General features: G+C 43.2%; 2 long non-coding RNA genes across 2 annotated transcripts in view; one reads left to right on the top strand and one right to left on the bottom strand.

The window, feature by feature from the left end:
- Positions 1–870, top strand: part of LOC145547339 (uncharacterized) — an 8,585-nt gene extending 7,715 nt beyond the window's left edge. The window contains exon 3 of the long non-coding RNA XR_014083765.1: positions 1–870. This exon is cut by the window's left edge and continues 939 nt beyond it. This is a non-coding gene — a long non-coding RNA (uncharacterized LOC145547339).
- Positions 871–13,382: 12,512 nt separating this feature from the next.
- On the bottom strand, positions 13,383–66,400 carry LOC145547292 (uncharacterized). The gene is made up of 3 exons (XR_014083709.1): positions 66,220–66,400; positions 61,982–62,714; positions 13,383–16,193 (listed from the first exon to the last, which is right to left on the bottom strand). It is a non-coding gene; the product is annotated as an uncharacterized LOC145547292 (long non-coding RNA).
- Positions 66,401–72,089: the final 5,689 nt, after the last annotated feature.

Below are 72,089 nucleotides of genomic sequence, written 5' to 3'. Positions count from 1 at the left end.
AAACAACTGGTCCTTGTATTGATGATACAGAAAATCAGGATCAAAGAGACTGATGACTCATTTGAGGTCATTGGAAAAAAAGGTGTTGGATCTCTACTGGGTTTCTGCTCCTCCCAGCCCTACTCCTCTGCTGCTAATTAAGAATCTACCTGGTGAGGCAACTGCATTTACAAAACTCCCTCTGTTTGCAAAGTGCTATTAAAAGGTGGTCTCAAGGGGAGTCCTCTAGGAGGCCTCCATCCTGGAGGACTTTACAAGCTGAGCCTAGACAAGCGACAGATGACGTCTGATCAGTCCTGAGTGGTGCTAGGGGCTTGTCCTGAAGCTGGAAGCAGGTAAGGCTAAATGGAAAGGGTGAGTCTGAGTAATATTAAGAGCAGAAATCACAAAGCACAGAGAAAGCGGAGGAGGCGTCCTCATTAGGAGCAGCTGCCAAATGAAAGCGGCAGGGCCTTGGTGGGTGTGGACTAGCCCACCGACTGCCTCTCTGGGGTCATCTTCCCCATATCTCCCCATCCTTCACCTCCGGGTCCCCCCAGAAACTAGGACCCCAATTTGACTTGCTATTGCTGGAACATGCTGGGCTCTTTCCTGCCTCCCTGACTCGATACACAGAGCTCCCTTCCCTGGAATGCTCCTTTCCTCTCGTGTCTACAAAAGAAGAAAAATGGGCTCCATCTCTCCTCTTCAACGAGGCCTTTGCCGGCTTCTGTAGACAGAGATGACTGCTGCTGCTTCAGGCTCCATTTGAATCGCAGTGAAAAGAACAATGGGTTCTTGAGGGCTTCGTGTACACGCACGTGAATGTTTGTATATATGTGTATGTATATGTGTGTGGTCTATATACAGATCAATAGATAGTTAAAGTGTTACTCCCTAGTTGTGTCCAACTCTTTGCGATCCCATGGATTGTAGCCCATGAGGCTCCTCTGTCCATGGGGTTCTCCAGGCAAGAATACTGGAGAGGGTTGCCATTCCCTTCTCCAGGGGATCTTCCCAACCCAGGGATCGATCCGAGGTCTCCTGCATTGCAAGTGGATTCTTAACTGTCTGAGCCACCTGGGAAGCCATAGACAGATAAAAATCTCAATTCTTAGAGCAACTCTGTGCCATTATCCCCATTTTACTGCTGAGCCTCTAGAACAGAGGGCTGGAGACTTTAATTAACTTGCCCAAGATGATTCAGCACCTGAGTTTGGACTGAGGCTCAAACTCTCACTTCCTCTCTCAGAGAGGAGGAAGTCCTTTTCTATTCCAAAGACGGTGACGTCTGATTCACCTGCCTCATGGCCGCCCCTGCTATCAGGGCGCAGCTCTGGAGCAGAAATCCAACGCACATCTGTTGAATGGAATTGATTCGAAGAGAGCTGGCAATTAGAAGGCTTTCGCAGACGGCAGTGGGACGAGGTGCGGTGGCATAAACGATGAGTGAGGAAAGCAGGAGTCAATTAGCAGAGGATGCTCCAGCCTATGATAAGGAGCTTTAATTTGATGGGAGACAATGGGGAGCCATTATTGCAGAGCTCGGGGAAAGGCGGTGACAAGCCCCTAATGACACATGAGGGCCTTTGAAACCTTTAATTGCCGCCTGCAATTTTCCTATTTCCTTGCAGAAGTGACGGGCCAGGCCCGGAGGATGAGCAGGGGGCTGCTGTTTCCCAGGCTGCCCCACTCACAGCAAGGTCTCCATGAGATCACCACCCCTTCCCCAAGTGCTGAGTGGGGAGGCTGCGAAGGGGCCCAGGTCACTGCCCCTGCCTGTACCTGAACCCTGACCAAGATCCTCCCAGCTTCCCACACCCTACAGCCTATGGGGCTCTTGGGATGGAAGGAGTCTGCAGGGACACTCGGACCCCTCACCCCGTTACAATCCTCAGTCACCATCACTGCTGACCTTTCTGCAAACTTCTGCCCACCTCCACCCTCCCTGTTCCACCTACGAACCCTCCCTGGTCTCTGTCCAAAGAGAGTGTCCACGGCTTCCCAGGATGTCAATTACACCAAAGCAGGAGGCTTCCCCGCCTGCCCCATCACCACTTTAAGAGTCTCCGCACAGAGAGAGAGGAAGGCGATCGTGAAATCCTGCTTGTCGGAAGATGGTGGGCTGCTGGGGATTTCATCATTTGTTTTTTCCAAGCTTGGGATCCCTCGCTTCTCCTGTCTGGCACAAAACCACTAGGAGACCAGTTCCTGGGGCTCTGGCCTCCCAAACCAGAGATCCACCAACAGCAGAACAGATTCCAGGCGCACAGGACAATGGGCTCTTCAAGCGGCAGAAAGTCACTCAGTGCTGTGTTGTTGGCGTGTGATGCGGCTGCTTGAGCACACACAAACACTCCCTTTTTTATTTTTACCAGCCCCGTGACAGTGACTTAATTACCACCAAAGATGCTGAGAAGCATTCAAACTGCAAATTTCTTTCCCCACCTTCCCCTCCACCAAAAAAAAAAGGGAAGGAAGGAAACACAACCAAGCCCCACTCATGAGACGAAAAAGCCAGGCACTGGGCAGGATGTGAACGCGGCAGCGGGTACCAGGTGCATTAATTTCACTTGATTGCATGTGGGTTTACGACTGCGATCACTGGCGTTCGATCACTGGCCCAGCATCTGTGCCCAAGGATATCCTTGGTATTTTGCAAAGCAAGATGAATGTTGGCCAGATGGTGACTTCACAAGGGCATCACTCACGTAGAATTTTCTTGCCCCAACACAGATTTCTGTGAAGGAATCTTGAATGCCACACCGAATCAAACAGAACAAGAAAACCCAGTTCCCCTGGGAGGCGCAGCCATAAGCTGAAGACGAATGGTTTTGACGGTGACTCCGACAGGAGCCCACATGGCAGGCAGGTCCCAGGCTCCAAGCTGCAGATCTTACCAACGCTGTCACAAAGTGACATCATCCCAGTGTCTTCAATGCCCAGTGGGAGGGGGAGGGGGAGCCCCGAAATGTCACTCTGCAGGAAACCGGCTCCCTTATCTATTTTTTTTTTTTAATTAAGTTTGTGTGGTGACGGGTCTCGTCAGCACCTGCTTGCTCGGTAATTTGATTTTGATGGTGACCAAGTGCTCTTGCCTGGAAATCCCCATGGACCGAAGAGCCTGGCGGCTACAGTCCGTGGGGTTGCAAAGAGTCGGACACAACTGAGTGACTAAACAACAAAGCGAAAAACGTACTTTTGGCTTCAGCAACCAGGGCTAGTTCCTGGGCGCTGGAAGGGACACTGAGAGCGAAGCAAATGTCTCTTGAAGCTCTTAAAAACAAACAAACAAAAAAAAGCCCTGGTGTTATCAGACCACTCGCTAGCAAGCAACATAGCCCAGTTCCGAGTTGGTCTGAGAAAGTTCTTGCTTTCTGAGAACAACGTGCATCTGACCCACATGGAGTTAAAAGGGTAGGCGTCACACACCTGCCAGCAGCATTTGAAGTGTGGTCAGCCTGTCTGGAATCCATGCAATTTCTACAACCTACACACTTCAGTCCAAAACCACAAAATAAGGACATGCAGCTGAAGGTCATGCTGCTTCAAAACAAGGTCAACCCGAGAGAGTTCAGAAGCAGATATAACCAGAGTACGCAGCTGGGGTGTGGCCTCTTCACCCCTGGGGTCTCTGCCCACAGACCCTCCATGTCATAATGACGTGGGGCAAGACAGGACAAAAACCAGCCTAGAGAACGACGTCGCTGTGTCGTTTTTCTGCTGTCGTTCATTTTCTTCAAAGGCATCATCCAGTTTGTGTTAAAGAAATAAATAATAGTAGTAACACCAAGTGAGGACACACCCAATCGAATACCCGCTGCATGAGACGCACATGTCCCCATCCATCAGTCCCTGTAGCCTGCTGCCTGGGGGTACTTGTCGAGAGAATGGCCCCTGGCATTCAGTGTCTGCTCCCCCACCTAAGTGCTGTGTGACCTTTTTCAAGTGACTTGACCTCTCTGAGAGTCAGTGTCCTCAAGAGGTAAACAAGAACAAGAAAGAGAACCTAGTTCACAAGCTGGGCAGGACTGATGGAGAAGATGCTTTGAAAGCGCGGTAGGGAGCTTGGCACTTGGCAAGTGCTCCTGTTGTTGTTCAGTCCCTAAGTCGTGTCCAACTGTTGGGGACCCCATGGACTACAGCACACACCAGGCTTCCCTATTGTTCACTAACTCCCAGAGTTTGCTCAAACTCCTGTCCAGGGAGTCGGTGATGCCAGCCAACCATCTCATCCTCTGTTGTCTCCTTCTCCTCCTGCCTTCAATATTTTCCAGCATCAGGATCTTTTCCAATGAGTCGGCTCTTTCACTCAGGAAAGTGCTTGTGAAAGGTCAGCAACTATTATTACGCAGCGTGGCAGCTGTGGAAGTGAAACAGGGCCTGCGGACCTCCACCAAGGGCACATCTGTCTTAAGTGGTAAAAATAAGATCGGCGGAACCCAGGCCCTTCTGGGCTGTTGCTTCCTGCTCTGTTTGACGGATGCAAATTTGTGGCACGAAGCCCAGGGACCACGGGGCCTTCTTCGCTGGCGTGATTTGGCAGGCCACTCTGGCAAGCAGCCCACCTTACCCCATAAAAAAAAAACAAACAAAAAAACCTCTATTGTTTCTGAGGAACGCTATTTGATCCTCCAAATAAAATGCTATTCGCCGTGCCCCCGGAACAGAAACAGCTCAGGGGAGCCAGCCCCTCCTGCTGGGAATCTGGGGCCCCAGACACCAGCCAGGAGGGGTTGAGCCGGGTGACTCAGCAGAAAACTGCCTGCTGCTTACTAACAGTCCGCCTACCCCACAGGCTAGAAGAGGAAGGCCTCTGTGAGGCAAACAGAAAAGGACTCTGCTCCTGTCCCAGGGCCCAAAGCATCCTTTGTCCCTTGGGACTTTAGACAGGAACCGCCCGTGTTGACATTTCAGCTGGCAGAACTGGCCAGGCCTGGCCCAGAGAGGCAGGAACCCCCCTTGGGGCACTAGGAGCCTTTGTCCACACCCTGCAGCCTCCGCGTACTGAGCTCTTTCTACATATTCGCTTGTTGAATCTCATGGCTATGAGCCATCAAAGTATCATGTCTGTAATCCGCACATTTAGGCACCAGTGTTCTCTCAACCTCTTTCTTTTCTTTAATTTATTTATTTTAATTGGAGGCTAAGAATTGATGCTTTTGAACTGTGTTGTTGGAGAAGACTCTTGAGAGTCCCTTGGACTGCAAGGAGATCCAACCAGTCCATCCTAAAGGAGGTGAGTCCTGGATATTCATTAGAAGGACTGATGTTGAAGCTGAAATTCCAATACTTTGGCCACCTGATGTGAAGAGCTGACTCATTTGAAAAGACCCTGATGCTGGGAAAGATTGAGGGCAGGAGGAGAAGGGGATGACAGAAGATGAGATGGTTGGATGGCATCACTGACTCAATGGACATGAGTTTGAGTAAACCCCGGGAGTTGGTGACGGACAGGGAGGCCTGGCGTGCTGCGGTTCATGGAGTCACAAAGAGTCGGACATGACTGAGTGAATGAACTGAACTGAATTGAATTACTTTACAGTATTGTGGTGGTTTTTGCGATACAGTCACATGAATCAGCCATGGGTGTACCTGTGTTCACCATCCTGAACCCCCCAACCTCTTTCTTTCTCTGGCTCCTAACCACAAACCTGGGAAAGACCCAGAATTCACGTCACCCGCTGTGCTTACTGTGGAGAAGACTGGGGCTCAGAGAAGTTGTCACCTGGCCAGTGTCACAGAGCAAGTAAGTTATGGCTGGGATCAGAAGCAGGATTTTTGACTCCCGGCCAGAGGACTCTTCCTTCTGGCCCAAATTTCCAAAACGCTTGGGGTTTTAAAATCTTATGACCTGGGGAGCCAGATTTGAGGCAAATTAAGGAAAATTCAGATGCAAAATCTGTTAATAGTCATTCTTTGTTGTATTTGCTATAATTACTGTCATTTCTTATAGCAAATAGTGACAAATGCCAAAATGGTGAACACCGTGAGATTAATAATTGATGGGTGATAAGTGGTCCTGAGCAATGCTCTTGGGGTCTTGAACCAGAGCACAGGTGCTGGTAACTTCAGAACATGTCGGAATTTGAGTCTGGTATTTGCCCGGCCCTGGTCTTGACTGGTGATGGTGCTGTTCAGTTGCTAAGTCATGTCCAGCTCTTTATGACCCATGGATTGCAGCACTCCAGGCTTCCCTGTCCTTCACTGTTATGCCCATTGAGTTGGTGATGTTATCTAACCATCTCATCCTCTGCTGCCCCCTTCTCCTTTTGCCTTCAATCTTTCCCAGCTTGAGTTTTTTCCAATGAGTCAGCCCTTTACTTATCTTTCGTCCTAAGTTGCTCAGTCGTATCTGACTCTGTGTGACCCCACGGACTGTAGCCTGCCAGGCTCCTCTGTCCATGGGAGTTTCTAGGCAAGAACACTGGAGTGGGTTGCCATTTCCTTCTCCATTATTTATCTTTATTCCTCATTACATTTGAGTGCTTCACATCTTTCTTTCAAGGACACTCAAGAACTAGACAAAAGCTGTAGATAGACGGAGACTGAAAGCATGCATCTACCAAGGGCCAGTCTTGTCCTATGCACATCATATCCCTCACATTAATTCATCCTCACAATCATCAAATGAGGTTAACTGATTGCCCAAGGGGACGCCAGGGGAGTGGTAGAATGGATTGGCCCCTGGCGTTGGCCTCTTAATTACTGCAGTAAATAGAGTCTCTAGGTCTAGCTAACATTCTGCAATCTCCACACAATCAGCCCAAACTCACAGGGCCTCCTAAATGCCTCTCTTTATTTGTTTGCTGTTTAGTTGCTAGGGCTTCCCTGGTGGCTCAGCTTGTAAAGAATCCACCTGCAATTCGGGAGACGTGGGTTCAATCCCTGGGTTGGGAAGATTCCTTGGAGAAGGGAAAGGCTACCCACTCCAGTATTCTGGCCTGGAGAATTCCATGGACTTTAGTCCATGGGGTTGCAAAGAGTCAGACATGACTGAGCGACTTTCACTTCACTTTAGTTGCTAAGTCATGTTCGGCTCTTTGGCTCTTTGAATCTCCATGGACTGTAGGCTGCCAGGCTCCTCTGTCCAAGGGATTTTTCAGACCAGAATACAGGAGTGGGTTGCCATTTCCTTCTCTGGGATATCTTCCCATTCCAGGGGTAGAACCCACATCTCTTGCATTGTCAAGGAGGTTGTTAAGCCCGCCTCTCTTTATAGACTCTCATGTCCATCCCGTGGGCTGTCCACCCAGCCTCACATCTTGCCTTCATTCTGAGCTCCTCCCTCCCCTCACCCACAGCACCTTCTGAGTCCCTAAAGTTTGCTGTTTCCTCCTTTGTGTGGTTCTTCATACCCTCCCCTTCCTTTATGGCCTCACTGACACCCCCAAGCCCAGTCCTTCATGACGTCATCTCTAAACTATTGTAATTGCTCCCCAATTTGTATTCCTGATGCCTCCCTTCACCTGTACTTATGATGATGGATTAATCTTCCCAGAAGGTCATTTTGCACTCACCGGCTTCTCCATGCTTACACTCTGCAGGGGTGCCTCACTTAATAAAGTCCATGTCCTTCACCCCCTTCCCCAGCAACTCCAGTGTAATCTACCTTGAACTTCTCAAGTAGATTCTTCATCTCCCAGCAAGCTGGTGGTTTCTTCAACTTTTTTCAACATATACTGTTGGGGTCAAACTGAGGTGATTCAATACTTCGATGAGATTTAAATAAGTTTCTATCATGAAATAATTGGAAACTTAAAGGCTTGCAAGAATAGTATGCAGATTCAACAAGGGTCACCATTGTGCTACCTTTGCCTCTCTTCCTGTGGTCATGGACACCTATTAATATTTTCTGAAAACTGGATATCCACATGCAGATAAATGGATGTGCACCCCATCCACAAACATCAACCCAGAAATGGATCAAACATTCAAATGTAAGATGTAAAACAGTAAAATGCCTAGAAAAGCTCTTGAACATTCATCTTGGCAATGATTTCTTGGATATGATGCTGAAATCACAGGCAACAAAGGCAAACATAGACAAGTGGGATTATGTAAAACTAAAAACCTTCTGCACAGCATAGAAATGATCAACAAAATGAAAAGGCAACCTACAAACTGGGAGAAAATAATTGCAAACCATATATCTGGTAAAAAAAAAAAAAGTTAATACTCAACATATCCAAGAAACTTACTCAATGTCATATCTTTAATTTTCTTTAATCTGGATTTCTTCCTTAGCCATTTCTTTATGGATGACTTTTTAAAAGACTACAGAGCAGTTGTTTTAAAAATTGTCAATTTCCTAAAATGATATTTCCCTATGATTAAAGTAATGCTTTCTTTTTTCAAGACAAAGAAAAAAAAGATATATTGTTTTTCACCCCACTTCCATAGAGTGTCCTCTGGAGTTAATGGTTTTTATCTCTCTCTCCACCACAAAGAGTTGGACATGACAGAGCAACAAACACTAACACACTGCCGCTGGCCAGTGCTCTGGCTAGCTTCTAGAGTTCCTTTAGGGACAACATCCTCCATGGAGCATTCCCCATGCACTCCACCCATCCAGATGATTATCACTTCTGATTCCTATAATAGCTTCTGGACCACACATTCGATTCTAAGCCAAGGATGCCTTAGTCATCTTTTATGAAGTTATCTGGTCTCAGCTACTAGTTTACATATTCAGAAGAGATCTTTGCTTGACGGTAACCAAACATCTCTAATTCTCCAGGACAACAATGAATCAAAATTTGTGCTTGTTATAAGATCATAAGCCCCGATTTTACTTCAGAAAGTAGAGTAGATGAAGATCTATATATCCCATTTTTATCTCCAGTGCTTAATGCAAGGATATATAATAAAAACTGGCCAAATCTGACTAGGTTTTTCTTTAGCCATATGACCACACGTATGTCTCTTTTATTCTTTTGGCCTGCTATTTTTAAATGGTGTAATTGGGTTAAAAGAGGGGTTATTGTTGTTTTCAGTTACTAAGTTGTGTCCAACTCTTTGCAAACCCAAGGACTGTAGCACGCCAGTTTCCTCTGTCCTCCACTATCTCCCAGAGTTTGCTCAAATTCATGTCCACTGAATCAGTGGTGCTCTCTAACCATCTCATCCTCTACCACCCTCTTCTCCTTTTGTCTTCTGTCTTTCCAAGCTTCAGGGTCTTTTCCAATGAGTCAGCTCTTCACATCTGGTGGCCAAGTACTGGAGCATCAGCTTCAGCATCAGTCCTTCCAATCAATATTCAGGGTTGATTTCCTTTAGGATTGACAGATTTGATCTCCTTGCAGTCCGAGGAATTCTGAAGAGTCTTTTCCACCACCACAATTCAAAAGCATCAATTCTTCAGCACTCAGCCTTCCTTATGGTCCAACTCTCACATCCGTACATGACTACTGGAAAAACCATAGCTTTGACTATAAGGACCTTTGTCAGCAAAGTGATGTCTCTGTTTTTTAATATGCTTTCTAGGTTTGTCATAGCTTTCCTTCTAAGGAGCAAGTGTCTTTTAATCTCATGGCTGCTGTCACCATCTGCAGTGATTTTGGAGCCCAGGATAATAAAATCTGTCACTGCTCCCACTTTTTCCCTTCTATTTGTCATGAAGTCATGGGACCAGATGCCATGATCTTCATTGTTTGAATGTTGAGTTTCAAGCCAGATTTTTCAATCTCCTCTTTCACTATCATAAAGAGATTCTTTAGTTCCACTTCACTTTCTGTGTACATGTCTGAGATTGCTGATATTTCTCCTGGCAGTCTAAATTCCAGCTTGTGATTCACCCAGCCCAGCATTTCACATGATGTTCTCTGCGTATAAGTTAAATAAGCAGGGTGACAAGGAACAGCCTGGTTTTATTCCTTTCCCAATTTTGAACCAGTCAGTTGTCCCCTGTCCAGAGGTGTTGTGAAGGTATAAACTTTGGAATTCTTAAAGCTCTAGAGACCTTTTTAAGAGTTTTCTAAGAGAGAGGGAAAAAAACGAGGTAAGCCAAGAGGTAGATGCCACCTCGTCCAGGTCCTCACTCCTGCAGAGATGCTCTTCTTAAATCTCTTTCATAGGTTTATGTTTCTGCTCACAATGAAATGTATTTCATAGGCTTATGTTTCATGCCTACAAAGCATTCTTTATGGCTTTAAAATATTTTAAAATTACTCTAATAGATTATTTCTAAAGTCTTTCCCAGTTTTTTTTTTTCTTTTTTGCCTGTTGCTGAGGATAAAGGAAAGGAATGCATGTATTGAGTCTTACTATATGCCAGGCACTGTAGACACTCTGATTAACCCCATTTTATAGGAGACATGAAGGGTTTGCATTAAGGCTCCATGGTGGTGAACAAAGTCAAGATGTGAACTGAGTACAATAGCCATTACAGTAAGTCCCCTACATATGAACAAGTTCAGTTCTGAGAGACATCATTCATAAGTCCAACTTGTCTTTAAGTCCATTAAGTCTGACTCTTTGCGACCCTATGGACTGCAGCATGCCAGGCTTCCCTGTCCCTCACCATCTCCCAGATTCATATCCATTGAATCCGTGATGCCATCCAACCATCTCATCCTCTGTTGCCCTCTCTTCCTTCTGCCTTCAATCTTTCCCAGCATCAGAGTCTTTTCCAATGAGTCAGCTGTTCACATCAGGTGGCCATTGAGTCAGGTGTTTGCATCAGGTGTCCAAATAGTGGAGCTTCAGCTTCAGCATCAGTTAGCATAGGTACCCAGCTAGCACAATCCAATATACAGTACTGTACTATAATAGGTTTATAATACTTTCCACCAAAATAATACATACAAGACAAACACACACACATAAATAGAGAAAACATTTTTAGTCTTACAGTACAGTACCTTGAAAAGTTCAGTGGCACAGTACAACAGCTGGCATACAGGGGCTGGCATCCAGTGAACAGGCAAGAAGAGTTACTGACTGGAGAGGGAAGAGGAGATGGGAGATGGTAGAGCTGAAGGATGGTCAGAAATAGGAGACAGAGGGCAAGCTGTGATTTCACTCATGCCTGACATTGATGGAATGCATGTTTGCATCTTCGAAAGTTCACAACTTGAAGGTTTGTATGTAAGGGACTTACTGTACCTGGCTTTTGTGGGTTGTCCAGAGAGAAAGGTAAGGAGCTGGAATATGCCCATACTTTGCCAGCATTTTGATGAGAAGACAGCCTAAGTGATAAAGCAAGGTGTACAACCTTTGCAGAACTTTTTGGTGAAGGTGGGTCAGCCAGCTGGTCAACCTACATCTCCTCGAAGAATGGAAAGCTGGGATGGGAATGTCTGCAGTGTCCATGGCTGGCAGATGTCCTTCTCTCTCTGACTGTGTTGGTTGAAATCTGGAGGAAAACTGGGCTTGCAGGGCCTTAACTAGACCTGACCTTCCAAGGGTTTAGCATTTCTGGCAGCAGCGCTGACCTCTCCAAACCGCAAACCGCAGCATGGCTCAGAACTCTAGGTATTGAATTGAGCCCAAAAGAGCCTTCCGGAAGCTTGCCCACAAACCAAGACACACAAGGCAGGTGTTTCTAGCCAGTGAATACCTTATGCATGACTATGCAAAGCCAAGACTTTACCAGTGCTAAGAGACACTAAGAAATCTTAAACGGAAAATGTGGGCAAAGAAGCTGGCAATTCGATTCAGAGAGAACGGGTTCCCAACTGAGAGTGGTTCCAAGACAAGCAAGGCTTAACCACAGTCAGACCATTTGTCTAAGAACCCTCCCCAGGAACCAAATCACACATTAAAATCTGTAAGTTCCACATACCCAGGAGTGCTGCCAGGGTGTCTGAGAGCGGCTGGCCCACTTGCCTGTCAAGCCCATGGAACCATTTTCCTTGCTGCTGACAAGGGTGCTCAGGGTGCCACCTGATTGGAAACCAGATTATTATTTAGCAAACGTTGTTCCATGAAGCCGATGTTCCAGGAGCCATGATTCAATTTCCCTGGGAAGTCATGAGCCTGATTTTGAAACTGTTGATATTGTTATGGAAATTATCACTGTACTTGATTCCAATCAATCATTTATTTATTTATTCTTCTTTTTTAAACTAAGGCAGAGGAATTGAATGAATGGGGGAAATTAGGCCTTTAACAGAGAAAAAAACCACAAGAGAGCATTTCAGAGGATGAATACAATAAATTATAAAGCTTAAAGAAAAGAAACAGCATTTCTCTGAAATTCTACACATTTTCCACCTCCTTCTGCTCATCCTTGGAGGCACCCCCTCCTTTTTCCCAAAACACTCACAGTCGCCTTAGCTTCTTGTACCTTTTGATATATCACCTCCTGATGTGGAGGTTGTAGGATGGTGAGATCTTGCAACCCAGACTCTTGAGGACAGATAATAGCCCTTAATGGACTAAAGGTCTATCTTTCTTCTGAAGCCCTCAATGGCCTAGAATAAGGCCCTGCCAAATAAGTATGCGTGCTCAGTCGTTCAGTCATGTTCAACTCTTTGTGACCCCAGGGACTGCAGCCCGCCAGGCTCCTCTGTCCATGGGATTCTCCAGGCAAGAATGCTGGAGTGGGTCGCCATGACCTCCTCTAGAGGATCTTCCCAACCCAGGGATCAAACCTGTGTCTCTTAGGTCTCCAGCATTGGCAGGCGGATTCTTTACCACTGAGCCACCTGGGAAGCCTGCATGCACTAAATAAATAGAGCAGATGTTATTGAACTTATATTTTCTGAGCAGAAAACTGAAGGAATTGACACCCAAGCAGAAAGGCCATGGCTCCTATATTAATCTTTTCCAAAACTGAGGAGTAACCTTTACGTGTTTGTGTGTGTGTGTGCGTTTTAAGTGGAGGGAGAGGGGCTTCTCTAACAGGTTCTAAAAAATAACGCTGTTTTCATTTTTTTTAAAAGGTGAGGAGATGGAAGGAAGGAAGGAGGGAAAGAGTGAAGAAAGAGGAAGGATGGGTGGCAGAGAACAAAAATAAAGCCAAAACTACAATCACTCACTGCAGAATGAATCTACCAACAGAGGTTTTCCCTACTGTATCTGTTGACTGGAAAAGCATACAGAAAAATAGATATGACTCCATCTTCTGGTAGTGTGGAGTAATAGCAGGAGCACACATCCATTTCTCTGCTGTCTTTTTGGTTTGTTTCCATTTTAAGGTACTGCTCGAGGTCTGCCTCTCCTCATGGCAATGGTCATCAGAAGATGACTGCCTTATCAATACTTCTATTCCCTAAGGCAAAAGCAGGACAAGGAGCAGCTTTCAAGGACACTTCAGAGTCTGAGGCTGAAATGCGTCGCTCATCTGCGCGCACAGTCCAGAAGTCACAGCTGCCTTCCTTGCCCAAAAATGGGCCTTCTCTCGTAGCTCAGTCAATAAAGAATCTGCCTGCAATACAGGAGACCTAGGTTCAAGTCCTGGGTCGGGAAGATCCCCTGGAGAAGGAAATGGCAACTCACTCCAGTATTCTTGCCTGGAGAATCCCCACGGACAGAGGAGCCTGGCGGGCTACAGTCCATGGGGTCACAAGAGTCGGACACAACTTAGAGACTGAACCATGCACAAAAAGAGGCAATGCCCTTGGGATTAGCTCAGTGAAATAAACACACACCGTGGACCTGAATGTTTTAGAAAGATAAATGTTGTCAACTGGTGCTGGGTGACAGCCCCGCCCCGCAGCCCCAACGTAACAGGATGGTGCCTGTTCTGCAAGTACGATGGGTCAGGGTGCATAAACTCCACCCTCACCTGCTTCTCAACAATGACTAACTCTTCCCCAAGATAAAAAAAAAACAAAAAAACCGATCACAGGACCCAGAGCCACCCAGAGCACATTTCTGAGCAAGAATCCTGTGACTTGTTTGTGTGGGGGTGGTGAGAGCTGAAGGACAGACCAGTGCTGACAGGAAGATGTGGTAATGCTTTCTTTTTCCTGAGATAAAATGGAGAGTGTTGTGAGAAGCTGCTGGCTGAGTCGAGGGCTGGACAAGTGCCTCACTTGGGTTTCCTGCCTCTGTGTCCCCCAGGGGTGCCTGGCCACAGAGCGTGTCTTGGGATTGACTACCAGGGTCTTCCCAGCTGGGGTGGGCTGGATGGAGGGTTGACCCGAAAGGCACACCATTCCTTCCCTCAGTCTCAAACGAAGGTCCCCAACATTTCACGGAAACAGCAACCTCTGTACAGGTCAGATGACTGCAGGGCTGTGAAACCCGAAACAGGAGGGAGGAGCGGGCATTGAGTACCTACCTGGGCGATAAAGCCAGGGGCACGGGTCTCTTCCTTCTGAAGCCAGGGAACCAGCTCAAGTTTCATATCAAAGCACAAACTAAAACCGAGAGGAAAGACCCACACATGGCATCTTGTGGGATCAGCGACCACCCTTCCTCTAGAGGGTGCTGCCCCGGGTTCCTCCTACTCAGTCCCACTCTGGGGGGATTGAGGAACTCAGCTGAGGATCAGTCTTAATATAATCTTGATATTGGCCACAACAGTAAAGATAACAATAGCACTCAATCAAAAAATGGGTCATTCAGTCGGTCAGTTCAGTCACTCAGTCGTGTCTGACTCTTTGCGACTCCATGGACTGCAGCGCGCCAGGCCTCCCCGCCCATCACCAACTCCCGGAGCTTACTCAAACTCATGTCCATTGAGTTGGTGATGCCATCCAACCATCTCATCCTCTGTCGTCCCTTCTCCTCCAGCCTTCAATCTTTCCCAGCATCAGGGTCTTTTCTAATGAGTCAGTTCTTCCCATCAGGTGACCAAAGTATTGGAGTTTCAGCTTCAGCATCAGTCCATCCAATGAATATTCAGGATTGATTTCCTTGACGATGGACTGGTTGGATCTCCTTGCAGTCCAAGGGACTCTCAAGAGTCTTCTCCAACACCGCAGTTCAAAGGCAGCAATTCTTCGGCGCTCAGCTTTCTTTATAGTCCAACTCTCACATCCATCCATGACTACTGGAAAAACCATAGCTTTGACTAGATGGACTTTTGTTGGGAAAGTAATGTCTCTGCTGTGTAATATGCTGTCTAGGTTGGTTATAGCTTTTCTTCTAAGGAGCAAAAAATGGGTGGAAGATCTAAACAGAAATTCCTCCACAGAATATATACAGATGCCTAAAAAGGCACATGAGAAGATACTCAACATCAATAATTAGGAGAGAAATGCAAATCAAAGCCACAATGAGATATCACCTCACTCCTGTCAGAATGGCCATTATCAAAAAAATCTACAAACAGGAAATGCTGGAGAGGTGTGGAAAAAAAGGCAGTGCCCCTCCTCTCCTCCACCCCGTCACTGTTGGTAGAAATGTACACTGGTGCAGCCACTATGGAGAATGGTATGGAGGTTCCCTAGAAAACTAAAAATACAGCTACCATATGATCCAGCAATCCCACTTATGCACATATATCTGGAGAAAACCATAATTCCAAAAGATACATGCACCCCAAAGTTCACTGCAGAACTAGTGACAATAGCCAGGATATGGAAGCAGTTTAAGTGCCCATTGACAGTGATGGGCATTTAGAAAATGTGATGCGTATGTAGAATGGGATGAAATAATACCATTTACAACAACGTGGATGGACGTAGAGTTTGTCATACTGACTGAAGTCAGTCAGAGAAAGACAAATACCATATGATATCACTTATACGTGGAATCTAAAAAAAGGGGGTGCAAATGAACTTACCTATAAGACAGAAATAGAGTTACAGATGTAGAAAACAAATTGATGAGCGCCAGGAGGTAAGGGGTGGAGGGATAAATTGGGAGATTAGAATTGACATATACACACTGCTACACGTAAAACAGATAACTAATAAGGACCTACCATATAACACAGGGACCTCTACTCAATACTCCCCAATGGCCTATATCTAGAAGAGTGGATACATGTATATGCATAACTGATTCACTTTGCTGTACATCTGAAACTAACACAACATTGTAAATCAAATATACCCCAAGAAAATTAAAAAAAAAAAAATAGAAATGACCTAATTGTCCAGTTATAGAGTTGGTTAAATGAACTACGGTATAGTCACCTTCCAGAATCCAATCCTTCTCTTACCTGAAAGACCTGAAGATTTCTTCTTTGAACTTCATTCATTTAGCTAGTTGATCGTTCACAGTTGATTGTTTCAGATAAATTTTTCCTCGTATCCTTTAACTCTATCAACTTGTAGATTAGGGCTTCCCAGGCGGCCCAGTGGTAAATAATCCACCTGCCAATGCGGGAGATACAGGTGACTCAGTTTTGATCTCTGGGTCAGGAAGATCCTCTAAAGGAGGAAATGGAAACCCACTCCAGTATTCTTGCCTGGAGAATCCCTTGGACAGAGGAGCCTGGCGGGCTACAGTCCATGGGGTCACAAAGAGTCAGACACGACTGAGCAGGCACCGAGCAGCAACATGTAGATTATGGGACTTTTCTGGACTTACAATTTTAAATACTAGTTTTGGTCCATTGTTTTGATTCTCTTCTCCAGTCATAGGTATGCTGGACCACCTTTGCCAATTGCTTTGCATTTCACCCACTTTCCCTCTGAAATTTTTTTCAATACCCCTTATTAAATTTTTTACTCTATCAGTACTTTGTAATTTAGTCTTCATTGTGTGTGTTAGTTGCTCAGTCGTGTCCAACTCTTTGCAACCCCATAGACTGTAGCCCACCAGGCTCCTCTGTCCATGGGATTCTCCAGGCAAGAATACTGGAGTGGGTTGCCATTTCCTTCTCCAGGGTAACTTCCTGATGCAGGGATTGAACCTGGGTCTCCTGCATTACAGAGTCGTCATTATTGATATATTTTTATCTCAATTTCTCTCCCCAGTCCAAGTAGTTTTTTTGGAGGAAGGGGAGTTAAGGGGAGTCTATTTCTGGTCTTAGTTTTCATATTTCTGATTTAAGGTATTATTTCATATCCCTTAATAAATTTACTTTGGTGTGTTTCTTTCCAGTTGTTTTGAGTTTTCTTCTGCTTCTTCGAATTTTCTGGTAAGACTTTTCATCAGGAGAAATGCTTTGATTCTCATTTTCAATTTTTTTACAATAATTTTATATGGATGTTATATGCTTTTCTGTATTCTTATTTTTCTCACAAACAGGGTCCCTAGTTTAAGAACTCCTTGGTTCTTCCCCCTTTTGTTCCATTTCTTTTATGGGTAATTTGGGTTATGGTGGCATGGGGAAAGGAGGATTTATTTCTCTGAGAGTCCTTAATCATTCCTACTTATTTCTTTCATTTTTTCATTGATTTGTCTCCAAGGGGTATCACCCCATCTCAATATATAACCCCCCCCCCCCAGAAGTAATGCTTCTCAAATTCTGCATTTCCATTCCCACACACAATTAAAACCCTTCCCTGTCTCCAGAGCTGTGAACTTCCAAGTTGCAGCCTGTGTTTTGTACTTTCTCATTTAAAGTTGACTTTCTGTTTCCAGGGTTATTTCATTTGTGTTTTTCAAGGTGCTCTGCTATCTTCCACCCTTCTCTTAAGCCTCCTCTTAAACTCACACCCTTTCTGTTGGAATTCATCCTCTCCTCTACTTGCAGGTAAACTGAAGGTCATGGTATCTCTGTCTCCTAGTAACGTCATGATCCTGCATAGGTTTGTTTGCTCTCCTGGTTGTTTCTATGTGTCTCCCTTTGGGAAGCCTCCACTGTTCTGTAACATGCAAGTCTCCTCTGCCTGGCTTCAGAGAACGTCAGCAAAGCCACACTTCTCCCTATCTCTAAGCCTCACTCAGTTACAGCTTTGGGGCGACAGTATGTTCCAAAGTTCCAGCCATCCCTTTCTTCTTATTGTTTTCAACTTCCCCACAAAGACACAAAGTTTTCAATGATTTTGTCTACTAAGAAAGAAAATCCTACAGCCTAAGGAATAATTTCTTCATTGATTCACTTATAGACAACAATATCCTATCTGAAAGCAGTATTGGCAGAGTTGATAACGTAACCATCAGGCAGAGGCAGTTCATGTAGCCAAAGCTAAACATTTAACAGTGAATGTTCAGTATTCATAAAAACTACTTAACATTGAAAATAGCTTGTGATTGTTAGTTGTTGTCTTTATAGTTGCAGTCTCTAGGTTGGGATTATTGCCCTGTCCATTAAATCTCATTTAGTCAGCAAATATTTACAGGCAACTAGGGTTACAGAGAAAGAAGAACTTTACCCCAGCCATGAAGTAGGTCTTTATGAATGGGGCTGGGGGTGGGGTGGGGACAGATAAGTGTAAATTATCATTCAGGGTTATGAGGACCTGAATACATGTTTGTTCCTGGTAGAGTAAGGTCAAAGGAGAAGAAGGATCAAGTCTGCTCGTGTGAATCAGAAAAGATTTCATGAAGGATACATCTAAACCACACCTTAAGAAGATGAGTAAGGACATTTATAAACTCAGCTTGTTCCAGGAATCAGTGCCTCTCAAAATTGCCTTCCAAAAACAGTCAGAAATACAAGTTGGAGGCACCTCCACTCCTCAAACACATAAACACACACACACTTAAACATGAAACTCAAGAGAAATTGAATATATTCTGTTCTTATTTTAAAGTGATGGTTTTAACTATGCGAGCATATCAGAGTCACCTGAAGAACTTTTTAATCTTCAAAATGCCCAAGTCAGAGCCCTCTCTGTTAACAATCTTGCATCATGCAATCACTGACATCAAGGTTTACACAACCTTGCTCTCTGATGCAGAGAAAATTAGACTAAAGGATCCCTGTCTATCACTCTAGATTTCCCCAAGGCACGGAAGACCTCTCTACAGAATTGGAATTCTCCCTTTTAGACTGTAAAGGCGTGTCAGTCAAAATAGCTTTGAGTATTTCTAGGGTAAGACACGGAAGGTTTCAGTTCTCAAAGAATAAGTTCATGAGCTCCATGGCGGTGGGGAGTGGGGAGACAGGACTACTTCCCCAGCCCCCTGTAAGGCGAGTCGAGTCAACAGCACTATCTGGGCACTCTCAGTGAAACAGCAAGTCACTTTTCCTAGTACTTTCTTTCTTCCAGGAAAATATAAACCCACTGAGTTGTTCATTAGTTCACTCCGCTTTGCTTGATCAGCGTGAGCAGGGAATCTCCTGAGAAACTTCTCTTGGGTGCAAAGGCCAGCAGAGTCCCATCACCACCACCCCCACCCCCCACCCCCGCCAAGTGACATCTAACTGTGTCTGATGGAAGCTCTGGAACTTCGTGTATCAATCTTCCAGTTTTGCAGGACAGCCGCGGTAGGATGACCGGCAACATGTGGGCACATATCCCAGGAAAACGCTTTGGATTTTAAACTCAGGGGCCTGTTTTTCAACTTCTCCAGGTCCAAGCTGCCTCAGGTCAAGGTGATGGGGGCATGGGGAAAGTAAGAAGGATCATAGATGAGTTACATGTTGGGGAGAAGCCCACCACCTCCCACCCCCCACCCCCCGCGCAAAGCCTGGACCTTTTTTCAGGGACTTGATGGCAGCTATATTCTTTCTTTCTAAACTCTCTGGATTCTGTGAAGAAGCATAAGACAGCTTCTTTTCTCCTTTTCAATCTCAAATCTGGCAGGGTTTACAGACTTCATGGGGGAAGAGATAAAAGCTCAGGAGCTGACAACCATCCACTCACTGGGCACTTACGGTGAGCTGACTACTCTTTGAACAGCTGGGGAAATACATGAGAACAGTCTCTGCCTACTTCTTTTTTTTTTTTTTAATAGATTGGCACAAACTTTTTAAAAAATTTATATTTTTTGTATTTATTTGGCTGCCCCGGTCTTAGCTGCGGCACACCGGATCTTCTGTTGTGGCAGCAAATTCTTAGTTGTGGCCTGTGGGAATCTAGTTACCTGGCCAGAGGTCAAAACCAGGCTCCCTACATTGGGAGCATAGAGTCTTAGCGACTGGACCATCAGGGAAGAATCCCCCCCAGTCCCTGCCTTCTTTGAGCTCCCTGCCTGGGAAGAGAGAGAGACAAGCTGGATTTTAAAGCACTCGGCATCCTTGCAGACACCTAGGCAGGAATGCAGGTGCCCTCAAATCAACCAACCCAGTGACCTGTGAACCACCCTGCCTTCCTCCCCAACCTCACCTCTCACTCTCCCACCTTTCACTCTTGGCACATTTATTTTCTACTTGTTGCTCCAAATCACTAAGCATTTTCCCAACTCCAGGCCTTTGCATTTGTTGTGGCCTCCATAGGAAAATACATTTTCCCCAGGTTTTGCCAAGTCCGCCCCATTTTTGTCCTTCAGCTTCTTTGTCTCTTCCTCGAGGAGACTTTCTTTGAAGTCTCCTCTGGCTCAGAAGCTACAGGTTTTACTTTTACCATTTTAATTCCTCTTTAAAACTTTTAACACGGTGAGAAAAACAAAAGGGACGGACTTTTAACTGAAATATTTTGGCAATTCACTTGTAACTCCTCCTTTCTCCCTTTCTCCAGCTCTTGGCAATCAATATTCCATTCTTGGATTCTGTGAATTTGGCTATTTTAGATCCCTCAAATAGATAAAAGCATACAGTGGTTGTTTTTCGGTGCCTGTCCTCAGGGTTCATCTGTGTTGTCACATACTGCAAAATTCCCTTCTTTTTAAGGGCTGAGCAGCATCCCATTGTATGTATAGACTGTAATCTTTATTCAATTCATCTGTTGATTGACATTTTAGTTGTGTCCACATTTCAGCTATTGTAAACAATTCTTCTATGAATATTGTTGTTGTTCAGTCACTAAGTCAAGACTGACTCTTTGCAATCCCATGGACTGCAGCAACCTGTCTTCCCCGGCCTTCACTATCTCCGGCAGCTTGCTCAAACTCATGTCCATTGACTCAATGATGCCATTCAACCATCTCATCCTCTGCCCCTTTCTCCTCCTACCCTCAATCTTCCCCAGCATCACAGTCTTTTCCAATGAGTCAGCTCTTTTGTATCAGGTGACCAAAGTATTGGAGCTTCAGCTTTAGCATCAGTCCTTTCAATGAAATTTCAGGATTGATTTCTTTTAGGATTGGCTGGTTTGATCTCTTTGCAGTCCAAGGGACTCTCAAGAGTCCTCTCCAACACCACAGTTCAAAAGCATCAGTTCTTCAGCGCTCAGCCTTCTTTATAGTCCAACTCTCACATCCATACATGACTACTGGAAAAACCGTAGCTTTGACTATAAGGACCAAGGAACACAGGAGTGCTAAAAAAAGAGAGGACTGGACTCTTGTTAAAGGCAACAAGACAGATGTATTCTTATGACTGCTGTGAGGGAGTCTCCAGCATAGACTGAGCTCCACTGCAACTAAGGCATAGGTGGCTGAGGATTTCAAGGGAGACAGAGAGGGAATATAAGAAGGGTATTAAGGGAGCTTAAAGGGAGACCACAGAAAAACGGAAAATTGCAGGAGAGGAGTAAGTGGAGAACTACTGAAACTGGCTTGGCAATGTGGCACTTTCTGCCCTTCGGCAATATTGTGTTTTCTTGAGTAAAGGCTCAGCCCAGAGGTCACCTGTAAGGACACCGCCTCCTGCAGGTAGAAACCAGACAAACGTGGGGTCAAATCTCAAAGCACAGGATTCAGTTAGGTCCTTTGTGCCATGTGGGAGTTCATAGTTTTCAACTATACTTAAGGTGTTTTGCTTTTTTATTTTATCAATATCTAGAGTTAATTGGGGTCTATAACTTCTTCCCAAATAGGATGAAATCTAATCAAATGTTAAATTCTCACCTTTCTTTGGTCTGCTTTCAGTTACCGAATCTGAGATTTATTTATCATATATTTTAATAATCAAAACACTTTTATTCTTTGAAATACATTTTATTGTTTTTTGTTTTCTCTTTTCTTTTTTTACCCCATATCTTCTTCTTAGATTTATTTTGGTTTGTTTCATCAACTGCAATTTCTAGCAATTGTTTCAGTCAAACTTAAGGGATGGTGAAACATCCCAGTCACTAAAATGTGCTTGTTTTATCCTCTCATTTTTGAATTGAACTTTATTTTCTTGGCGTATAGAATGCTGATTAGACAGTTATTACTTTCTTCTCCCATTCAATGATATGGATGAGAAGACTTATGCTAATATGATTCCTATTCTTCTGTAGAGAAGCTTCTCTCCCCCTTGTCCAGAAGGTTTCTGGACTTCCTCTTTTTTGGTGGCCCGTAATTATTCTACAATATTTCTGGATGTGGTCATTTTATATTCCTCTTGCCCAAAACCCAGTAGTCCTTTTTAGTTTAACTCAAGTATTCCTGAAATAGAATATGTATCTTTCATTATTTGTTGACTCTATCTATCCTCTGCATTCTTTTCTTTCAGAATTCCTCTTAGAACTTCCTGTTTTTAATCGTTCTTTACTGTATTCATTTTTGCTATTTAACTTTGCCTTTTGAGAAAATTTGTCAGCAACAACAGTTTTCGAACTATGAGTTCTCTTTTCACTTCTGTACAGTTTGCTATTCAGTACATCTACTAATTTCTCCTTTTATTTCAACAACTTTCTATATCCAAAGTCTCCAGTCAAGTCTCTTTGTTTGAATTCAGTGTCCTTTTTCATCTCTCTGTATTTACTACATTAATTTGATTTCCTTAGTTCTCACAACTAGTGTTGGTTGAGTTTGCTGACTTGATTGTTAGACTGACTTTCTTAAATGTTGCCTAAGTCTTGGCTTTCTGCTTGTCTTTGTATCTTTGACCAGTTGCCTATTTGAGAGCTGGATTATACTACCTGTTACCAATGATGATAAACCAAAAATGGAGGTACTACCAGCTAGGAGGTCACTAGCTAGTCTTCTAGTCATTTTTGTTGTTTAGTCGGTAAGTTTTGTCCAGCTCTTTGAGACCCTGGTGACTGCAGAACACCAGGCTCCTCTGTCCTCCACTATCTCTCAAAGTTTGCTCAAATTCTGTTCCAGTGAGTCAGGGATGCTATCCAACCATCTCATCCTCTACTGCCCTCTTCTCCTTTTGCCTTCAATCTTTCCCAGCATCAAAGTCTTTTCCAATGAGTTGACTGTCACAGAGACTCCCTATTTCCCTCGAGTATCACTAGCCACCCAGGAGGCTTTTGTGCCTCTCAGGTCCAATGCCTCCACTTATTGCTCCAGCCTAGGGATAGACCCTCCTCTTCCCACCCTCAAGAGGATGGTGTGATGGTAGTGGGGACGAGAGGGACCCAGCCATCTGGGCTCTCCTCCCACAGCTCTGTAGATGCCACTTTGACTGCTAAGAGCTCCTTAGAGCTCCCTCATGCTCCAGTATCCAATCCTCAGCATTTAGACAGAGTATCTGAAACCACTCCCTGCTGGGAACAAGCTCCCCAGGGTGGGGTTAGGGCCACAGCCTCATCAATTATTCATACCCCATCTGCCTCCAGCCTTTCAGAAATTCCTTATAATTTCTGGTCTAAGGAGAATAATCCCTTTTGTCTTATTGCACTGTTATAGACAGTTTTCTTCTATATATTTAGAGGAGGAAAAGGACATTATAGCATATGCTCAGTTTATCATCTTAATAGCATCTTCTGGGTTTAATTTGCAAATTTGTTTTTGATTAATAGCTGTACAAGAACTATAAGCATAAGGGTATATATCCAATTTATTTGTACACATTTAAATAATATTGCAATTAAAATAATTGAACAACACAAGGAAATCACTATGCATTAAAATATTCTTGGAAATGATGTCTATATATTATTCCTGTTGGAAAAATATTGTCTGGGTTCTTACACGAGAGCTTACTTCATCTAGAGTTGATTGAAAAATTGCAGAGGGAAACACTGAACATAATACTTCCCCTGCCTCAGCCATAAAGCCTTAACAATAGAAGCAACACAAGTGCTAGTGTCCTTCGTAATGACCCCTACCTTCAGGCTGAGGCAATACATTGTGGTCCTGCCAATCTGCTGGCTAAGCAGAACAGGTAGAAGGAAGCGAAAGAAAGCTGACAAATAAATGATAGGACTTATGTAATATTTTCAGTGTGCCAACTAACGTTTAAACATATTACATTGACTTGTCCTGACAATAACCTAGATGTCTTGATGTCAGAGGGTTGGGCATTGCCTCCATTTTACAAATGAGAAAAACAGAGGCTCAGTGAAGTCAAGTGACCTGCTTGAGGTCCCCAGCTACTCTTGACTAGGAAACCAAAGTCCTTTAAAAGGTGTATCAGTCAGCATCCCAGCAGGACACAATGACATGCTGAACTTAGGAGAGTTCAAGGAGGGTTTAATAAAGGGATTGGACTTCCCAGGTGGTGTTAGTGGTAAAGAATCCACTTGCCAATGAAGGAGACTTACGAGACATGGGTTTGATACCTGGGTCAGGAAGATCCCCTGGAAGAGGGCATGGCAACGCACCCCAGTATTCTTTCCTGGAGAATCCCAAGGACAGAGGAACCTGATGGGCTACAGTCCATAGGGTCACAAAGGGTCAGACATGACTGTAGTGACTTAGCATGCACACACACAGTAAAGGGATTACTTAAATGGTTCAATGGAGAAGGAAACGGCAACCTGCTCCCGTATTCTTGACTGGAAAATTCCATGGGCAGAGGAGCCTCGCATGCTACTGTCTGTGCGGCTGCAAGAGTCAGACATGACTGAGTACAACACATGCGAATGGTGTGGCAGGGAGTAGAAAAATGATCAATGCAGGCCCCCGCAAGCCAGTGAGAGGAAAGCGGTCACAATGCAACAAGCCTCCATGCAACAAGGAGGGGAGGTGATTACTGCATGGATTCCTAAACTTTTGTCAGTCTGGGGGACCCAGAAGACCCCAACTCAAGAATAATGTTTTTAAATGAATTTTATAAAATACTTAGAATTACCAAAGAAACCAATTCTATTAAAAAATGATGCATAACATATTCAAATAAAATATGTCTGTGATGAGTGAATGAAAATCACTCAGTCGTGTCCGACTCTTTGTAGTCCATGGAATTCTCCAGGCCAGAATACTAGAGTGGGTAGCCAATCCCTTCTCCTGGGAATCCTCCCAACTCAGGGATCACGTCTTCCGCATTGCAGGTGGATTCTTTACCTTCTGAGCCACTAAAGAAGCCCCCAAATAAAGACATATTGTATTAAACCAAAACTCTTCCAAATAAATATATAAAGGTGTGTTTTTATTTTCTCCATTAGAGTTTACAGACCTTCCAAACTCGATCCGCAGGCCCCAGACTAACAATCCTTTGGCTATGGGAACCCAGAAAGAGAAAACAATGCAGAGGCCATGTTGGAAAGAGCAGTGGCCTTTGGCAGAGGGGCACACATCCACACAGCCAGCCAGGGAAAGGCCACCAGGAGGGAACTGGATAATACCTACCCCAACGTCCTTTGCTTCTTCTGTCTGATCACATGCAAACTCTCCACGTTGGTGTAGTTCACATAGGATGCCTTGCCAAGGCAGAGAGCAGGGTGAAGAAGGCTGGAGAGGGAACCTAGGGGCAACTCTTCAAAATTCTGCAGATCCGCCTATTTTTGCATTCCACTTACATGCAACCTACCTCTTTGCTCCAAAGTGGCAACTGACTTATTTTAGTTCTAGAAAGCACTCAACTGCTTCCCATTTCAAGAGACATCTCCACCCACAACCCAGGAAAATTTTGCCTAACCGCCATTCATATCCTATTATGCTTTCTCATTGAATAAGCTCATTCCCATTCCATTAAAATATCAATAAGTGTATCATTTGCATAAATATTTGTTTAGTGTTTGGGATCAAGGGGAATTATATTTGGTGGCTTGTAACAAAGTGGCTCAGCTGGTAAAGAATCCGGCTGCAATGCGGGAGACATGGGTTCAATCCCTGGGTTGGGAAGACCCCTAGGAGAAGGGAAAGGCTACCCACTCCAGTATTCTGGACTGGAGAATTCCATGGACTGTATAGTCCATGGGGTCGCAGAGAGTCGGACATGACTGAGAGACTTTCACTTTCAACAAAAATCCAAAGCCAAAAACAAAGGTTTAAACATAAATACATTACCATGTGTAAAATAGATTGCTAGTGGGATGTTGCTGTATAACACAGGGAGCTCAGCTGGGTGCTCTGTGATGACCTAGAAGGGTGGAATGTGAGGGGACTGGGAGGGAAGCTCAAGAGGGAAGGAACATACACTTATAGCTGATTCACATGGTTGTACAGCAGAAACCAACACAACACTGTAAAGCAATTATCTTCCAATTAAAAATTTTAAAAAGATAAAAAAACATGTCTAGAGCTTTGCTTTTACTACATAACAAGAAGTCCCAAAGTAAGCAGGATAGGAATAACTACGTGGTGCCTTGTGATCATGTTGTGGCTTCATAGGCACAGGGAACAGTGTCTGCAAACCTACGGAGGCTTGAGAACCTTGTCTTTGCAAGGTATCAAAACAGGGAATCATTATGCTGAGAAGATAAAACGTGGTGAGAGATGAAAGGCGGGGAGGGATGGAGAGCAGGTTCTGAGTGTCTGCAGTGGGTTGGGTTGGCCTCAAACAGAGTGATTCATGTGGGAAACTGGGTCACAGCAGTTTCTGATGAAGGCGAGGATTAATGGCGATCTGTGTGTTACTGTTTTTATTTTTTTTTTAAATTTAATAGTATGGCTGTCTTCCTTAGGTCTGATGCCTGTTCCCAGTTTAGGCTCTCATTTAATTACCTGCAGAGAACACGAGCACTGACATGATTGTTGCCTCCGCCTAGTTAGTGACTCACGATGGGAGTTTCTGAGTAACAACAGGTCCTTGTCACCCCAAAACCTCATCTTAAATCAGGCTTTGGGAAAGACAGGCTGAAAACAGTTGGTGCCAACACCTTTGTTAACTACACCTTCTCTCCTTTCTGTCTCTTCTTCTCTCCTTTTTCTTTCTTTGTGTTTTATCTTTCCTTCACTTTTATTCCAACTCAGGCTAGTCATGTAAATGAAAACTATGCCACATGGCAAAGATTTGACCCACTCCTCAACAGGCAGTCAGCCAGCCCAGCAGATGGAGAAGAGAGAATCCGGCCTAGGGTCACCTGCTCCTCATCCCTAGGATGGCTTGACCTTTCTCAGCTCACTCGCACCTCTGTGGGCATGAAATAGAGCAGGGCTGTACGGTACTTCCCCCCATGTCCTCTGCCTGCCTTTGGTCTCTGGAAAACTTTAGTCAAAGAATAAGTTTAACCAGAGAAATGCGAAAATGCAGAAACAAAGGAAAATAGTCCAAGGAGACCAGAGAGTCATAACGTAGTCATCAAGCATAGTCGAGGAGGTTTCATTCCTTCTCAACGGCTGTAGATAATGTTCTGAGCCATCTTATAGAGACTGAAAGCCCCACCAGGGGGAAGAAGTTAACTACATGATGACCAGGTTGTAGTCATGACATAAACTGCTACAGTCCTGAGAACTGGCCTCAAGTAGAGGGAAACAAGCCAACCGTGGAACTGGAGATTAACTGTGCCTAAAACCACTAAGATGACACTGGTCAGACCTCCAATGATCAGTTTGAAGATGGCTGTCAGAGCTGACTGTGCTGTTTCATCATATAATGCCCTCCCTCTTTCTATAAAAGCTCTTATCCCCTGCTTGTCATGGGAGACGGCTGCCCTCCCCAGCAAGCCTCCCCCTCCAGTTGCCGGCATCTGAAATAAAGCAAACTTTCCTTTCCACCAACTGGGCCTGTTTATTGGCTTTTGAGCAGCTGGCAGCCAGACTCCACATCTTTTGGTAACAGGCTCACATGCATAATTCTAACCAATGGAAGGTAGGGGAAGCGATGTTTTACCTCCAGTCCGCGGGGCTTAAAGTGCATGGGCCGTCTCTACACTCTTGCTTCTCCTTCGTCACTTGGCAGGATTCAGAGGCGGACCACAAGAGTCTCAGAGAAGACAAAGACATTGGTAAAGAGAGGACACTGATCCACAATGACTATGTGAAGCAGAGAACACCCAACCTTACCCCCTCCCAATTTTGATCTCCTTTTTTATTAATTTTTATTGGAGTATAGTTACTTTACAACTGCGTTAGTTTCTGCCTGTACAACAAAGTGAATCAGTTATACTTGTGTGCGTGCGTGTGTGTGTGTGTGTGTGTGTGTGTTAGTCGCTCAGTCATGTCTGACTCTCCGCGACCCCATAGACTATAGCCTGTCAGGCTCCTCTGCCCATGGAATTCTCCAGGCCAGAATACTGGAGTGGGTTGCCATTCCCTTCCCCAGGGGATCTTCCCAACCCAGGGATCAAAGCCGGGTCTCCTTCATTGCAGGCAGATTCTTCACCATCTGAGCCACCAGGGAAGCCCCTAGTTATACATATATCCACTCTTTTTAGATTTCCTTCCCATGAAGGTCACCACAGAGCTCTGAGTAGAGTTACCTGTACTATAAAACAGGTTCTCATTAGTCATCTATTTTATACATTGTTATCAATAGTCCATGGAATTTTCCAGACAAGAGTACTGGAGTGCATCGCCATTTCCTTCTCCAGGGGATCTTCCTGACCCAGGGGTCGAATCCAGGTCTCTCACATTGCAGGCAGACGCTTTACCATCTGAGCCACCAGGGAAGCATATATATATATTAATCCCAATCTCCCAATTCATCCCACTTCCCCTTCCCCCTTGGTGTCCACTTTTGTTCTCTATGTCTGTGACCCTATTTCTGCTTTGCAAATAAGTTCATCTGTACCATTTCTAGATTCCACATATAAGCAATATTATACGATATTGAAAATAAGCAGTGGGCCGTGCCCTCAGAGTCTGATGGTTATGGGGCCAGCTTACCAAACCCCCTCAAGCTCAGACCACCACAGATAGTTTTCGTTTTTAAGAGCTGGCCTCCTGGGATTAAGGTAGACAGAGAAGATCGGAGATTGTTGGAAGAGTGAGGGAGGGAGGAGGGAAGACAGAACCTCCAGAGTCTGTTCATCCTGGCCAAGTCTCAGACTCTGAACAAGGTTGAAGATTAGATGATCTAATGAGTTTTTCGATTCTATTCCATCTAGGCCTTGCTCAGGGGAAGAATGTCGGCAGACTTTGCTCCTAGTACTAGGGATACATGGAAATAAAATGGTTGGCTTTGGATGTCATGGCCAAGAAGGGCACACTAGGGATATAGTGTGCCTTGAAACCAGGTCACCTGGGAAAAAATCCTGCAAAGTGAAAGCTGAAATGAAAGTGGCAATTTAGGTACTTTGCACCACCTGACTTACTGGTTTTTGTTCTACCTGAAATCTAGGAAAGGCACTTTCTGGGTCCACATCTCTTTAACGCTTGTTTGAGGATCTTTTTTTTATTATTTTTAAATATAGAGCCCACATAGATTTCAAGCTTTAAGTGTCCTTTTCATCACTGTTGCTAGAAGCAGAAAAGCCATCCAGCTGCTCAGGCTGTTTGTACCAAATTGGATCTCTTCTGAACACTACGATTCTGATTCTGCAAGAGTTGCGCAGATGGACAGAAGGGCCAAGCAGGAAGGAGACAGTGACAACTCTGAATTTTCATTTTTTTTCTTTTTTTAAGATTAACTAGTTTGGGGTCAGATTTGTTTTGGTTGAGAAAATACTGCCCTTTGTCCCCTGTAGAGATTTCCATCCTGAAAGTCCATTGTTTCATTTGTTTGTTTGTTCAGTTTTGGGGGTGGAGTTTGGCTCCACCAAACATGGCATTGTGAGATCTTAGTTCCCCTACCAAGGATTCAACCCATGCCCCCTGCTTTAGAAGGGCAGAGTCCTAACCACTGGACTGGCAATGAAGTCCCCAACAAGTCCACTGTTGTAAGGAAGAGTCACTGACACAACATCATGTTCATGTAGAGAAGAGAAGGAAAAAGAAAAGAGTTACAGGTATTTAGCATGTTCTATCTACCACATGCTCTTTTAATTATTTAATCATCAAGACAACCCAGTGATATAGGAATCCTTTCTTGTAGCTTCTACAGAATAGGAAACCAAAGTTTAATCTAAGGGCTTACCCAAGGTCATATAGCTATAAAGGACAGACAAAAAATCAAGTTTCTCCTGGCTTGAGAATTCACAGCATCAAGTTACTATCGGACTTCCCTGCTGGCTCAGTTCTAAAGAATCCGCATACCAATGCAGGAGATGTGGGTTCATCCCCTGGGTCAGGAAGATCCCTTGGAGAAGGAAATGGCAACCCACTCCAATAGTCTTGTCTAGGAAATCCCATGGACAGATGAGCCTGGTGGGTTACAGTCCATGGAGTCCCAAACAGTCAAACATGACTTAGTGACTAAACAACAACAAAGCTGATATCACCAAATATGCAATCCAGTCCTAGAGTTTTTAAGAAATGGCCCAAGAAGATAAAACAGGCCATGTACACATGAATAATGCAGTCAATCTCACCCATAAATATTGAATAAAACTAACGTGAAGTAACAATCAAATGAGAGTATTTTAAGAATGTTTCCAGGAGGTGGTAAGATTTGAGAAAGTTTGAGCCTGAGCATTTATGGATATTATTAACTTGTAAACATCATTAAATGTGAATATTGCAAAATAGGATACTACAGTATTTTTCTGTGAAAGCTGTGTCATGTTCTTTGCTTTATTTATTTTTATTGAGGTATAGTTGATTTACAATCTTGTGTGAATTTCTGCTGTACAGCAAAGTGATTCAGTTATACATATTTTTTTTCCTATATTCTTTCCCATCATAGTATATTTCAGAATACTTAACATAGTTTCCTGTGCAAAGCTCTTTTCTTAATGAATTTATTTCAAAAATAAATTGAGCTCTTTGCTCATTGCCTTTAGGCCTGAATAATCCTAATTAAATACAATTCTTGACAAATTTATACACAAAGCTGATCCTTCTTGGAGTCATTTGTGTATGAATTCACCACTTACTGAATACCTCCTAGGTTTTAGGGTCAAGATGCTAAAGTTTTGTTTTCACTCTCACAGTCAGAGGAAAAATAAATATACAGTCATAAAATAACATGGCAAGTTTTACACTAGAGATTATGTATGAGATACAGGATCCAGACAGGCGGTTCCCATGTCATTAGGGATAGGTTTCATAGAAACAGTGATGTCAGGAAAGTCTCTGAAGGGTAAGGAGGAAATAGCTAGGTGGACAGACTAGGCGGGTTATTACAGGTCAAGGCAAAAGTGAGTTGAAAAGCTCAGAGAAGTGACAGATTGTGCGGAGTCTTGACTAGTTTATTGGAGAGTGGCAGAAGGTGAAGTTGGACAAGTAAACTGGAGGTAGACCAGAAGGATGAGCTCTGAATGCCATGGGTCTACTAGATGTGCTAAAGCTGCATTTTGCCTCCTTACTTTCAGAGAAAGTCATCCATGGGATTGCACACTTAAGTTCATCCTTTGCTTTCTCTTTCAAAGTACTTTCTTTCTTCTCATCCCAATACCATCTGGGCTCCTTCTGACATGTGTCTTCACCAGAGAATCAGACTTTCACTTGCTCAGTTGTCTGCAGTATGGTTTTACAAGTGAGAGTCTCTGGTTCCTCTCTCAGAACAGACACAAACTCTGATGGGCTGGTTATAATTCCTTTCTCCTAAATCTTTCATATTAAAGACAGTTCATCAAGTTCTAAAAGAATTCCAGCATTTACAAAGTACTTTGTGACTTCGGAGGGTTGCAAGATGCTATATGTGAGATACGGTGGCAGATGGCTAAGAGGCCTTGAAAACAGTATCCTTCTTGAAACAAATTAGAAAATCAGGTCATTGCCACCTTTCATGGTCCTGTCAGAAGACAAGAATTAAGGCAGGACATACTGCCAAGGTCATTTCAGATGCTATTATTCTTCTTGTGAAACAATAATGATAATAAAAATAGCACCTTTTTTCATGACTTACACATTTTCAGAGCTCATTCATCTATGATCTTCTCTGAGCAGCTGATGGGGAAGGTGAACTTAGAGGACCAAAAATGCTCCCAACCAGACCTCATGGTTAAATGATATTTTAAGTGAGAGATGTGATATATGGAACAATTTTTAATCCATCATTCTGGATTTGATACCAAAAGATGGTTTCATGTAGAGCAAATTTGGCATATCCTATTATTCCTATATAATCTATTATTTCTATTTGCGTATAAAATATTTAGCACTTTTAAATTTTCATCATTTTTTTTTTACTATGGAAAAAACTGTTTAAAAATTTGTCATTTCCTCCAACGTACTGTAAATTTTTTTCGTTTGTACTAAACTTACCCTTTTATACTTGCAAACAGTAGTCCATAGTTATTAATGATTGCAATTTCACTACTAACAAGGAGAATGTGTTTCAGAGTCATACACATTTGAGATAAACATAATAACTAGAGACAGAAATGATCTAGGAGACTTGGAGGAACTTTCCAGAAAACCATGGATAGGACCAAGAACTAGAAATCTTGCAAAGTGTGTAAACTTTGGGGAGAGAGGGGAAAAGGTAGGACTTAGGTAAATGTATCCTTTACCCAAGTGTATTCTGTGGAACCCACTCTGCTTCAGGTTTTATGGTCAAATAAATTGGATATAGCACCTAATATATCATATTAGACTAGCAAAGGCTCTGAGAAGTCCTGCAGTAGAATACTTTGCAAATTTCATTTAATCCAGAGTTTTTCAAACTCTTTGACCACAGATACTAAGGTTTTTCCAGATAGTTCTGCATGAGGGTTCCACAAAACACACTTTGAGAAATGCTGCTTTGAAACTGGGGAAAGCACGAGAGAGCCTGACCTATACTTTCGGAGAAAAGGTGACCCTCCAGCCCTCCCAACAAAAGCAAAATGTTATCTCACAATATTTTTCTTAGACGGTTTTTAGAAACACACACGGTAAGGTATCTAGGGAGAAGAGTTCTGATGTCCACTACTCGCTTTGAAATAGATCCAAAATAAACTGAATTGATGGATGCACAGAGAGATAGACAGATATGTGGTAGAATAAATTTAGTAAAATCTTAATTGGAGAACAGAGGTGGTATGTATACAGCAGCTATTCACTATAATTTTAAAACTTTTCTTGATGTCTTGTTTTAAATTTAGATAAAACATTGGGAAGAGAGGGAATACACATGTGATCAACACTTGTATGAAGTACAGCTCAGAAGGAGGTGGTCAGCTTTCCACCACAGTTCCCATCTATTGACCACATACCAAGTATTACGCTGCATACCTGACAGGTGCATGTTATCTCATTTAACGTTCAAACCAAATGAAAGGGAACTTTGGGGACCCCTGTTTTAATGATGAGACAAAACTCAGCAAAGCTAAACGTCAGGACAAAATTCACCCTTGTTAAACCATGATTTTTTAAGCGGTGTGTAAAAGACACCCTAATTATGATTCTCACTTTCCCATTGCATCTCCACTCAGGAAAATATGGCAATGCCTAGGGGAGTTTCCCCCTCCCTCCAGCCACTAATCTCTCCGTGGTCTTCAGCTCTACTTTATAGTTGAGTTATAGTTAAGTTGTGGGAGCAGCAGAAAAGCAGAAGCGTATTATCTACCCCAGGAAGAGCCAAGATGAACTCTGGGACAGGGAGAGGGGGGCAAAAAGAAAGACAGAGAAGAAGGAAAAGATAATTTGGAGGACACAGACTGTGCTGGAGGAGATGGAAATGAACTCTTGAGAGGAACTCTTGTTCCTGTTTTAGGAACAAGAGGAATGGAAGGAAATAATTTACATTACTGTGGTCACATATAGATGAGATTTCTTTAATATTTTTTGAGAGATTCAGTGTAGATTGAGATTAGTTTGGTGTCTTTGTTTTCTGGACTTTCTTTTTCAGAATGTGACATTTCTTTGCCTTATCTTTTTGGAACTGTGTGTAGGAAGCAGATTTCTGTTTCTAAGAAGAAGGCATTCAGCCACGGCATCTGTGATCACGTGACTTCAGCGCCAGCCTGGACAATGGAAGGGACGCATGTTGGGAAGGTACAGGCAATGATGGGGACAGACACCCTCCTCTTCCTAATACAATCTGGGAGCTTGAGCTAACCAGCCACACCAACCCTCACCACCATTACACCAGCCAAAGTGGTCTTAACTACAGAAAGCTTTGGATGACTATCCATGGGATTCCTCAAGTCACCATAAACGGCAGCCCACTGAAGTTCTGCTGGAAGTATGTCATCAAAATCTTTAGGTCTGGAAAAGACAGGCCTGCCCTTAACCATTTAGCAAGACCAGGCCTAGGTGTGGTTTCTGGCTGCTTCTGGCCTGCGGCCCCAAAAAATAACAGAGTCTTTAGCCCGACTGATGATTTTACGTCTTTATGTTGAGCCAGGAATTTAGAATGATGTGCTGAACACAGTTGGACCTCTGAATCCAAAGGTTCTGCACCCCCAGCTTCAACCAACTACAGATCAAAAATAATTGGAAAAATGAAAAAACTCCAGGAAGGTCCAAAAAGCAAGACTTGTATTTGCTACATACCCACTGGCAGCTACTTACATACCAGTTTGCATTGTATTTACAACTTATTTACATAGCATTTACATTGCATTAGGTATTGTAAGTATTATAAATAACCTAGAGATGACTTAAAGTATACTATATGGGAGGCTGCCCATCTATCATAGGCAAATACTACACCATTTTATAAAATGGACTTAAGCATCCTTGGATTTTGGTATGTGGGAGGGAGGACAGGTACAAATCCCCCCTCATAGCTCAGTCGGTAAAGAATCTGCCTGCAGTGCAGGAGACCCGGCTTTGATTCCTGGGTCAGGAAGACCCCCTGGGGAAGGAAATGGCAACCCACTCCAGTATTCTTGCTTAGAGAATCCCATGGAAAGAGGACCCTGGCTGGCTACAGTCCATGGGGTCGCAAGAGTCAGACAGGACTTAGCGACTAAAAAGAGAGAAATACTTAGGGAAGGCTGTCTTGTCTTTAAGCTATCCCTTTCCAGTAGAAGCAACCACCCACTCACACAATCTTAGAATTTCTTATTCCAGGTTCTCTGGCACCTTCTACCAGTTCCCCACACTTTGCCTTCACTGAGTATTTTATTAATACTGACGGCACCTGAAAATTGGACCTATGGTTTTGCCACCCCCTGGCATATTGCCAGAGTTCTATCCCTCATATGGAGCTGGATTTTCCCTTTCTGTGGCCCTAAACTGGCCAAATAGTCAATCCCAATCTCACCCATGCAGAGGTCAAGAGCAGAGCTGGTGGCAGAAGCTGCCTTCACAGCTCTTAGGAAGACCTCTCTCCACTGTTACCTGCCGCTCCCAGGGACACACGTCACTCAGTGAAGTCGGCCTCTCTCCATTTTCCATTCGGTCTCATCTTAGTCTTGGTCTTTTCCCCAAGACTCCCACGTGATGTGGTGAGTGCCTAGGCCCTTTGGGAGGGTAAGTTCACAGGTACTGGAAGGGGCCATGTACAGGAGTTATTCTCATTTTGTGGGGGTTGACCCTAAACTCTATTTTGATTCCTCCACGTGTCAATGAATTAGTGAGCTATGTCTCAGTGTGCATCTCCAGAATGAGACCCATAAATAAGGAAGTCTAAGAAAAGGACCACTCCGATCTCCTCGGGAGAGGTGCTTGACGGATTGGCAGCCCTGGGCCCACCCTTTGGGATCCGCTTCTGCATCCATGGTGAGGCCACACTTTCACCAGCAAGAGGATGAACACAGTGGCATCCTATAAAAGTCCTTTACAATGTGGCCCAAGATGCCTAAGTCGAGTGACTTTGACTCGTGGACTCCCCATCAGCCTGATCAGAGCTGTGTAAGGCTGCACTGCAGACCTAGAATCTTTCTAGCCAGCCTTCCATCCTTCCCTTCTCCTTCCCAGGGGCAGGTCTGCATCTCCATTTTAAGATTCTCTGCCTGCTTCTGCTCCTCCTCTTTTCCCCAAACAGGCATTTCTCACCCATAGTTTCTTGCACATTTGAACCTATCTGGACACTTGCTTAGCTAGGAAGATCTGAACTCCGTGGTCATCCCAGATAGACTGAGGGAGGGGGCAGAGACAGGGGAGGAAGGAAAGCTGATGGAGGGTGTTGCCATGGCGACCGCGGTGGTCCACCAGAGGCTCAGCCCTGCCTGGTACCTTCTGAGAAATCGTGCAACTCAGCTCAGAATTCTACCACCTGTTTCTCCGTCCCCTGCCTTGGGGTTACTCAGGTTATTAGTCGTTTCGCAGGTAGTACATCCTGAAGCCTGCACTGCTTCTCAGGGTGGCTAGCTGGGGCCAGGCGGTCCACTCCAGAGCCCAAGCTCTTCATCACTAAGCTATGCCCCTCTGGTGTGTTACAACATCTAAAAGCTTGACTTTGAATCCAACCCGATGTCCAAGGGTTACTCTTACTTGGTCACAAATTAGAAGCAGTTTGGCAGTGAACACCTTTCTTACTGCAATATCTCGTATTGGCAGGGTAGAAAATCTATCCAGCTAGCAACTGTTACAAAACCATGACTGCTTGCTAGCTGTGTGACCTTGGGAAGATGACTTAACCCCTCTGGGCTTCCGTTTCTTCCTAGATCAAAAGCAGATAATCCATCTTCCAACTCCACAGAACCATTTCGAGGACATGCCTGAGGTGGTGCAGTTGGCAAAGAACCTGCCTGCCAGTGCAGGAGACACAGGAGGCTCAGGTCGGGAAGATCCCTTGGAGGAAATGGCAGCCCACTCCAGTATTCTCGTCTGGGAAATCCCATGGACAGAGGAGCCTGGCAGGCTACAGTCCCTGGGGTCGCAAAGAGTCAGACACGACTGAGCGCGCACATTATGTATCTGAAGGAACTTTGTAAACTGTAAAGTGCTGTCCAAGAAATGGACTATGCTCCTGGAATAATCTTGACCTTTCTTTCTACTTCCCTGCTCCCTGCTGTTTCTGAAACAAACGCATACATTGTCTTGTCTGTCCTTCCCTACACCCACCCCCACAGTGTTCTAGGCGCTTCCTCTGATTACAAAATGGGTTTCACAATCTCACCAAGACAGGTTGTTTCATCCTATTCCAACCTAGTCTAGATAACACAGATTTAAGAGTTTGTAAACCATCCTTCATTGATCAATGTTCTTGGCTGTTACACGCTTGCCTGAACTCCATCCCATTCAGTCATAACGTCAAAGGCTTAAGAACAATGAGTTGGTTTCATATCTCTCTCAAATCAGCTGGAAAGCTTTCTCTTAACTCTCTCTTACTAAAGTAGTCCCTAAATTGTATTGGGCTTTTCACCTCTCCTAGACTCACATGAGGGCTAAGGCTCCTCTCCTCAGGAAGAAATAAAAATAAAAGCACACAAGCCTATGTACACACACATACCCACACAGGCACACAGATATACACACATTCACAAACCAGGTACAATTCTAGGGGGATTCACAGATCCTCATAAACCCCAGGACTGTGGGTGCAGGTCTGAGGTGAAATATGGATCTCTGATATCACATAGATCCAGTTTTAAATGCTGATTATTTGTAAAATATTTTAACAATGATCCTGGCCCACAGTAAATGTTCAACAAGCAACAGCTGTACCATTAAAATAACACAGCATTTCCAGAGACATTATTCAGTCCCAGGAAATGTTCAAGAAAAAACCTGGATGGCTTAAAGCAGAGATTTCAGTTTCCTAGAGAAAAGAGGTTTACATTCGACCATGGAGGAGCCTAGGGCAGGCTCTCCCCCTGCTGGCCCGTGGTCAACTTGCACCCTTGGTTTTGATTGCACCGGGTGTGGGCATGGTCCCTGGGAAGGCAATGGGAACAGAGGTGGGAGATGAGGAGTCAGAGGGCCTGTGGGCTACTTCCCTGGAGCCAGGGAACATACTGGAAAAGCTAAAGACAGGGAGGTGTGTCTCTCCCTTTGTTTCTCTCCTTTTTCCTTTTTAAGCCCTGCTACTGCTGCTGCTAAATCACTTCAGTGGTATCCGACTCTGTGCAACCCCATAGAGGCAGCCCACCAGGCCCCACTATCCCTGGGATTCTCCAGGCAGGAACCCTGGAGTGGGTCGCCATTTCCTTCCCCAATGCATAAAAGTGAGAAGTGAAAGTGAAGTCGCTCAGCTGTGTCCGACTCTTTGCGACCCCATGGACTGCAGCCTACCAGGCTCCTCCGTCTACGGGATTTTCCAGGCAAGAGTACTGGAGTGGGTTACCATTGCCTTCTCCGTTTTAAGCCCTAATTATTATATTTGCTGAGCACATTCTTTCTGGGTATCTGCTGTGGGGAGACGGCATGATCCCACATGAATAAGATACAGCCCTGCCCACAGACGCTGGCTCTCACCCTTAGGAAGGTTGCCTTTCCTTTCTGACTTAGAGTTTCAGTTGAAATCAGAGAGCACAGATCCACACTGGATGGTGTAATGATTCGAAGCAGGGGCTTTGAACTCTGACTCACAGCCCTGTCCTTGCTCGTGGAATGATGGGTTCACTGGGCCTCTCTGAGCCTCAGTTTTCTCATCTATAAAATAGGGTTAATAACAGCCTCCCCTCCCCCTATAGCATGGTTAGGCAGATTTGTAAACAGTAAGTTGGGTGTACAGTAGAGAGTTTAGCAACAAAAAGAACTTAAGTGGTAGGTATTTGGGCTTCCCTGGTGTCTCAGACAATAAAGAATCTGCCTGCAATGCAGGAGACTTGGGTTCAATCCCTGGGTTGGGAAGTAATTAGCATTATTTTTATTCTAACATAGAAATCAATCATCAATAAAAACCCTTTTTTATTTTTAAGATTCCACAATAATATTTGCTTGTTACATAAGGTCAAACCACTTGAAATTGCTAGCATTCAACCAGTTTTGACCTACAAAGCTAGCACATTTCCCTATTGTGGTGGTTTAGTTGCTAAGTCACGTCTGACTCTTGCGACCCCATGGACCGTAGCATAGTTCCTCTATCTATGGGATTTTCCAGGCCAGAATACTGGAGTGGGTTGCCTTTCCCTTCTCCAGGGGATCTTCCCAACCCAGGGATGGAACCCAGGTCACCCACATTGCAGGCAGGTCCTTTACCAGCTGATCTATCAGGGAAGCCCTAGGAGTGAAGTCTTGATCAAATCAGGTTGTTGCTTTTTTAGCTTAATCTGACAAGTGAAGGAGGGGTCACATTTTCCCAGAGGGTAACAGGGTTATGAGTGGAGCACATGGACCTTGAAGTCACCACTAATATCCACTCTGCTTGAGAGAGATGTCCTGTTTTCTGTAGAACTCTGCCAGCGGCAGTAGCCAGCCTGTCCGCCTGGCTCCCCCCATCCCCAGGGGCAGAGTGCTGACTCAACAGGTACACTTGGCTTTGGAGTGTGAGAGATGTGGCCTTGGCAAGCTGTTTCGTCAGCTCCTTAAGATGAGATGAATTGTTACTTTGACCTTATTTCCCAACCTCCCTGGGTAATCAGGATTTGGGCTACAGCACAATTGCTTACTGAAGTAAAACTGTGGCAGAGTTAAACTCGCTGTGTCTCTCTATTGTCCCAAGCATTTTGCCAACATCAACAACTCCTTGCTATTTTTGGAACTGGAATGTTGCTATCAGGGTATTCACAGCCTAGCAGGGCTTAGCCATGCGTTTCAGAGTTTCTCAAATGTACAGAAGCTCTTGTTCAGGGGCGTAGAGGGAACTATGTCCAGAGGGTCTGCTTTTCAGTCTTCTGGCCTTGGGGCTGATGAAATTCTCATCAATGTAGACACAGCGGAACGACTGTGCCGTCACTTACTATAGACGCTCGCTGTGTTCCCACCACTCCAATGAAAGAGTGAATGTGGTGGTGTAAGAGCCCAAGGCTAGGGGACAAGAGCCTTGGGCCCTAACTCTCTTAGCTGAGTCAGTGACTCAGAGCAAGTTATCCATTCTCTCTGATGTGTAGTTCCCCAAGAGAAAGAGCAACGGATTTGAATCAGGTGATCACTAAACGTCTTTCTGTTATTGTTTTCAAGCTCTCTATACCTAATAGAAATCCTTTCTCCTCATTTGCTGAGTCTATGCACTAGAAAGTAGCAGAATTCAAAGGTCTAAGGGGGAACTAGAAATTATGAGAATTTGCTATGTTCATTAAACACACGATAAAGAGAATAAAGAGGCAACATAGATTGTAATTCATGTATCAGACAAAGCATGTATACCCAACATATATAAGAAAGAAAGAAAAGTGAAGTCGCTCAGCCGTGTCCAACTCTTTGCGACCCCGTGGACTGTAGCCTAACAGGCTCCTCCGTCCATGGGATTTTCCAGGCAAGAATACTGGAGTGGGTTGCCATTTCCTTCTCCAGGAGATCTTCCCGACCCAGGGATTGAACCCAGGTCTCCCACATTGTAGGCAGACACTTCACCGTCTAAGCCACCAGGGAAGACCCAACATACATAAAAAACACCAATACATCAACAGGCAAAAGGGCAGATAATTCCTATCCCAAAAGGATTAAGTATTTCAACCAAAAGGGATATAGAAATAGTCCATAAATTTGATAAAAGGTACTCAATTTCATTCATTATCAAGGAAATACAAATTAAAACCACAGAGATACCTTACACACACAAGAAGAGCTAACACTAAAGAGATCGATGAGGTCAAGAATTAAAGGAAGTGTGGGGCGATCAGGACTCCACACACTGCAGGTGGGAGTGTAAAATGATTCAACCATTTTGGAAAATGGTTTGGAATTATCTATGAAGCTAAACAAGTATATTATTTATAACCCAGTAAATTCACTTTTTGGGCTTCCTTGGTGGCTCATTCCATGAAGAATCTGCCTGCAATGCAGGAGACCACCTGCAGTACAGGAGCCCTGGGTTTGATCCCTGAGGTGGGAAGACCCCCTGGAGAAGGAAATGGTAACCTATTCCAGTATTCTTGTCTGGGAAATTCCATGGACAAGAGGAGCCTCGTGGGCTACAGTCCATGGGGTCGCAAGAGTTGGACATGACTTAGCAACTAAACCACCACCAATTTCACTTCATAGGTATACACTCAATAGAAATTCATACACATATCTCTCAAAAGACTTATGTTAGAAATCAACTCTATTATTAAGTAGCTAAAAATCGGAAACCTACCAAACTTCCATCAATCCAAGAATGAATAGATAAGTGTGGTATATGTTTACAGTGGAAACTGAGCAGTAACAAGAATGAACAAAATACATCTAAACACAACAACTTGGAAGAATTTCATAATATAATGAAGAGTATAAGAAAAGAGACACAAAAGAGTACATGCTATATTATTTTATGTGTATGTGTTTAGTCACTTAGTTGTGTGTATCCATGGGGACGATAGCCTGCCAGGCTTCTCTGTCCATGGAATTCTCGAGGCAAGAGTACTGGATCAGATAGCCATTCTCTTCTCCAGGGAATCTTCCCAATCCAGGGATTGAACCCGGGTCTCCTGCATTACAGGCAGATATATTACCGTCGGAGCCACCGGTGAAGCCCTCCCATTTTATATACGTCAAGTTCACTAATAGGTAAAGCTACCTCCGCTGTTAGAAGTCAGGATAGTAGTTTCCCTTGGAAAAAGGTGATGACTGAACATGGGGACATAAAGAGCCTTCTGAGATGTTGGTAATATTCTGTTTCTTAATCTGGGTATTAATTGCAGAAATTTGTTCAGTTTGTAAAATTTATTGAACTGTGTAGTTATTTGTATTGTGATTTTGGACGTGTGTATAATGCACCAATGAAAAAGATTTTTTAGCAAAAAGTTGCAATTTTCATATTTTTGGTATTATTTCCCTAATACCATCAGAGGCTTTTTAAAACTATGCTAGCTTCTGTTGATCATCCTCTCTGTCTCATACAACCCAGCACTTGACAACGTGCTATTTTTTCACAGTTTTCTAATTATTTTATTTTCTTTAATAATGCAGTGTCAACTGCATTGTGAATTCTAATACATGGAAGCTGTGTTTTTTACCTCTATACTCAGGCACAAAGTAAAAATGTCAAATCTGCCAACCTGTTCTTCAGATCCCATATTTGGCAGACCAATATTCCCATGCCATACTATAGTCCTCCTGGCTTGTTCTATACTTGTCCCATTTGTTTGCAAACCTGTCAGTTCACCTTACCCCTGAACTTCCCAGCTATAGCATCTGCTGGAAAGCCTGCACTTTTATCTGGATCTTGCTGGCTTCACTGTTCAGTTCTGCACAAATTCAGTGGTTGATCCATGTTGGATACTCTCTGAAGCCCCAGAAATGTGTGTGTGTGTGTGTGTGTGTGTGTGTGTGTGTGTGTGTGTGTTCAGTTGTGTCCAACTCTTTGCAACCCCATGGACTGTACCCTACCAGGCTCCTGTGTCCATGGAATTTTCCAGGCAAGAACACTGGTCCCGAACCAAGGGAGCAAACCTGCCTCTCTTCTGCCTCCTGCTTTGGCAGGCAGATTCTTGAACACTAGCGCCACCTGGGGAAGTGCCCCAAGAAGTTATGAAGTTGAGTCCCCAACCCCAGGAGCTCCTTGGATGGCCACTGAAGACAGACTCAGAAATAGAAAATGCCTCGTTGATTCATTCACTACATGGAAACAAAAAGAGATATCCAGCTCAGCCATGGGTAGCTCAGAGAAGTCTTCCAAGGCAGAGAGTTTTCCTAGAATCCAGTCCTGAAGGCTGAGTCGAATTTGACCAGGTGAAGAAGCAAGAAAGTCTTTTCAAGAGGTGGAAACAGTGAGTGCAAAATCAGAGAATCACAAAGGAGCAGAGCATTCTTGTGTAGGAGGGTGCGTGTGTGTGCATGTAAGGCTGGGGAACAGAGTTATAATAGCCAGTTGGGTACTTCTGGATTTTAAGCAGAGGGATGGGAGGGAGAAAAGTGAGCAGGGACAGTATTTGAAGCTAAAGAGGTAAATAGGGGCTAAATGAGGGGCCCTGAATGTCAAGCTGAGGAGCTTGGAGTCAGGAACATAGTACAGGGGTTGGCAAACTATAGCTGGGAGGCAAATATAACCCTCTTCTTGCTTTGTCAACAAAGTTGTATTGGAACATAGCCACAACTATTGATTTATTGTCTCTGACTGTTGTTGCATGACAGTGGGAGAGTTAAGCTGTTGCTAATGGCAATCCACTCCAGTATTCTTGCCTGGAGAATCCCATGGACAGAGGAGCCTGGTGGGCTACAGTCCATGGGCTCGCAAGAGTCAGACACGACTTAGCGACTAAACCACCACCACCACCATAGAGACTACACATCCAGGTCTTGATGACCCGCAAAGTAGAAGATGATGAGCCATTGAGATGTTTTAAGCAGGGGCCTTAATGTGTGTGTGTGTCACCCTGACACAGCCTTGGTCCATACTATGAAATGGAGCTGATGTATTTTCCTTATGACACAGAAGCATCATTGAGGGCTGTCTCAAGTTGAGTACCACACTTTTGAGCCCAGGACCACACTGAGTTCATCTCCACACCTGCAGAGATTGACTGATACAATGGTGCATGATCAGAGAAGCAGCTGGACCCCAGGAGACTCAACAGGGTTTGAACTGAGGTGGAATCCAGCAATCTTGGGCTACTATCCTCCAGCATGTGGGTTTAAGTTTAGGGAGCTGTATGAAATACATTCTTTCCCTCCTTTGAGTTTGGAAGCCAATTGTGAGAAAAAGAGGAGGGGGCAACAGAGGATGTGATAGAAGGATGGTATCACCGACTCAATGGACACGAGTTTGAGCAAACTCCAGGAGATAGTGAAGGACAGGGAAGCCCGGCATGCTGCAGTCCACGGGGTCACAAAGAGTCGAACACGACTTAGCGACTGAACAAGAAAAGTGAATAGAAATAAAAATATGGTCATTATTGTTCATACTTCACCCGGAATTAGACAAACTCAGAAACAATGGCTGAGCTGACCCACCTCAGGACTCTCCCTGTGAAGACTAGTTCCTGAATGGGCTCTTGTGCAAATCAGCAGGGGCAGAGAAAGACAGACTGAGCTCCTCCCAGAACACTGATCGGATGGGTCACGGTTCTGACCCTGGACAGAGAATGGGGTGAGAGGCAGTAGGGTCACCGTGATGGAGCTCCTCCACAGAGAAACGTGAAGGCAGAGGTCGGAACAGTGCTGTCCCCAGCACTGTTGTCATTTTCCACTGAAGAACTACATCTTTCAGTGACAATCTCTCGTGGGATTATCCCTTCAGGGCCATCAGGCCAGACACTACTTCTATGGAGAGTGGTTTCCCTTTTATAGAAATGAGGTCCTCGCTGTTTGTCATCTGGGAAGCTGATGATGCTGAGAAGAGAACCAAGGTTGTCCAGACACAAGTCTCAGGCTAGGCGAGGATGAGCTTGGCTCAGAGGCTTAAGTACAAAGATGCCTGGCACATTTGTGGTGATAGGAAGTTCACTGCAGGGCAAGGCTTGTGGAGGACGGGTCCCCAGAGGAGCAAGGAGATAATCTAAGAAGACACCCTAGGATGAGAAAGAGCCAGTTGGGAGGAATTATAAGTTATAACCAGCCTTGCACAGTGCTTCTGCTACCCCTGAAACTTCAGTCCAATGCTGTCCCACAGCCTGATGCCAGTTGCTTGTTGGGTATCATCCACGGTCCTGCTCTGTGATTCAGAGAATGTAACCAAAGGCAGAACAATTTCAAAATGGGAAAGAGGTGAATAATTACCAGCAACCACTCTCGTCAGAAGAGAATCTATCTCACCGGCCGCTAGAAGCAAAGAAATCAGCACGAAGGTATCACAGGAAACCTGCAGTGGAAAAAGTCAAGGTCACATCCCTGAGCAAATGTAAGTCACCTGGACCTCTTGGAAATGGTCAGGGACACTTTGAGAAGGGCTGCTTCCCAGAAATCAAGTGGGACTCACACTGTCTTAATTTGAGAATCAAGGTAAATGAGGTATTATTTTGAAACCACAGGCAACATATCCAAAATGCTGAGCCCATTTGCCAGCTCATTGAAGCTTCCCAGGCGGTGCAGGGGTAAAGAATCCACAGAGATGCAGATTCGAAACCTGGATCTTCAGGAAGATCCTCTGGAGTAAGAAATGGCAACTACTCCAATATTCTTGTCTGGGAGATCCCATGGACAAAGATGGTGTCTCAAGGGAAATCCCATGGTGGGCTACAGTCCATGGGGTCACAAAGAGTCAGAAAGGACTGAGCAAATTAAGCACACACACAACCACACATGCACACACACAACCACACGTGCACACACACAGACACACACACACAGGTGATCAATAACTACTCAACACACAGGACCTCTTGTCATTTTTACTGTTGCATTGTGATGCTCTGCGCATTTCGGCTTTCATTGCCCCAGGGTGACTGATGGATAGGTCACGGTGGCTTCAAAGCTATTTGGGGATCCCTGGATAGGCTCTTAACAAGGATTTGTAGAGGACGACAGCTCAACATTTTATTTTCAGAACAGTAGGGTTTCGACTTGGCAGAGTGAAAGTGGCTCTACAAAAGGTGGGTCAAGGCCACCGGAAACTGCACTGTCTCGGGGGAGGTTTGGCTGCAGTCATTCCATGCAGAGGCAGGAAGAAGCTGGGAGTCAGGAGAGGAGGAAGAGAAGCAGGAAGCTTATACAAGGTGATTTTGTAGAAGATCAAACCTGACATATTTTTAGGATCTGTATAATAAATGCAAAACAGCCATCTCACTTAAGAACCTCCTATGAAATTGCAATAAATTCTCCTTGACAGAAACTCAGTCAAGTCCAGCATGCAATCTCCTGCTGTCAAGAAGAGTAATGCCAAGTGGTAGATGTTCTTTTACTATGATATATATATATAAAAGAGATTGCTGGCCTGAGAAGATGGAAATCAATTTACCAAAGCTGCTTCTCAAAGATCTGCTTGCTTACCTTGTGGGATCTCCTGTTAAGCCATCTTGTGAAAAATGGCTAGCTTTAGGGTGGTCCTCTTTGGCCAATTCCTTACAATAATGTATCTCCTGGGCTTCCCTGATGGCTCAGACAGTAAAGAATCTGCCTGCAATGCAGGAGACCTGGGTTCAATCCCTGGGTCAGGAAGATCCCCTGGAAAAGAGAATGGTTACCCACTCTAGTATTCTCGCCTGGAAAATCCCATGGACAGAGGAGACTAGAGGGCTACGGTCCACGGGGTGGCAAAGAGTCAGACACGACAGAGCGACTAACATTCACTTTTTTACCATGAATTAGGAGTGAGAGGATCTGGAATTAGATAAATGGGGATTGAACCCTAGCTCCACCAGTTATTGTTAGTGACGTGGTCTGGAGCAGGCTGTTTCTCATGTCTCAATCTCAGTAAGCTAACCTGTAAACAGAAGCCACAGTGGCACCTAACCCACAAGGCTTAGTTTTGAGGAACAGGTGAAATTAGGCAAGTTAGGTTCTGACACGATGACTTGGCATTCAGTATGTGCTCAATAAACGTCTTGAGTATTGTCATCATCACCACCACGATCAGCACATCACTGTCATCTTCTTCTTCACTGCTATTTCCACCATCGCATTGTAAGGACTGATGCTAAAGCTAAAGCTCCAGTACTTTGGCTACCTGATGCAAAGAGGTGACTCATTGGAAACCCTGATGCTGGGAAAGATTGAAGGCAAAAAGAGACGGGAGCAGTGGAGGATGAGTTGGTTAGATACCATCACTGACCCAGTGGATATGAATTTGAGCAAACTCCAGGAGATAGTGAAGGACATGGAAGCCTGGTGTGCTGCAGTCCATGGGGTCACAGAGTCGGACACGACTTAGCGACTGAATAACAATAAAGGTCTGTGAGTATTGTCATCGTCATCACCACCATCGTCACATCACCATCATTTTCCTCTTCATTATTATTGTTATTCTCCATCATCTTTAGGTATACCACATTTTTCCCTAACCTTATTATCAGAGCCTTAGAAATCAACAGTCATGTTTTGAAGTTGGGGGAGTTTGAGATGGGGAAATCAATTTTTTTTCCTCTGAACCCATGGGTTATTCTACCCTGAATAGTTCTGCTGTGTTTGTGTGTGTATGTGCCCCTCCTCATTTAATTTTTAAAACCCCATTTTAACTCAATTGCTCAACAAACATCTTTGGAGAGCTTCTATGGGGCATCCTTGTCAGAACACAGGTCTCCCAAATTGCTACCAATTTTGAAGATAAAATAATCTTTCTGGACTGCCTATCTTCCTCCAACCACTGCCCATTTACCTGGTCATCTTTACAGCAAAACTTCCGCAAAGAGGTATCTTTAGTTGCTGAATCTTCCTGCCATCATGTCTTTTCAGCACATTCCCACAAGGCTTCCTTCCCCATCATCACTGGGACTGTCTTTTGGAAAGCCAACAGCCACCTCTGTATTGCTAAGTTCACTGGTCACTTTCTTTCTTTGTGGTACTTGACCCTGAAGCGGCATCCAGGCGAGTTGATCCTCCCTTGTCATATAACATCGGCCTCTACGGGGGTCCATGATCTCACCTTCTCTAGATCTTCCTACCATCTAAGTAGCTGTGCCTTTTCAGATTTCTTTGTGAATTTCTTCCCTATGGTTTGAAGTGTTCCAGGGCATTTCCAGAGTCCCTTGCCTTCTCAATCTATGCTCTCCTTTCAGGGTCTCACCCAGCCCAACGGCTTTAAACCCAACCTACACAACTTTGAATTCCAAATTCCGTCTCAAGATTTAGCTTCTCTTCTTGATAGATCTACATTAACTCCTATCAAATGCCATCTCTTCTTGAATCTGTTTTGTTCTTCGTATGCCAAAGGAGAATTTCAACCACATCACACCCTTATTTGAAATGTATCAAAGTCTTCAAGATCTGGCCCCTGCCTCATTCCCCAAGCATCATCTTTCAACAGAGTCTGATGTTTCTAACCTTAATACTCACCTTATACCCTGTGACCAAAAGAAGTTTCTCCATAAATCGGTGCTTCTTTCCATGCAGATGGAACTATTAGTAGAGCAGTTGTATCCTTCCCTCCTCAGGAAAAATGAATTGAGTTTCCTAATTGGAGAGGATAGAAGGGAAAACTGGCCATACAGAGTAGCTCAGATCTTCTTTGTTCCCTCGTAAGAGTGAGGCATCTTCAAGAAGCTCTGCTCTTCTGTGCCAACAATGCTCCTGTGACTGGAGGGGTCAGTCTTTCCAATTCCGGGAATGGGGTCGGGGGTGTTCTATGCATCCCAATTTCTGATTTTCTTTTCTTTTTTTTTTATTAATTTATTTATTTTAGTTGGAGGCTAATTACTTTACAATATTGTATTGGTTTTTGCCATACATTGACATGAATCGGCCATGGGTTTACATGTGTTCCCCATCCTGAACCCCCCTCCCATCTCCCTCCCCATCCCATCCCTCTGGGCTGGTGCAATGTTGTGACCCAATTTCTGATTTTCAATATCACCTTTATCAGTTTAGCTTTTCTTATACTGGTCCCTGCCTAATGACGCTTTTATAATTATTTCTTTTTTTATGCCATTCTTTTTTTAAATTTTTAATTTGAGGATAGTTGCTTTACAACATTGTGTTGGTTTCTGCCATATATCAGCATGATACAATTATTTTTAATTTTGTTGAGAGTTCAGCAGAGAGACATGGAAACTATTGCATACTCACTCAAAGACCACAGCATTTAACAAAGTCTTCAGTATTATTAGCCCATCCACTAGGTTCTTAATAAAAGCTGGTTAAACTCAAAGGAAATGAAGTCTAATACAGGTATGAATCAAGGTCATGCTTTGGTAATGAATTTGTTAATTTACCATGAAATTCACACACATATTTTTTTCTTGTATGCTATACATCCAGTACAGCTTGGTGGGGGATACTCCGTTCCCCAGACATTCTCAAGAGTCTGATCTCATGGAATCACCATTGTGTTATGATTATACTGTCTTAGCTGGGTGACCTCAGGGTCCTCTCAGCAGTAAAGGAGTATTTTGGAGCTTATACCATCCTTTACTACTTCCAACTGAAATGACATTTTCATTCACAACCATTTCAACCAAACAAGTAATGCGGCTATTTTTAGCTACAAGGAAGGCTGGTAAATGTCACAGAGCACAAGGGCTACTCACTAAGCCCTCCTGTCTCTGCCTCAGGGCCCTTGAACATCATCAGACACAATATTTGGAGACATGGAACTCTTTTTCTCTTTGAGATGAAGGATACATGGGTTAGCTTGATTCTGGTCATCACTTCACAATAGATATGTGTGTCAAATCATCACACTGTACACTTAAAAAATCACATGTACAACTTAAATGTATATAATTTTTGTGTGTCAAAACATATCTCGATGTTGGAAATATAAAAGAAAAATGATAAAAAGATAATCAGGTTAATTACCCCAAAATAAAATAAGGTTTATTTTTATTTCAATGAAAACAGCAGCTAACTAAAAATAATATGAGGCTAAAAAAAATTCTAGTGCTGGTGTTAGGCAAGACACTTACCAGTGTGTGTGTGTTAGCTGCCCAGTTGTGTCCAACTCTTTGCCACCCCGTGGACTATAGCCCACCAGGCTCCTCTGTCCATGGGATTTCCCAGGCAAGAATACCGGAGTGGGTTGCTGTTTCCTTCTCCAGGGGATCTTCCCAACCTAAGGATGGAACCCATGTCTCCTGCATTTCAGGCAGACTGCAAGGTAAGTCTCTCATTAGAAGAAAAAGTAACACTCCCGGGAGGTAAAGCATCTTTCCTAGCGCAAGTGTAAACCCATATATATTGCTCGTTCAGGGAGGGAGACATGGAACTCTGGACTGGAGCTCACGGCAGACAGAGTGCCCACTGCAGAAAGTGAGGCAGGCGGGAGAGGAGATTCGAGTTAATGTGCAGGAGAGAGGCGACAGGGGCCAGAGGCACCTCGACCCGGTTCTCAAACTGAACACTCAGTTTCGTTATCTATCCAATGAAGAAAGTACTTTCTGCTTCATAGGATGCTGTGAAGATGAAGTCAGATAAAATAGAGAGAGTGCCAAGCACAGTACCTGGCTTTTGTTTAGTGTTCAAGAAATACCACTTTCCGTCACCGAGCTGACTTCAAGATCATACAGCCCCTTTGATTTCCACCATATTCAACACTTATCTAAAGATACGGGAGTTTTCCTCAGAACAAAGGAAGCTCTGTTTTCAAGGGCTTACAAGGACTCTCATATTACACGAGACCGTCTTATGACTGTATTTGGAACAAAGCAGAACTCTTTGTCAAGATACATTAGCCTGAAATGGACTCAATTAACACTGATTTTCAAAGTGAGGGAGGTCACCTGAGAGCGTTACAATTTTGAAAGGAGGAAAAGGAATTTGACGCAGATTTAGTCATTATTTCTGGGGAGGGGGTGTGATTTTCCAAATTGCAGCACAGGTTATCATTTTAAACAAACTATTTGAAAGTGACTTTAAAAACAAATTTAAATGAAAAGAAAATAAAAACTGACACATGCTGTAACATGGATGAACTTTGAGAACATAATAGAAGTGAAAGAAGCCAATCACAAAGAAACATATTGTATAATTATATGAAGTGTCCAGAATCAGTCCTGAATATTCACTGGAAGGACTGATGCTGAAGCTCCAATATTTTGGCCACCTGATGTGAAGAACTGACTCATTGGAAAAGACCCTGATGCTGGGAAAAATTGAAGGCAGGAGGAGAAGGGGACGACAGAGGATGAGATGGTTGCATGGCATCACCAACTCGATGGACATGAGTTTGAGCAAGCTCTGGGAGTTGGTGATGGACAGGGAGGCCTGGTGTGCTGCAGTCCATGGGGTTGCAAAGAGTCTGACATAAATGAGCGACTGAACTGAACTGATCCAGGATGAAGTCCATGGAGATAGAAAGTAGATTGATCCTTCCCTGGGCTGCGGAGGTGAGGTTGGGAAGAATTGTGAAGTGACTGATAATGGGTACGGAGCTTCCTTTTGCATGAAAAAAGAGAATTGGGCCACAAAGAAGGCTGAGCACTGAAGTACTGATGCTTTAGAATTGTGGTGCTGGAGAGTCCCTTGGACAGCAAAGAGATAAAACCAGCCAATCCTAAAAGAAATCAATCCTGAATATTCATTGGAAGGACTGATGCTGAAGCTGAAGCTCCAATATTTGGCCATCTGATGTGAAGAGCCAACTCATTGGCAAAGACTCTGATGCTCGAAGGATTGAGGGCAGGAGGAAAAGGGGGAAACAGATGATGAGGTGGTTGGAGAGAGTCACTGACTCAATGCACATGCATTTGAGCAAACTCTGGGAGATAAGGGAGGACAGGACAGCCTGGTGTCCCACAGTTCATGGGATCACAAAGAGTCAGACACAGCTTAGCAACTGAACAACAATGGTTTCACAACTCTTCTAGTATAACAATGGTCTTCAATTCAGACCACTGAATTGTGCACTTTAAATGGATGAATTGTATGGTTTGTGAATTATGACTCCATTAAAGTTATTATAAAAACAACCTAGTAAGTGGTTACCCTGTAAATATTAGACATGAAGAATGAGAGAAACCCAATGCAAATGGATACTAATTGCTTGGAATAAAATTTACAGTAACAGCATCATGGATCCAAAAAGCTTTAAGTCCCAAATAACTTGGGTGGAAATGGAATTGATGTTCTCTGCAAATCCTTCTTAGAGAACTCACAAAGTGGGTCTAGAGATGGCCAAGAAGCTATACCACAGAGGCATATGGAGAACTGAATAAAACTGTTTCATGAGAGATGAGAGGAGAGAAAAATGTTTAACTAATGCATCATTTTATGTACTGTTGTTCATATCATGCTATATCATATATACATTCATGTGCTTTATAAATAAATATAGTAACTAAATTAATAACGGTGTAAGTAGACACTTGACCATGTCATCAATATCCCTAATATTTATTTAATCCAATTGGCCACATAATTGAAAGGAATCTTTGTATTGAAAAAATAGAGTTTCAACTGAGAATAGTGGTATTTAGTATCCTGACATTCCATAGAACAAGGAAGAGCCCAACTTGTATTGGAGAATCCTCCCTGTCTTATTGGCCACTCTGTTCTACACATCATGAGATGCAGGCCATGTCCAGGTTCAACCCTAATTAGAGGGAACATTTCTTAAAAGTATAGAATGCCTAGACTTAGTCTAGACTGCCTAGACTGTTAGGCACTATTAAAAACCAGTCTGTCAAAGGGTAATACACCTGTAAATTCTGCTTTTAAAGTATTAAACCCCTTGAAAGAAATGGTATAGACCTAATAGAAGCAGAAGATATAAAGAAGAGGTGGCAAAAATACACAGAAGAACTGTACAAAAAAGATCTTCACGACCCAGATAAGCAGATGGTGTGATCACTCACCTATAGCCAGACATCCTGGAATGTGAAGTCAAGTGGGCCTTAGGAAGCATCACTATGAACAAAGCTAGTGGAAGTGATGGAATTCCAGTTGAGCTATTTCAAATCCTAAAAGATGATGCTGTGGAAGTGCTGCACTTAATATGCTAGCAAATTTGGAAAACTCAGCAGTGGCCCCAGGACTGGAAAAGATCAGTTTTCATTTCAATCCCAAAGGAAGGCAATGCCAAAGAATTCTCAAACTACCACACAAATGCACTCATCTCACACACTAGTAAGTAATGCTCAAAATTTTCTAAGGCAGACTTCAGTAGTGCATGAACCGTGAACTTCCAGATATTCAAGCTGGATTTAGAAAAGGCAGAGGAACCAGAGATCAAATTGCCAACATCTGTTGGATTATTGAAAAAGCAAGAGAGTTCCAGAAATACATCTATTTTTGCTTTATTGACTATGCCAAAACCTTTGACTGTGTGGATCACAGCAAACTGTAGAAAATTCTTCAAGAGATGGGAATAACAGACCACCTGTCCTGCCTCTTGAGAAACCTATATGCAGGTCAGGAAGCAACAGTTAGAACTGGACACGGAACAAAAGACTGGTTCCAAATCGGGAAAGGAGTACGTTAAGTATATTGTCACCATGTTTATTTAACTTATATGCAGAATACATCATGAGAAACGCTGGGCTGGATGAAGCACAAGCGGGAATCAAGATTGCTGGGAGAAACATCAATAACCTCAGATATACAGATGACACCACCCTTATGGCAGAAAGTGAAGAAGAACTAAAGAGTCTCTTGATGAAAGTGAAAAAGGAGAGTGAAAAAGTTGGCTTACAGCTCAACATTCAGAAAACAAAGATCATGGCATCTGGTCCCATCACTTCATGGCAAATAGATGGGAAAACAGTGGAAACAGTATCAGACTTTATTTTTCTGGGCTCCAAAATCACTGCAGGTGGTGACTGCAGCTGTGACATCAAAAGACACTCCTTGGAAGAAAAGTTATGACCAACCTAGACAGCATATTAGAAAGTAGAGACATTGCTTTGCCAACAAAGATCCATCTAGTCAAAGCTATGATTTTGCCAGTAGTCATGTATGGATGTAAGAGTTGGACTATAAAGAAAGCTGAGTGCCGAAGAATTGATGCTTTTGAACTGTGGTGTTGGAGAAGACTCTTGAGAGTCCCTTGGACTGCAAGGAGATCCAACCAGTCCATCCTAAAGGAAATCAGTCCTGAATATTCATTGGAAGGACTGATGTTGAAGCTGAAACTCCAATACTTTGGCCACCTCATGCGAAGAGTTGACTCACTGGAAAAGAACCTGATGCTGGGAAAGATTGAGGGCAGGAGGAGAAGGGGACGACAGAGGATGAGACGGTTGGATGGCATCACCGACTCAATGGACATGAGTTTGAGTAAACTCCAGGAGTTGGTGATGGACAGGGAGGCCTGACATGCTGCAGTACATGAGGTCGCAAAGAGTTAGACACGACTGAGCGACTGAACTGAACTGATGCTAGAACTGTTCAAATGAAGACAGGATGATCAAGCATCTGCCAGTAATTCTGTAATCCTGTGTTTTTAAACTGCAGTTGCAACACATTAGTGAGACATGAAATCCATTTAGTGGTTACCCAACCAGCATTTACATTTATTGTATCTTATACATATTATATCATATATATATATAAGATCAGAATACAATAGAAGAAATTATAATAAAGTTGAATCGATTGATCTATATGGAGAGGGTTAAGTATTGTTTCCTGAAAAGTTTTTTCAGTAATATGTGTGTGCGTGTGCACGTGTATATGAACATCCTTGGTTGCCAAGCAAAATTTATTTCTTATATGATTTGCAGTTTGAGAATCTTTGAAACACAGTGGTAGAAGGAATTCCCACAGTAGGTAGGAGTTTGAATGAACTAACGCCCAAGTTCTTGGTAATGATCTAATTCTTGGGCAATAATTCTGGAGTTCTCAGTATCAAAGAAAAAAAAATGTGAGGTTCTTCTGAGACCAAGGAGATGGTGTGTCATCCTGCATTGTTCCAACACACACATGAGAAGCAAGCCACCAACCATGTAGTGATTGCATGCACATTGCCTGGCCGTGTTCATCAGCTCCAATGGGAAGTTGCAGGAGAAGAAAACCCAGCAACTCTTTCATTATTGTTGTAACAGGAAAGTATTATTTCAGTGGTTTAGTCACATATCTAATGAATCTAAATGGCCAGGCTATTTAAATTTCTAGACAGAGGAGGCTTGAATCAATAAACTTCCTATTCAGAGTTCATCCTAGAGGCCCTCATTTGTGTTAATAAAGTTCTCAGTAGCAGGTCCCTTACTACTGATAATATTTGCAAGGACGCATCAGCCCCAAATCTGGATCTAGAGTGTAGCACTGCAGTTGGAGACGTGAGTACAATCTGACCACAGAGCCCTGGAACACCTCTTAAAAATTCCAAAGCAAGCTTTTTAAACAAAAAAAAAAAAATGAATTAGAGTTTTTTCCCCTTAAAGGATGATGTGCTGCCATTTGCCAAGTAGCTCTGTGAGCAGTATGTTATTATAAACGTATTTAGCTTTTGAAGTAACTGAAACTAAAGCAATCTGGCTAAATCATTAAGTCTGCAACTGTGCAACTCTCAAAAGCAATGGTCTAAATTAATTCAAAACTTAAAAATGGGTTATTTATTGAGCACAAAGTAGGTGCCAGGCATTGTAGGAAGTGCTATGAGTTGGCTGAAAAATCTATCAGACATTAACTCCTGCTGTGTCTTAAGGATATGGAATGTAATAGTGGAAGTGGGCTGTTCCTAAATAACAAAAACAGAGGGTGGGCCATGGCAAGGATTAATCTTTTCTAGATCAAAAACCTTTTTCTGATGTAATGAAAGCCATAGACATTTTCACCAGGAAAATGCCCATATTCATACCATCCATTTGTCTGCAATTTAATTCCATGTGTAGATTTAGGGTTTCAAATATTTAAGGGAAGTTTAACAAAAGTTTTATGGAAGAGTGAAAAATACATTCATAACAGAAGCTCTCTCATCTAACCTCCTCTGCACCAACTCACCAGCTTAAATACTGCTCTTCATTTCCTTTTTAAAAGATCCAGCTGAAGCTGAGGTGTCTATATTCACTGTATTCCCTATCTAAATATGGACAACTCTCTATGTGTATTTCTGTCCCCATCACTTAGGGTCTCACTGACCAAGGATCCGAGGTATTTGCTCCTGTGTTAGCTCTGGCTGTCATACAAAATATGATAGAGTGGCTTAAACAACAGAAATGTATTTTCTCGAAGTTATGGAGATTAGAAGTTCCAAGATTCAGGCAATTCAGTTTCTGGTGAGGTCCCTTCTCCTGGCTTGTAGGCAGCCACCATCTTGCTGGGTACCCTATGACCTCTTCTTTGTAGGCAAGTGGGGACAGAGAGGGAGAGAGGAGGGGGAGAAAGAGCAAGCCAGCACTCAAGCTCTCACTGTCTCTTCTTATGAGGACACTAACACCATCAGATCATGTCCCCACCCTTATAATCTCGTGCATGCATGCCAAGTCGCTTCAGTTGTGTCCAACTCTGTGCGACCCTATGGACTGTACCCCACCAGGTTCCTCTGTCCCTGGGATTCTCTAGGCAAGAATACTGGAGCAGGTTTTTCATGCCCTCCTCCAGGGGATCTTCCCAACCCAGAGACCGAACCTGCATCTCTTAAATCTACCTGTGCTGGCACAATCTGGAAAGCCATTTAACCTTAATTTCTTCTTTAGAGGTCCTCTCTACAAGGAGAGACATACTTTTGTTTTGTTTTTGATATTGAGCTGCATGAACTGTTTGTCAGCTGCTTCATTTGCAAATATTTTCTCCCATTCTGAGGGCTGTCTTTCACCTCATTTATGGTTTTCCTTGCTGTGCAAAAGCTTTTAAGTTTAACTAGGTCCCATTTGTGTATTTTTGCTTTCATATTAATGCATACATGTGGAATCTAGAGAAATGGTACTGATGAATCCATTTCCAGGGCAGGAATAGAGAGGCAGATGTAGAGAACAGACATTATGGAAGTGGGGGCATGGAAACAGGATGAATTGGGAGATTAGGACTGACATATATACACTGCCATGTGTAAAACAGATAGATAGTGGGAACCTGCTGTACAACACAGGGAGCTCAGCTCGGTGCTCTGTGGTGACTTAGAGGGGTGGAATTGGTGGTGGGGAGCAAGATCCAAGAGAGAAGTGATATATGTATATGGATAGCTGATTCACTCTGTTGTACAGCAGAAACTAACACAACATTGTAAAGCAATTTTACCCCAACAAATAATTAAAAAAAAAAAAAAAGACCCACTAGGGGTTAGGCCTTCATCACATAAATTTGGTGGTTCAGGAAGGGCTTGATTTGGACACAAACGTTCAGCCATTAACAGCTCGCAAACCTGATTTACACTGACAATTGCATAATTTCCTTAATATAATGTAAATCCAGGTAAAACAAGAATGAGTTATTCAGAATAATGGCACCCCAAAGATGTGCTCACCTTAATCCCCACACCTATGAAAATGCTAGATTATAAAGCAAAGGAGAGTTAAGATTGTAGATGGATTTAAGAGGTTAATGATATAAGGAGACTATCCCGGATTATCCAGGGGACCCAATGAAATTGCATGGGTCCTCAAAAGTGGAAGCAGCCATCAGAAACAAGAAATCCAGAGAGATGGCAACACACGCCAGTCAGAATGGCTGCTATCAAAAAGTCTACAAGCAATAAATGCTGGAGAGGGGGTGGAGAAAAGGGAACCCTCTTACACTGTTGGTGGGAATGGAAACTAGTACAGCCACTATGGAGAACAGTGTGGAGATTCCTTAAAAAACTGGAAATAGAACTGCCATTCAGCCCAGCAATCCCACTGCTGGGCATGCACACCGAGGAAACCAGAATTGAAAGAGACACATGTACCCCAATGTTCATCACAGCACTGTTTACAATAGTCAGGACATGGAAGCAACCTAGATGTCCCATCAGTAGATGAATGGATAAGAAAGCTGTGGTACATATACGCAATGGAATATTACTCAGCCATTAAAAAGAATACATTTGAATCAGTTCTAATGAGGTGGATGCACCTGGAGCCTATTATACAGAGAGAAGTAAGGCAGAAATAAAAACACCAATACAGTATACTAACGCATATATATGGAATTTAGAAAGATAGTAACAATGACCCTATATGTGAGACAGCAAAAGAGACACACATGTAAAGAACAGACTTTTGGACTCTGTGGGAGAAGGTGAGGGTGGGACGATCTGAGAGAATAACATTGAATCATGTGTACTATCATATGTGAAATAGATCGTCAGTCCAGGTTCGATGCATGAGACAGGGCGCTCAGGGCTGGTGCACTGGGATGACCCTGAGGGATGGGGTGGGGGTTCAAGATGGGGAACACATGTACACCCATGGCTGATTCATGTCAATGTTTGGCAAAACCACTACAATATTGTAAAGTAATTAGCCTCCAATTAAAATAAATAAATTAACATTTTTAAAAAGAGGAGTATACCTAATGTTTTTGGCTTTAAAGATGGAGGAGAGGGGTCATAAGGCAAGGAAATTTGACAGTCAGGGAACATACTCTCCCCTAGACCTTCCAGAAAGTATCACAGCTCTATTCGATTTTACCCCAATGAGACACATTTTATCCCAATGTGCTGGACTTCTAATCAGAATTGGAAGACAATAAATGTATGTTGTTTCAAGCCACTAATTTTGTTGTAATCTGTTACAGCAACAGTAAAAAATATAGAGAACAAGGAAAATAGAAGCCCCATAATTTTTTTTCCCATAAGAACTGGGGTAATTCTTTAGAAAGACTTGCTAGCAAGTTAAGTCAAAGTAAACATTTGTGCCATATTAAGTGTAGCACAGACAAATTTTAAAACATCAGTGGGGAAAAAAATGGGGCAGAAGAAAATCTAAAGATAAATGAAAGCTTAGATATATATTTTAGAACTATAGAAAGATACTTCATGACAGATTTAAAATACACTATAAATCCCAATCATAATACCGTTATAAAACTGATAAAAAACAAATAAAAAGAGAAAATATCAAAAAGGGAGATGGTCATAAAATAAAATTATCTTCACCTGACTCTCACCAGAGTAATAGGAGCCAAAAAATAAAAATAAAAACAGTATGATGTCTTCAAAGTGGCAGATAAAATTTCTGCCAACTCAAACCCTTGTACCCAGGGAATATACCCTTCAAAAAAAAAAAAAGATTAAAATGAAGACACTTTTAGACAAAAATAGAATTTGTTACCAACAGATTAAAAGAAATACCAAAAAGAAGGAAAATGGTCAGAAATAGAAGCTGTATGGAAGAAAAAATAATTATGTATAACTCTAAATGAATAAATAAAAGATTGAAGGCAGGAGGAGAAGGGGACAACAGAAGATGAGATGGTTGGATGGCATCACCGACTCAACGGGCATGAGTTTGGGTAAACTCCAGGAGTTGGTGATGGACAGGGAGGCCTGGCATGCTGCAGTCCATGGGGTCGCAAAGAGTCGGACACGACTGAGCAACTAAACTGAACTGAACTGAACTGAACTAAATGAATAAATGGATAGATAAATATAAAATTTCTTACGGGGTTTGTTCTATAACAGGTTTGTCAGGTATAGCTAGAATAGGTAAGTGCAGTTAAAGAGTTTTATCATCCTTATATGGACTGGAACATGATAAAGACAATTATTTACATTGGATTTTTTAAGTCATAAAAACATATCATAAAGTTGAGAGTAACCAATAAAAGAAAATGTCAGTAGTTTATTACTTCTTTAGTAAAGCTAATTACTTGCGTTTTATAGAACAATTACGCACAGTGCAGAAAGTTATAATACAGTAAGTAAATTATACGAGCATGCTCAGTTGTGTTGGACTCTTTGGGACCCCATGGACTGTAGCCCACCAGGCACCTCTGTCCTTGGAATTCTCAGGCAAGAATACTGGAGTGGGTAGCCATTCCCTTCTCCAGGGGACCTTCCCAACCCAGGAATTGAACCCATGTCTCCCATGTCTCCTTGCATTGGCAGGCAAATGGATTCTTTACCACTGAGTCACCTGGGAAGCCCAAGTAAATTTTAATAACATGCTAATTGGGGTCGCACAGAGTCGGACATGACTGAAGCGACTTAGCAGCAACAATAGGAGAGGAGATTGCAATAATTTCTTAAAGAAAGTAGTAAAGAAGAGAAAAAGGTGGGGCAAGTATTTAGATGGAATTGACTCTGAGAAGGCAAGAGGGAGCATTTTGGACTGAAGGAAAAGTTCTCTAGATTGGTGACAGTAGTGCATACATAGCTATATGCATTTTTTCAGAATTAATTAAATTGTATACTTTAAAAGTTGGGAGAAGGGGACGACAGAGAACAAGATGGTTGAATGGCATCACCGACTCAATGGACACCAGTTGGAGATGGTGAAGGACAGGGAAGCTTGGAATGCTGCAGTCCTGGGGATGCAGAGTCAGCCAGGACTGAACGACTGAACAACAGCAACAATACTTATAAAAGGTGAGTTAATTGTATGAAATTATACCTCAATAAGTTGTATTTAAAAAGAAACTGGTGTGACCCAGTGAAATGTTGCTGTTGAGAGCTGTGTGCTCTACCGGGATTCGTGACCTCTGGAGGAAAGGATTTCAATCCAGGGCCAGAGATAAGGATTGACTACTCAGAGCTTTTTGTGTAGCAAAGTTTTATTAAAGTATCATAGAGATAGGGAGAGCTTCTGACATAGACATAAGAAGGGGACAGAAAGAGTGCCCCCCTACTAGTTTTAGCAAGGCGTTTTATGTCTGTTAGCAAGCTGCTAATCAGGGAAGAGAGACACCTCAAGGCTGAGGGAGTTTCACCAGGCCCCTCTCCCACAATATGCATTTTTGAGATAGGATGGCTCGAGGTGTGTCATCACCCAGCCATAGAACAATTGACATGAATACTGAGTTGTTGAGCTGTTATCAGCCCAAGGTTTGAGAAAAGAAAAAAGCTAGTCTTAGGCAGAACCCTTTTGAAGAGAGGCAGATTCCAAAGCAAATATGTGGTTTCACTAACATTGCCTCAGAAAAAACATTTCCGTAAGAAACACATTGGTTAGCTCAAGGTTTGAGAAAAGTTCAGGCAGAACCAGGTATCGTCAACTCAGAATTAAAACTCAGAATTAAAAGAAGCCTCTTTTAATTTCGTGTAAAGAAGGGAAGAAAAGTCAACCACTTGCAGTTTATTTCCTCCTGCTGCTTGGGAACCTCTGGTCTTCCTACCTGTTAACCCGCTCACCAATAGGCCTTAAAACAAGAAAATCACTAAGTTGGAATAGGGTCATTTTATGAAATAAAAGTTTTATTTACCAGGAAGATGTAGTATTTATAAACAAACATGAAATAAATGATCTCAAGACATCTAGAGCAGTAATAATAAACAGATATAAACAGAAAAATAAGCAAATCCAAAATCAAAATGCTGGATTGCTTTCTTTTATTTAAGATTTTTTTTGATGTGGACCAATTTTAAAGTCTTTATTGAATTTGTTACAATATTGCTTCTGTATTGTGTTTCAGTTTTTTGGCCATGAGACATGTAAATCTTAGCTCCCTGACCAGGGATTGAACCTGCACCCCCAATATTGAAAGGCAAGGTCTTAAGAACTGGATCATCAGGGAAGTTTCAAAATAGTGGATATTAATCAGCTTTCTCAGTAACTGATAGAACAAATAGACAAAAGCAGTACAAATATAAAAGATTTGACAACATGAAAACCACAACCCATCTAATTTATTTACACAGAATGATGCGAACAACAACTGCATAATAAACATGCTGTCATGCGTACATGTGAAGTACTTGCCAGTATTTTTAACTAAAGCACACCTAAAATTTTTTCAAAGATTAAAATCACAAATAGTATAGTCTGACAATAGTAGAAATAAGCTGGACATCAATAACGAAAAGATAACTAGAAAATAATCTTATATTTGAAGATAAGAAAGTATTCTTTTGAATTAATTCCCAAGTCAAAGAAGAAATCACAATGAAAAAATTTAAAAATCTTGAAATTAATAATAAGAAAATATATCAAAATTTCTAGAATGTAGATAAGTTGTGTTCAGAGGGCAATTTATACTCTATCAGAAAAAGATAACACATTAAAAATCAATGACTTAAGCATCAATCTCAAGAAGTTTGAAAAAAGAAACAGTAAATTAAATCCTAAGAAGGAAAGAACAGAGCAGAAACCAATGAAATAGAAAACAGACATACAACAGAATCAATTGTGTTCAAAGCTTGTTATTTGAAAAGACTAAGACAACTGATCAACTCCTGGCAAGAATGAACAAAAAGAGAAGGTTAAAAAACCAACATCATAAATGAGAAGGATGATAGAAGTAGAAAGTTCTAGAAAAGAAAAACATGGTCAGATCAATGGTTTCCTGGGGTTAAAGATGTGGGACATTACTGGTTAGCCAGGGAGAGAGGAAAGGTTCTATATCTTCTTTGGTGTAACACCCTCCTGGGTACACACATTTGTCCATGTTCACTGAATTGTACACTTAAAAGTTGTTCATTGTATATGAATTTATAAATGTTTTATAAACACATACTTTTGTATATGTTACACAAATAACATATGTATATATGTTATTGTCTATGAATTATATCTTAAGAAAGTTTACTTTAAGGAAAAAAGTAGCAATGATTAGAAAGCGAGAGAAAAACCACCACTATTCAAAGATATGTAGAGAAGCCAAAGGAAATACCCATCACCAACTCCTGGAGCTTGCTCAAACTCACGTCCATTGAGTCAGTAACGCCATCCAATCATCTCATCCTCTGTCGTCCCCTTCTCCTCCCACCTCCAATCTTTCCCAGCATCAGAATCTTCTCCAATGAGTTGGCTCTTCACATCAGGTGCACAAAGTATTGGAGCTTCAGCATCAGTCCTTCCAATGAATATACAGGACTGATCTCCTTTAGGATGGACTGGTTTGATCTCCTTGCAGTCCAAGGAACTCTCAAAAGTCTTCTCCAACACCACTGTTCAAAAGCATCAATTCTTCACCACTCAGCTTTTTTAAGGGTCCAACTCTCACATCCATACATGACTACTGGAAAAACCATAACTTTAACTAGAATGGACCTTTGTCGGTAATGTAATGTCTCTGATTTTTAGTACACTGTCTAGGTTTGTCATAGCTTTTCTTCCAAGGAGCAAGCATCTTTTAATTTCATGGCTGCAGTCACCATCTGCAGTGATTTTGGAGCCCAAGAAAATAAAGTCTCTCACTGTTTCCATTGTTTCTCCATCTATTTGCCATGGAGTGATGGGACTGGATGCCATGATCTTAGTTTTTTGAATGTTGAGTTTTAAACCAGCTTTTTCACTCTTCTCTTTCACTTTCATCAAGAGGCTCTTTAGCTCCTCTTCACTTTCTGCCATAAAGGTGGTGTTATCTGCATATCTGAGGTTATTGATATTTCTCCTGGCAATCTTGATTCTACTTGTGCTTCATCCGGGCTGACATTTCTACGAACAACAGATAGAAACTGATATCCAAGAAATAGTATCATTTACAATAGCATTATAGTATACTCCATAGCTTAACTGTCAACATAATTTGCATAGTCATTGTAAAATATCCATTGAATATTGATATCCATTTATAAGCAAATTAGGACAATTATAATGGTGAGACAGTAAAAACACAGCAGAGGCAAGAGTTGGGAAGAGAGTTAAACACCTAAACCCAGTATTTGGAAGTAAGAGGGTGAAGATTGAAAAAGATCAACCAGTGGCAATGTAAGTAGTTTATTTAGAGATGTAGAGGTAGAAATATGTTTTGACAAAAACATATTTTTGTCAAATTTTGCATATTTGCATAGTTTTGATAAATATAAAATGACTTTAAAGAAAGAACATGAACGTTGAAATCAGACAGCCCTGCATTTGAAATCCATCTTTTTTTTAGCTTTTTACCCTTGGTGGAATCACATAATATTCCCAAGACTTAGATTTTTCATCTGTAGGATAGGAATAATAGCACTTATTTCATAGGGTTCTCATGGAGACTGGAGTAAGTAAAAATAGAGTCATGGGCAACAGAATACTTAAAACCCAAACTGATTGTAGCCAAAACAAAGAAAGAAAACGGTCGTAGCCAATTCTTCCTTATTAGAGGCAGATAGGAGACACAGAAGAACTACTTACTTTATTTTTTTTTATTTTTAATCTTTTTAATTTTTTTAATTTTAATATTATTGGAGTATAGTTGACTTGGGGCTTCCCAGGTGGCATCAGTGATAAAGAATCCACCTGCCAATGCAAGCTGACATAAGAGATGCAGGTTCAATCCCTGGGTTGGGAAGATACCCTGGAGGAGGGCATGGAAGCCCACTCCAGTATTCTTGCCTGGAGAATCCCATGGACAGAGGAGCTTGGCGGGCTACAGTCCACAGGGTCACAAAGAGTCAGACATGACTGAATGAACTTAACACGCATGCATGCCTAGTTGACTCACAATGTTGTATTAGCCTCAGATGTGCAGTAAAAGAGAAACACAATTTAGATCCTGTGGTGGGAAAGTTTTCTGTCCAGGAAAACTTCTCTTACAGAACCTTGGATGAGAGGAGAGATGGATAGATAGCAAGAGATGCAGAATTGACAGCTCTTCTTTTACCATAGCATCTTAATGAGTCATGGTGGCCAGTGGTCATTGTCTTTGGTTCTCCAGGATCATAAACCCCTTCTATGTGTATGGGTCCCCTTGGGAGCCAAGACCAGCCTACAGGGAGCTGGTGTCACAGCAGACCCACGGTGGTGGTGGCACTGCCAGCGGTCCATCTGCCATCCAGCAGTGGCTCTACGTGATTTCACTCGGGTCTCCCAGACTCCTCATTTTTGCCTGTTCATTTCCTGGGCCTGGGTCTCCAACAGCCTTGTCGATTCTTGAGCTCCTTCATTTCCCCTCAATAAGCTCTTCTGCTTAATTCATCCAGAATCCATCTTTGTTACCTGCAACTAAGAACAGTGTTGGGTACATGAGTCTTCAACACGTGAAAGATGGTCTGGATTTGAACTTGGGAGCAGAGAAAGGATTGGGAATGAGTTGGCCGTGCTGTGCTTCAGTCATGTCTGATCTTTTGTGACCCCATGGACTGTAGGCCTGCAGGTTCCTCTGTCCATAGGATTCTCCAGGCAAGAACACTGGAGTGGGTTGGAATGAGTTGGGTTACTCTGCAAAATAAGATGGAGAAAATCACTTCTCGGCCTTTTGGTTAAGATCAAGAAGATGGGGAAAGCTTTGTTTTTTTTTTCCCCCTTCTCAGAAGACAAGAAAAAAGATGAGGAAATGGGAAGAAAAGAGAGAAAATATCCAAGCAGCTTTACAGAGTGGCTAAAGGACATTTAAGGAAAAGATTTTGGTGACTAGAATTCAGTTTAAGGGATTTTCATTGTTGTTATAGGATCCCTATCACCATCAGACCAAGCAACCAGTGAAGTCATATTTAGTCACTTAGATCTTATGTAAGCAGAGATTTTTGATGGAAAACCAGGAAGGAGTCCTGGAAAACCAGGACTCAACATGGAACAGAACAAAGATGTGGTTTAGCCAAGCACTGTGACAATTTATAAATCAAACTTGGGTGGGTACAATAGAAGATTTAGAGACAGTTGGAAAAGTCTTAAAGGGACTCATCTTCCTTCACCCTTAAACTCCCTTCAGATTGGAAAAGATGAAGAACTCTCTGTAGACAGAATGTAATTCGAGTCTTTTCATTTGAATCTCCAAAGACAGCCTCAACTGACATTTGGGTTCAAAACAAGAGCTGGACTAGAGAGAATTAAATGGAATTATTCTTAAGACATGGTGTTTGAAGCATCTCCAAAAGCCTGCAAAGTGTCTTAGTCACTCAGTCGAGTCCAACACTTTGTGACCCCCTCTTTGCAGATCCCCCTCACCGGTAGCCTGCCAGGCTCCTCTGTCCATGGGATTCTCCAGGCAAGAATACTGGAGTGGGTAGCTATTTCCTTCTCCAAGGAATCATCCCGATTCAGGAATCGAACTCGGGTCTCTTGCATTGCAGGTAGATTCTTTACTGTCTGAGCTACCAGAGAAGCCTGCAGTTCATCTCTATTTTCTGAAGTCACCAGGTGAAAGATGGGGGTGGGGAGGGCCTTGTCCAGCCTCGTCCAAGAGGCTCAGTGATTGGATATGAGCCTCCAGTCAGAACAGAAGCACCAAGAATGACCTAAAAAAAGAAAAGGTCAATTTTCTCAGAAAGAACTGAGGGTCAAAGCCAAGGAAGTTGAGTTCAAAAAGGAAATCCAATCTGAAGCCAAGAAGCTCAGCTATGGGGCTGTTGCCAGGAGTGAAGCAAGGAGTACCTGGTAAACTGCGGCGCTTGAACAGGAGGATGCTCGGGCTTGTATCTGCTGCTGTCTGGGAGGTTTGGGGGCCTCCCTGGAGGCTCAGCAGTAAAAAATCCACCTGCAATGCAGGAGCCACAGTAGACATAGATTTGATCCTCGAGTTGGAAAGATCCCCTGGAGGAAAGCGTGGCAACCCATCCCAGTATTCTTGCCTGGGAAACCCCATGGACAGAGGAGCTTGCTAGGCTATAGTCCATGGGGTCGCAAAGAGTCAGACGCAACTGAGCACATAGACACAACATGCAGACACTTCAAGATGTTTGTTGACTGAATAAATGACATTGAAGCCTCATATATAAACCGTAAGAACCCACCAACTAAAGTCTGATTCTTGGCTGTCTCCTGGGGGGTCGATCAGGATGGTGGAGTAAGAGGACATGGAGTTCACCTCCCCACCACGAACACATCGAAAGTACATCTGCCTGTGAACAAGCCTCACTGAGAACTAACTCAGAAATGGCAAAAAGACTCCAGTACAACCAAAGCTGTAAGAAAGAGCCACAGGCGATTGGTAGGAAGGAAAGAAAAGCGATCAGGCCATCACGTGTGCCTCTGGAAAGGGACTCAGAGGAAAAGGGAGAATACATGGGCAGAGCCGCACCTGGGGAGTGAGCCATGAGAGACACAGACTGGTGCCACAGTCCTGGTCTCCTGCGAGGAGGATGACAAGCCTCCCTGGCCAGTTGGGGGTCCCCTGGGACTGCCGGGAGGGCTGTGGGAAGCCTGGACTCCGCTCATGAGGGGCATATGCGCTGGCTTGCCCCCCGGCAGGGTAGAGAGGCGCTGTTAGAGGTCTGCTGTAGAGGTTGCCAGGTTTCCGGTGGTGCTGGGGTGCCCACTCCAGCCCACGTCACAGAGCCACGCTGGAGGTGGGGCAGAAGCGACGGGGGCGAACACTCAGCCGTGGACCCAGAGGAGAAGCGGTCCTGGGGCAGAGCCTGGGTGGGGGTGCTGCGGCCACTGCTGGCACTGATTCAAGCAGCCCGTCAGAAGCTGCCCAGAACTGTGGCCGCAACCGTTCCGCCCCCACTCACACCTGGGGACTCCACGCCAGCCCCACCAGCCCTGTGGTGTGGCTCCCTGCCAGGGAGGAGTGGTGGAGGCTGGGGCAGTGATGCAGGAAAAAGACGACTTCCATGTGATGCTGACTCTGAGAAGAATGAGAGAAAGAAACTGCAGGTGCTGCACAGACAGCGCATTGAGGACAGCCCCGAACTCTGCCTGCGGCCAGCCCCATGGCGGTTTATAAACCAAGCCAGCATAGGACCAATAGAAGGTTTAGAGGAGAAGCCGTAAAGTACCTCATCCTAGCACCCCCCTTTCCAGCCCCGCCCCCTACCAAGGCGCCAACTGTCAGTACACCCCGAGAAAGGATGCGACTTGTGTCCACGGCAAGTCCAGTCCTCTCAGCAAGGACACTGGGCACATGCTGTCGGTGTAGGGACACTTCCGCCTGAGAATACCCTTTCAGCATCACAGTGGGTGACCGCTTCATCTAAATCCATAGAGGGAGAGAAAGTCAAGCAAAATGAAAAGGCAGGCCAACTGCTCTCACTTAAAAGAGCAAAAGAAAACTCCTGAAAAAATAATGAAACACAGGTAACAATTTCCCAGATAAAGAATTCAATGCATGGGCAATAAACATGTGAACCAAATTAGGGTAAAAGTGATAAACACAGTGAAAAATGTAACAAGGAGCTTGAAATATAAAAAAAGACTCAATCAGAAATGAAGTTAATGAGTTCAAGAACTGAAGTAAAAAACACAGTAAGAGGAATGAATAGGAGACTAATTGATACGGAAAAACACATCAGTGATCTGGAAAATAGAATAATGGACATCACGCAGTCAGAACAGGAAAAAGAAAAACAAATTAAAATAGTGAAAACAGCTTAAGAGAGCTTTGGATAATATTAAGCGTACCAACATTTGCATTATAGGGATCCCAGAAGGAGGAGGAGAAGAGAGAAGGGGATCAAAAATGTATTTGGCGAAATTATGGCTGTAAACTTCCCAAATCTGAAGAAGGAAACAGATATTCAAGTGCAGGAAGCACAGAAGGTACAAAACAAGATGAATCCAAACAGACCCACACCTAGACGTATCATAGGCATCGAATCTGGGTCTCCTGCATTGCAGGTGGATTCTTTACCATCTGAGCCACCAGGAAAACCCATAATTAAAATAGCAAAAGATATGCAAATCAAAACCACAATGAGGTACCATTTCATGCCAGTCAGAATGGCTGCTATCCAAAAGTCTACAAGCAATAAATGCTGGAGAGGGTGTAGAGAAAAGGGAACCCTCTTACACTGTTGGTGGGAATGCAAACTAGTACAGCCACTATGGAGAACAGTGTGGAGATTCCTTAAAAAACTGGAGACAGAACTGCCATATGACCCAGCAATCCCACTGCTGGGCATACACACCGAGGAAACCAGAATTGAAAGAGACACGTGTATCCCAATGTTCATCGCAGCACTGTTTACAATAGCCAGGACATGGAAGCAACCTAGATGTCCATCAGCAGACGAATGGATAAGGAAGCTGTGGTACATATACACAATGGAAAATTACTCAGCTATTAAAAAGAATGTATTTGAGTCAGTTCTAATGAGGTGGATGAAACTGGAGCCTATTATACAGAGTGAAGTAAGCCAGAAAGAAAAACACCAATAAAGTATACTAACGCATATATATGGAATTTAGAAAAGTGGTAATGATAACCTCATATACGAGACAGCAAAAGAGACACAGATGTATAGAACAGTCTTTTGGACTCTGTGGGAGAGGGCGAGGGTGGGATGATTTGGGAGAATGGCATTGAAACATGTATATTATCATATGTGAAAAGGATCACCAGTCCAGGTTTGATGCGTGAGACAGGGTGCTCGGGGCTGGTGCACTGGGATGACCCTGAGGGGTGCGATGGGGAGGGAGGTGGGACGGGGGTTCAGGATGGGGAACACATGTACACCCATGGCTGATTCATGTCAATGTATGGCAAAACCACTACAGTATTGTAAAGTAATTAGCCTCCAATTAAACCAAATAAATTTATATTTAAAAAAATAAAAATAAAATAGCAAAAGATAAAGAGAAAATTCTAAAGGCAGCAAGGAAAAACAAAGTGTCATATACAAGGGAATACCCATAAAGCTATCTGCTGATTTCTCTGTAGAAACTTTGCAGACCAGAAAGGAGTGGCAAGTTACAGTCAAAGTGCTGAAAGGGAAAAATCTGCAACCTAGGATACTTTATTCAGCAAGACCATCATCTAGAATTGAAGGAGAGATAAAAATATGATCAGCAAGGGGTTAATATTCAAATATATAAACAGCTAATACAATTCAATATCAAAAAACCCAACCCAAACAAAAAATGGGCAGCAGACTTGAATAGACATTTTTCCAAAGAAGCCATACAGATGGTCAACAACTACATGAAAAGATGCTCAACATTGCTAATGATTAGATAAATGCAAATCAAATAAGCAATGAGATATCACCTCACACCAACCAAAATAGCTATTTACAAGTAACAAATGTAGGCAAGGAATTGGAGAAAAGGGAACCCTTGCACACTGTTGGTACAATGTATTAATAAATTGGTTTTATGTTACTACAGAAAACAGTATGGAGGTTCCCAAAAAACTAAATGTAGAACTACCATATGACCCAGCAATTCCACTCCTGGGAATATACACAGAAACAAAAATACTAATTTGAAAAGATATATGCACCAAAAAGTTTATAGCAGCAACATTCACAATAGCTAAGTCATAAATGTCCATCGACAAACGATGGAATAAAGAGAATAAATATACACACAATGAAATATTACTTAGTCATAAAATAGAATGAAATTTTGCCATTTGCAGAAATATGGATAGACCTAGGGAATATTATGTTTAGTGAAATGAGTCAGACAGAGAAAGCCAAATATTCTATAATATCACTCATATGTGAAATCTAAAAAAAAATAAATAATAAAATTGATGTATATAGCAAACCAAAAACAGACTCACAGATATAAAGAACAAGCTAGTGGTTACCAGTGGGGATGAGGAACAGGCGGAAGGGCAAGATAGGAATATGAGGTTAAGAAATTTAAATTACTATGTAGAAAATAAATAAGCAACAAGAATATATTGTACAGCACAGGAAATTATAGGCAATATTTTCTAATAAATTTTAGTGGACTTTGATCTATAAAAATCTTGATTCACTATGCTGTGCACTTGAAACTAATATAACATTGTAAATCAGTTATACTTCAAAAAAAATATTACTATACTCCTGTTAAGAGTGGCAGGCATATTTTCATATTTTTATGAAGTAAAAATATTTCATATTTTTTATTCTCTGAAGAGAATAAATTGTCAACTACCTTCAAAGTTCATATATTGGGTTGGCCAAAATATTTGTTGGAGTCTTTCTCGGCTTCCTTAATAGCTCCGTTGGTAAAGAATCTGCCTGCAGTGCAAGAGACCCCAGCTCAATTCCTGGGTCGGGAAGACCTGCTGGAGAAGGAATAGGCTACCCACTCCAGTATTCTTGGGCTTCCCCGGTGGCTCAGCTGGTAAAGAATCCACCTGCAATGCGGGAGACCTGGGTTCGATCCCTGGGTTGGGAAGAGCCCTGGAGAAGGGAAAGGCTACCCACTCCAGTATTCTGGCCTGGAGAATTTCATGGACTATGGGGTCACAAAGAGTCGGACACGACTGAGCCACTTTAACTTTTCACTTCAGCACCTTATGGAAAAACCCAAATGAGCTTTTTGGCCAGCCCGATACCTACATGTCATACTAATAACTGACCTACCTCCCCTTTAACTCTTTCATGGAAGGAAACTATGTACAAATCAGAAATAAATGACTACTATGTAAATTTGCATCACAAAGTCTATGATTCGTTTGGGTAAGATGAGAATAACACGGTACCATTCATCTTTAAGTCGCTAAGAAACACTGTCCACAGTGCCTCCAGGTCCTCCATCCTCCACGGCTCAGCCACTCACAGCTGCCCGCTCTCTGCAGTCTCAAAAGAGGGCCTCACTCACTGTTTCTTTTCCTCCAGGCTTTGAGACGCTTTGCATGAATGAGATCTTTCATATCCGGTTGCTTAAAGGTAGCAGGCAATCTGGAAGGCAAACTGCATTTATAACAGGTAATCCCCTGGAGGAGGGCATGGCAACCCACTCCAGTATTCTTGCCTGGAGAATCCCACGGACAGAGGAGCCTGGCGGACTACAGTTCACAGGGTCGCAAAGAGTCGGACACAACTGAAGTGACTTAACACGCCACACACACACACACATGCACACACCTCGCTGTGGAATTTGCAACAATTACACAGAGGCAGGGAGACAGAGATGAGGCAGACTGACGTAGAACTTATCTCAGATGTGTAAAGTTAAAAAAAAAAAATCTGGAGTTTCCCTAGTGGTCCAGTGGAAAGATCCCCTGGAGGAGGAAATGGCAACCCACTCCAGTATTCTTGCCTGGAATCCCATGGGCAGAGCAGCCTGGTGGGTTACAGCCCATGGGGTTGAAAAGAGTCAGACCTGACAGAGTGACTAGTACTTTCAGAGAAGTTTATGAAGTTACACTTGATTTTCTCATATCTTTATCACCCTATTTTCTTATTATGTTGAAGGAGATGCTGAAGGGCTTAGATTTTCTATCAATCTTCATTCCTACTGTTCACTTTCTCGCCAAAACTATGCATGAAAGCATGAGGTTCTCGTTTATTAAATGTCCCTCCCTATGCTGTCAGCTACTTGATACTGAATAAGCAAGTATCAAGGCAACTATCAAAGCAAGTATCAAGTATCAAGCAAGTATTCTGTGAGGTTGTGTGTACCCCTCAGGTACTTACTTTGATGGTTTGAGGTGTTCCCATCTAAACATAAGCAGTCACTTCTCACCTATCACAGCAACTCTATTAAAATTTACTTACCCTTGCAAAACTTCACAATAGCTGGTCTTCTACTCAACAGTCTCTGCTCGAGTGATGGTGGGGCATGCCCACGGGCATGGTTAACCCTGTACCGTGCTTAGTCATTGAGTCTTGCTCGACTCTTTGCGACCCCATGGACTGTATCCCACCAGGCTCCTCTGTCTTTGGAATTCTCCAGGCAAGAATAGTGGAGTGGGTTTTTATTCTCTTCTCCAGGGGATCTCCCCAACCCAGGGATGGAACCCAGGTCTCCTGCATGGCAAGCAGATATTTTTACCACCCGAGACACCAAATTTTCCCCTAGAACTAAAAAATGTAGAAAGTGAAAGTGGAGTCGCTCAGTCGTGTCCGACTCTTTGCGACCCCCTGGACTGTAGCCCACCAGGCTCCTCCGTCCATGGAATTTTTCCAGGCAAGAATTCTGGAGTGGCTTGTCATTTCCTTCTCCAGAACAATGTAGAGGTGTGGTTATACTATATACAACCACGAGGGGGCAGCAATGCGCAAATAA

Source organism: Giraffa tippelskirchi, chromosome 1 (assembly GCF_054371585.1).
Source record: "Giraffa tippelskirchi isolate mGirTip1 chromosome 1, T2T-mGirTip1v1.2.pri, whole genome shotgun sequence".
NCBI lineage: Eukaryota > Metazoa > Chordata > Mammalia > Artiodactyla > Giraffidae > Giraffa > Giraffa tippelskirchi.
This window is presented reverse-complemented; position numbering and strand designations above follow the sequence as displayed.